This window comes from Psammomys obesus, unplaced genomic scaffold, assembly GCF_907164565.1.
Source record: "Psammomys obesus unplaced genomic scaffold, mPsaObe1.curated_primary_1811, whole genome shotgun sequence".
Taxonomy (NCBI): Eukaryota; Metazoa; Chordata; class Mammalia; order Rodentia; family Muridae; genus Psammomys; species Psammomys obesus.
This window is the reverse complement of record NW_026585895.1, coordinates 45,044,599-45,114,648: the sequence shown is the minus strand read 5'-3', so window position 1 is coordinate 45,114,648 and position 70,050 is coordinate 45,044,599. Positions and strand designations below refer to the sequence as shown.

The 70,050-nt window shown below is 49.5% G+C and overlaps 3 protein-coding genes across 4 annotated transcripts in view; 1 reads left to right on the top strand and 2 right to left on the bottom strand.

The window, feature by feature from the left end:
- Window positions 1–20,777: 20,777 nt before the first annotated feature.
- On the bottom strand, window positions 20,778–33,020 carry Ndufa8 (NADH:ubiquinone oxidoreductase subunit A8). Its single transcript, XM_055600605.1, has 4 exons — window positions 32,845–33,020; window positions 28,017–28,180; window positions 24,151–24,316; window positions 20,778–21,084 (listed from the first exon to the last, which is right to left on the bottom strand). Exons 1-4 carry the CDS (start codon window positions 32,995–32,997, stop codon window positions 20,947–20,949), a joined length of 621 nt encoding a protein of 206 aa, XP_055456580.1. The 5' UTR covers window positions 32,998–33,020; the 3' UTR covers window positions 20,778–20,946.
- Window positions 33,021–33,048: 28 nt separating this feature from the next.
- Window positions 33,049–55,792, top strand: Morn5 (MORN repeat containing 5). Its single transcript, XM_055600606.1, has 5 exons — window positions 33,049–33,233; window positions 35,969–36,116; window positions 37,989–38,100; window positions 38,856–38,987; window positions 55,603–55,792. Exons 1-5 carry the CDS (start codon window positions 33,187–33,189, stop codon window positions 55,674–55,676), a joined length of 513 nt encoding a protein of 170 aa, XP_055456581.1. The 5' UTR covers window positions 33,049–33,186; the 3' UTR covers window positions 55,677–55,792.
- A 2,224-nt stretch (window positions 55,793–58,016) lies between these two features.
- Window positions 58,017–70,050, bottom strand: part of Lhx6 (LIM homeobox 6) — a 22,916-nt gene continuing 10,882 nt past the window's right edge. The window contains exons 6-10 of one of the 2 annotated variants that reach the window (XM_055600925.1): window positions 67,641–67,741; window positions 67,330–67,425; window positions 66,990–67,164; window positions 63,671–63,774; window positions 60,045–60,139 (exon numbers count right to left, since the gene is read on the bottom strand). In XM_055600925.1, coding sequence (XP_055456900.1) covers window positions 60,119–60,139; window positions 63,671–63,774; window positions 66,990–67,164; window positions 67,330–67,425; window positions 67,641–67,741 — 497 coding nt within the window. In that variant the 3' untranslated portion in view covers window positions 60,045–60,118. Of the gene's footprint in view, window positions 60,140–63,670; window positions 63,775–66,989; window positions 67,165–67,329; window positions 67,426–67,640; window positions 67,742–70,050 lie in introns of both variants that reach the window. The other variant, XM_055600926.1, reaches the window with a different exon arrangement.

Here is a 70,050-nt window from a genome sequence, read left to right as displayed (position 1 = left end):
TTGCTGTGGGCCTGGGGAAGAACTGCAACGTCATGATGGAAGGGGATGGATGGAGAAGGTTGCTCAGTCCATGGCGGCAGTACGCCCCTCCCCGATGACCTGCTCTATTCAACCATGCCCTCCCTTACACTAGCCCACTTAGCTATAAAGCCACACTTACAGCAACTCATTGATACACTTAGCATTCTTGTGACCCAGTTGCCTCTCAGCAAAGCTGGGGGCCCAAGTCTTAAACCCAGAGGACAGGAGCTCTTCTGCTAAACGGGTCTTGCTAAGAGCAAGTTCTGTGCCTGAGGCGATGTCAACAAAGAATTGGAATGAGAGGAAAGGCTGTAGCCTCCAGGGACACTGAAATATCTGATCCCTTCTGAACTCTCTCTATGGGAGCCCTAGTTCTCTGATAGGGTACCAGCAGGCTCCTTTGTAGTTCTCGGAAGCCTGTTTGAACGCGGCAGAACTCCAGAAAAACCACCAGAGGGCAGTGCTGCCCCACTCACGACCCCTGGAAGGCCCGTCTTTGTGTCTCAATAGTGAGGTCTTTCGAGGAGAATCAGGTGCGTGCGTGCGTGTGTGTGTGTGTGTGTGTGTGTGTGTGTGTGTGTGTGTGTTACTTTGCATGTCTCCTGGCAGGTTGAGGTGTTTGTGGTGTTCGTTTTTGCTCACATCAATGCCTCTAAATCCCAGCACCAGGAAGGAGAACGCTGGTCACTTGGTGGACTTCTGGACAGGATGGCGGGATGGAGACGAGAGGCTGTACCACCATCATTTTCGAGTGTGTCCAGCTCTGGCCCGCAGGCTGCATGTAACCAAGAGAGCCACGAGTTCTGCTCAACACAAATTATAAACTTCTTTAAACCTTACGAAGGGATTTGGGGAGAGGGGAGGGGGTTGCTATGGGTTTTTTTTTTTTTTAATTATTATACTGTAACTCAGCTCTATGATTTTTGTGCATGAACAATGTTAGATGGTGATATCAAAAGAATGGACAGTTGGAGAGATGACAGCAGTTAAAAGCGCTTGTCGCTCTCTCAAAGGACCAAGGCTTAGGTTTCATTCGACACCAGGTGGCTCAAAGACTGCCCCTGACTCCAGTTCCACGGGACTGGGCGCCCTCTGGCCTCCTCGAGCAGCTGCACACGTGTGTTGAACTTAAACTCATAAAGGCACATGAAAACACACATCAACAACAACAACAACAACAAAAATACGACATTTTAAAGGGGCGGAGCCTGAGACGGTAGCTCACCTGGAATGGTATGAGCGACACAGGTGGCACCTAACTCTACCTCCAGCTCTCCATAGGAGGTTCTGAAGTTCAAGGTCAAAGACATCTACATAAGGAGCTTGAGCCAGCCTGGGCTCCAAAGGAAAAGCTGGACACATCTGATAATCTGATGGAGCCTTCCTGACTTCTTGTAGGCCTCAGGCCCCTGTCAATCAGAGCAATGGCCTTAGGAAGGACCAGTTGTTCTTGTCACGGCCTGGAGTCCAGGCTGAGCTGCTTGGTGGGACCCGTGCAGGCTGGGGGTTCAGGGCATTCTCTCCTAAATTCACCCCAGCACCCAACGGCACAGCTGATAGGTGAGCTTTGTGCCCACGTGGCAGAAGGTTCGCTGCTTTCCCCAGCCCTGAGCCCTATACCAGGACTCTTGGTGACTCAGCCAGCCCTGGGAGCCTCTCAGGTCAGACCTGGAGAGAGAACATGCACACCATGTTGGTAGCTGTGTCGGGACACGCTTGGAAACAGGGTTCTCCTGGGAGGGAGCTGTCTCCTGCCCGGAGGAAAAGAGGGGTGGCTTAGGTGTGCAGGGAAGGATGGGGTGACCACACCAGGCAGGCACCAGTCAGGGAGGGACCTCTGAAGTCTTGAGATGGGTCTCAGGGGGAGCGCGGTAAACAGCCGCCCCCCTTCCTACTGCTGCTCTCTCCTACGGCCCAGAAATCCAGGAGCCCAGGGAATTTCTGCAGCTGGAACAGGGAGGAGAGATGATTGACATTCCTTGGCGCCTTCCACATTCTATTTACTCATTCTTTTGGTGCTAGGGGCAGCCCCCAGGGTCTAGTGCCTGCTTGTGCCCTACCATTGGGCTACGTCCCCAGCCACAGTTCACGTTCTATACCCAGCATGGAGGCCGGGTGCTGGGAAGAGTCAGAAAGTGTGTGGTGCACGGAGAAAGCAAAGAGGAAAGGGAGAAGGAAAGGCACCAGGAGAGTTGGGGACAGGGGAAGGGCGGAGAGCAGGACGGGAGGTGTGTGTGGGGGGGTGCCCGGGGGGGGGGGGGGGGGGGGGGGGAGAACTTTCCTGGCCTCCCTCTCCGCGCCCTCTCGGGCAATCAGGCCGGCAGGAGGCAGGTGGTCCGGGCAGACAATGGCGCGGAGGAGTGCGGAACCTGGGACTAAATTTGGCTTTGCCTTTGCAGGGCTTGGGGCCGCCCGTTCATCTCCATGCAAAGGAGAGACGAAATGAATATGCAGCGCGGGCTGTAATTGGGCCGCCGCGGCCGCCGCCGCCGCCGCCGCACTATAATTTTCCAAACAGGATCTTGCAATCAGGGCCTTATTCATTAGCGCATAAACAATTTTGTTTCTCGCCACTCGAGCCTGTCAATCACGCCGAGAGGGAACATCTTGGCCGAAGGCGCGGGCCGTCGCGCGCGCTCCTACGCGCGCCCCCTCGAGCGCCGCCAAGTGGCTTTGTGCCTGGGAGCCCTTGGGTGCTGGGATGCAGGGGGAGGGGGGCTCGCTGCAGGGTCCCCCGACAGCACGCGTTTGGGAAACCCACAAGCACGCCTTTGAATCTGTCTCTGACCCCCAGCCTTGTCCTAGGGCTATCCCTCCTCTTCCTTCCAAGCCTCAGTTTACCCCTATTAGCCGGCTGGACTAGAGCAGCTTTGGGGAGGATAAAAATGGCTACAGCTTTTGTTGCTGATGCTCCGGGAGCTGGGGAATGCTGCAGTACCATCTCGTTCTTTTTTTATTAAAAAAGGTGTCAGGGACCTACCCCGCCCCCCAACCCCACTCAAGACAGCCTATTGAGCTACCTTGTGCCTCTGACAACCCAAGTTAATCTGGGAAAGCTGAGCTCAGTCCTGGACTCCCCACAAAGGGGCATACTTACATGAGGGGCGGAGAAGGGGGGAGAGGGCGTGCTTGTTCAGCCTGCCCTAGACCGCCTGTAATTCCACAAGTTGCTGCGTGACATCGGCAGGACCCTAGGTCGGTGGGTGGCTGTGAATGTGTGCACGTGGCTAAGTCTGTCCACATAAGCCCAGGAGCAGACATGCTTGTGGAAAGGCTGTGGTGGTGCTTCTAGCTGCCAAGTTGTGGCTGTGATAGGAACCCAGGCTTTGGGAGCACCAGGGAGAGGAGAGCCTTTGGGGTCCAGGAGGCCCAAGGGGCACCATTGTGTGGAGGCAGATTGTTTCTCTCAGGACAGGTGATGGCTCTGTGGTCCTTGCCTCCCTGTCTACCTTAGACCTCCCCAGTGCTGCGAGCTTGGTACCACCCCCCTGCCCCCCCCCCCCAGCTTCCTTGGAGAGCTCGATTTCCCAGCTTTTCACTTTTTCCCTCAGAGGGTGATCCAGCCCCCCACTGCTCCTGCTGTTGAGAGAGCCCCGGGTCTCTCCAGAACGCCAGGGCCAAATGTTCTGCTCAGCAGTTTTACGTGGATAACAGGTCAGAGCTGCAGGCCCATTGCCTGGTTGGAGACACGGAGACCTGGGGCAGGGCACCAGAAAGAGACTTAGCTGGAGGTCTCCTGCCAGTGAAGAGCGGGGACAGGGTTTGAAGTCACATATGTCCTTCTGTCTGTCCTCCAAGCAGGGGTTCAGGGCCTGACTCTCCCACACATATGCCACACACACGAAGGCACGCAAACACGCACGCTCAGAGCTACTCAATACCCAACAGCTGGGGCAGCCGGCTGTGGAGGTGCCCAGAACCTCATATTCTGCCTCCACCTCCTATTTCTTCTGCTTTGTCTCTGTCCCCACCCCCAACAGTCTCCACTTGAAGAGACAAAGAATTTGAGGATGTGCCGGCAGCCAAATGACAGGCCATCAGAGTCAGCCCAGACACTCTCTTCACAGTTCTAGCCCGGATGCCACTCCACCCCATGGTCACCAGGCCAGGCCAGGAAGGGAGGTGGCCCAGGGAAGGGGCTGCAGGGGGAGGCCCGGAGTCCGGAAGCCCAGAGGAGCAGTCTTCAACCTGTGAATCCGGCCGCGCCTGGCCCGCAGCCTCCCTGCCCCTGCCAGTGTCCCTGGGTGCACGATGCACGCTGACCCCAGCCCGAGACCTCTGGGACAGATTGTCACCCACACGTGCTGGGCAGAAGACAGAAGCAAAGGCTCTGGACAAGGAAGCCAAGGTTAAAAGCCACATGGCTACTTCCTGGCTGGAGTGTGTCCACAAGCCTCTCTGCTAGTGAAGAAAAGCTATTTTATTCACTTGGCACGATGAGATGAAGGAGAGCCTGAAGGAAGACACCCCTGAACCAGAAACCCCAGAGGAATGTCCCGTGTTCCTCTCATAATGAAGCCCCGCCGGGCCCCTGCCTACTAGAGGCAACCAGGTCAGGAGTCAGGGTCTTAGCGTAAAACTCATAGTTTGTACTTCTTAGAGAATGGCTTGGGCTGGAGAGATGGCTCAGAGGGTAAGAGCACTGGCTGCTCTTCCTAAGTAGTCCTGAGTTCAATTCCCAGCAACCACATGGTGGCTCACAACCATCTATAATGAGATCTGGCGCCCTCTTCTGTCCTGCAGGCACACATGCAGGCAGAATACTGTATAAATAATAAATATTTTTTTTAAAGAAAAGAAAATGGCTCTTTTCCAAAGCTCTGTGCCATCCTCATTCTTTCTGCTTTTGTGGCCATCTTGTGTCCCTTCGGGGAGGTAGGCTAGTTTGCCCATTTATCAAGGTGCAGTTTGAAGCCTAGAATGTCAAGTCATCTTTCCCAAGGTGACCTGTTAGGAAGAAAAGGAGTCAGGACTTGAACACACGGCTTCACACACAGAGCAGTGACCCCCTGGCCCTGCTTCCAGCGCTTTGCTGCCTCATTGGGGAATAAGCTTTCCTGCTAGAGACATCCTGACTGTTCCTAGTCCAGCCTCCAGGGCTGTGAGGTCACAAGGTGTGGAGACCTCGGGACTAGGCCTGTTCTGAGACATCCCTCTGTAGATCCCGCCAGGTCTCCGACCTTCTCCCAGTTGGAAGCTTTACTTACATCTTGGTTACTCATATAAGAGGCTGTGTGACATCCCCCCCCCCCAAAAAAAAATGTTACTTACCCTCTCTGGGCATCAGGAGGAGTTTAGCACTCTCACTGCTAAAGTGGTTCCTACTGGTAGATTCAGGGGATGAGGCAGTCGTAGTTTTCATTTCTTAGCCCACGAGTGACCCCACCAGGCTTCAGATGATGAGCTCAAGCCAGTGGCCACACAGGTGGCCCTGGTTAACCTAAATGAGTCACAGAACAAAACCAAAAGTCATGAACCTGGGACATGGATGGGAGGAAAGACAGGGTAGAGGTGCAGAGAGATGACAGAAGGGTGAGTAGAGGTGGGGAGTGTTAACCGGCATGCAATCGTGACTGTGTGAGAAACGGTCAAGAGCTAAATTAACAAGAACAATAATGGGGCAGAGAGCAACGGAGGATCTGATGGCACCCCCACATGGGCATGCATATCTGTGTACAAGACCACACACACACACACACACACACACACACACACACACACACACAAATTAACAGATCCTCTGTTCATAAATCCTGTTGGTAAAGAAAACCTATTTTAATTCACTTGGTATGGTAAGATGAAGGAGAACTTAAAGGAAGATACCCCTGAACCAGAGACCCCAGATGCGTGTTCCATGTATCTGGTGCACCTAGCACAGCGCCTCACACACAGCAAAGCTTCAGTAGAAATCTGTCACACAAGCAGATAGATGAGGACTGAACCAGAGAAAGCAACAGGGCAGGGGCTGAGGGGTTCACAGGCTCTGTGCCCTCCTCTCTACCTCCCTATCCCCAAGCAGGCTGGTACCCTGGCGCCCCTCAGCAGAGCCCACCCAGGCCTCATTGCTGGTGGGTGGGCTCCAGAGCCTAGCCTGTGCTAGCTGAGCCAGTGACACTGATCCCGTGGCTACCAACACCTGGCCTATGCAAAGTGAGAGGCGCCACATGCTCCTCGGCACACACACTGCTCTGTACTCCAAAGGAGGAAGGCGAAATAGCTCCCAGATCATTCCGTTGAGGAGATCGTGTGGGATGAAGTAAAATATGTTACCAACCTTGCATCATCTGACTCTTTATTCCTTTTACGTGTGTGTGTGTGTGTGTGTGTGTGTGTGTGTGTGTGTGTGTGTGTGGTTTGCTATTTACCTGAAAGACCAGGTTAAGGTCCCATCAATGAGCCACATCCCTAACCCTTCCTAGACTAAGGAAGCAGATGCACTGCTTGCCCTTGAGGCCTGAGCTGTATTTCTATTGGAAGATGCTAGGGACCCCTGCTGCAGAAGAGTCAGGGAAGCTCCCAGATGTTCATGGAAATCATCCTTTGTGCCGCCCCCCCCAATGCACTCAGGTCCAGGATGAATGACCCATGGTCTCTGCCTGCATCACCCTCTCCAGCCCTCCATCGTGCTGCCACATCTGACATCTCATCTGAGTGGGGCCAATACCACTAGCTCAGGAGTCCTTGGAGGCCTCCTCGGACACCCACGCATTCCCCTTCTGACTGAGGCCTCCACCTTAGTCCAGCCAATCATTTCCTGTGCACACTTCTCCGCGTCTTTTCTCTCTTCCCTCTAGTATTCACTACCCTCACCCAGGTATCATTCATTCACCCAGGAAAGACCTATTAGGGACTGATACCCACGTGTCTTCTTGGAGCTCAGCAAGTACCTCAGTAAAGAGGTCATCAACTCCTCTGCTCTTTGAACTCACACCCTAGGAGGGAAGATAGACAAGACACGAGCATCTGGAGCAACAGGTGACTTGTTTTAGAAGGGGCAACACTAAAGGAACGAGGCTGAAGCAGGCTGGAAGACCACCATTTACACTGTCCCCCTACCTTCACCTCTCCCCTTTGACCTATCCTTTGGGCAGCTGGAGGGACCTCACGTCTAGCCAGGCCACCTCCCTGATTCAACGCCCTCCCTCTAGGTTCAGGACCAAGTTCTTTATCAGGGGCGTGCAAAACTGGGCCTGTTCCCAGGTTCTGCCAACTTCCTCCCTCTTTTCAGCACGTCCCTGGCGTGCTCTCTAGTGCCCCCATACGTTTGCTTGTTCTCATCCTAAAGGGTTCTTGTGGGGTTCTGGAAGCTTTGCGCCCCTGACTCCTGTGTCTCGAAAAGTGCGCCCCAGCTGTATGCCTGCAGCCACTGTGGTTCACACACGCATGTGCCCACACATGTGTTCACACACGCATGGGAGCAGGCAAGCTACGTTTCCACCAATCTTTCCCTCTCACAGAGACCTAGCGGGGGCTCAGGGACTGCCCAGGTATGTCTGACTTCCCAGAGCCTCAGCTGGAACTGGCTCTGTGATTCAGGAAGTCACCATAGCAACCGTCAGGCCCTCGTGCCATCTCCAGCAATCAGCGCTGGGACCCGGACACCCGCTGGGCTTCCTGGAGATTCGTTCCCTACAGTGGGAAGCTGGGGGGTGGGGGTATGGGGAAGCCTCTCAGCCCTCCCCCTCCCTCCCTGCCTGCCCTTCCCCTCCTCTCTCCTTAAGGCAGGGTTGGGATACTCTGGAACTCCAGAGAGAACTGCTCTGGACTTCAAGCAGAGAGAGAAGTTCTGGTTCCCCATAAGTCACCCACAGCTTGTGAGGTCTTGAGGAGAGATGATCCTTTCCCCTCTCTGTGCCTCTGTTCTCTCACCCCTGTGACACTTCCTTTCTAGGTCTCTCACTGTAGAGTCTTGGCAACGACACTCCATGTATCACACGTTCAGTTAAGATTCTGCGGAATGGAAGGTGCAGGACAAACTCTTGCCTTCGTTGGGCTTCAAGGTTTTCCTGCCTTCTTCACCACAGGAGGATGGTTCAATATCAGTCTGGCAGAAGAATTTAGGGGTCTGAGAGGCAGAGGAAAAGGCCAATGCCCATGGACAGAGAGGCCCAGGAGGAACTGTATGTGTTACTAGCCAACAGGTAACCCTGCCTCCCTTTTATTTGATTTGGTTAAAACACACACACACACACACACACACAATGGAATGAGCTAACAGTGAGACAAAGCTGTATTATATAAATGCAGGTTTATTGGAGAAGCGCCGGAGGGGGACGGAGAATGAGAGCTGGGGAGAGGGTAGGAAGGTGGAGGGAGAAGAGAGAGAGCAGGAAGGGGGGAAAAGGGGGAAAGGGGGGAGGGTGAGAGGGAAAAGGGAACCAAAATGTCTGGATTATATAGTGAAGGGCCTCTGGGCGAAGGGAAGTTCTGCCCCAAGGTAGGGCAGGGCGTGCCAGCCTCGAACTGCAGCAGGTAGAGACCTAAGACTATTTCCTGGATCTCTAGTATCAGGTTAGACCCAGGGAGTGGACAGGGCCTCTCACGTCCCAGGACCTTCAGTGGGAAGACCCCCTCCCCCATGTCAGAACAGGACCTGCCCTGTCCAGGGGCAAGGCGTTACCTGCCATCGCTGGGCCTCGCTTACCTGGTGCTCTAGATCAGAGGAGCCTGGGTTGTGGGTCCTGTTCAGATCCAGCCAAGCTCTCAGTGACTGTAACGCTGGGCAATGGGGACCTGCCAGTGTGACAAGTGCCAGGCCCAGACCTCTGCAGCTCTGAGATGCGTCCTGCTTCCTACCTGTTCTGTAAACACCATTTATCTTCATTCTCCCCCAGACCCTTGGGTTTCTGAATCAGGACCCCACGGTGTCTGGTTCTCCACCTTTCCCCAGCTCTTGCTCGGGTGTGGAAAAAGAAGCTGTGTGCTGCTATGCTTCCTCTGCCCCATGACCTCGTTTAATCCCTATAGCCCTGCCAAGGTAGCTTTTACAGCCTACATTTCATGAGAAAGGAAAAGCTGAGAGGTAAAGTGATGTTTGTCAAGGTCACATAGCTAGTAAGAAACAGGGTCTGGATTTGAACCCAAGTCTCACTGACTCTAGAGCCCAGTAGAGAAACCATCCTTGATCTCTGCTTTGCTCTCAGTTGTGCCTCAGACCCTTTCTTTGGGGCTCAGACATTGCTTTTCTTTTTGGATTTCCTCAGAAAAGACGCTCACAGCGCAGAGCTAACAGGAGCCCTTCGAAGAGCCCAGAACAGCCCTCTTTCTGTGATGTGTCCTGCCACTACACAAATGGGGAACCAACCAGGCTTGGCATCTAGAATGAACGGTGCCAGGTCGTCCGGCCATGGGGCATGGGGGAAAGAAGGCTCTATTCGCAGAGAAGAACTCAGGATCTCACAGCACTCAGAGAAAAGGGAATCGATGGACCCTTGTGGATGCTTCTAGGGCAGGAAAGCCTGTTGGTCAAGGCTGTAAGAGTTTGGAACTGTCTGGCAGAGAGCAAGAGACCAGTGCAGACACAGGGTGGGGGCTGCGTGGCCTAGCCAAGTGGAGGGTCAAGCTGCCTTGGCCCAGCTCCCATCTCCAGCCCCAGGGCCAGCTTGTGAGGTGGAGCTGAAACATTCAGGCAGTTTCCTCTCCTTTGTTGGGAGTGATGTCGCCCATTTCCTGGATGTCCAAGAACCCCCGCTTCAAACAATAGTGCTGTCAGGAAGCCAGGAAGGGGCTGCTGCCCTGTGCTTGGTCCTGCCCCATCCCTCCCCACCTCCTGAGACCTGGCCAGGCCATCCTTTATGCTTATCTCTTAGAGTCTGATGTCCCTCTCTGCCACCAGCCAGGCTGCATTCCAGTGGATGGGCTGCCTTACTTCTCTGAGCCTCAGCTTCCCATCTGGAGATCAAGGGACACACCCTCACCTAGCAGAACTGGTGTGGCCTTCAGAGGACAGAAACAGGAAGAGCAAGAGCAGCTAACCCACTAGGCACAGGTAACAGATGTTCTGGAGGCTTGCCGTTTTTTTGTAGTCATTCAGACAATTCCAGTTAGCTCTCAATGATGGGAACTGTCAATTCACTTTTCAAGGCTACGGATTACCCACTGCGCCCATGTGATCACCTCTCTATGCCATATGTTCAGACTGAATCAGGCTTATAGCTTAAGCGGCAAACAAAACTGGCGCTTAGCTTTAGCTGTCAACTCACTACAACTCAGAATCTCCTGGGAAAACAGCCTCAAGGAGGATTGTCTGCACTAGGTTGGCCTGTGTGCCCACTGTGGGCAGAATCATCCCCTGAGCTGCGTGAGTGGAGAAACTGAGCTGAGTACTAGCATGCATGCATGCATTTCTCTCTGCTCTTGACCGTGTCAGGCCAGCTCCCGTCACTGTGCTGCCCAGGCTACGGTAGACTGTGATGTGGCAGTACAAGCTGAACTATATCCTTTCTCTCCTAAGTTTTATTTTTGCCGGGGGTGTTCCATGACAGCAACGGAAAGGAAAACAGGGCAGGTGGAGTACAGAGCAACAGTGATATGGCCCTCCTGAGCTTCAGTTTCTCTGCCTGTAAAATAAGGCCATAGCAATGACACCTATGAGAGGTGTCACCTCGGGACACAAAGGCACAACATGTGTAAGCCATGTGGCTCAGTGCCTGGCCGAAAGGTAGGCGCCTAGTGAATGTCAGCGATCGTGAGCATCACCGAAAAACTGTTGTTATTATTTCCACAGTGGCTCCACAGCCCCCCTCTCCAGTCTTTGTTCCCAGGGTTCCCCTGCCTCCGAGCCTTCCTTCTCTGTTGCCCATGCATCTCACGCACAAGTGTGTCCATGGTGAGGGAGACAGAACCTAGGTTCAATCCTAATTTCACTATGAATAGAGACCCTTTCCCATCTTTGGGGCTCAGATCCCCCATTGTAAAACAATGGGAATCTATTGGCCTTCTGGGTTCCCCAATGCTGCTGTTTCTAGAGCCGGTCCAGCCCTCCTGACACTGAACTTACCAGTGAGTTGGAGCCTACACACCCAGCATTAGGCAGCATCTGTGTCCCCAGTCCCATAACAGATTGGAATCCTCCCCCGAAAGAAGGGGGCTGCACAAGTGATTCAAGCTGCCTCCAGGCTGGGGAGCTGGGTGGGTGCTTTTGTCAAGAAACATGGCCTTTTCATTAATGCCATTGTCCGCCAATTAGCCCGGCACTGACTCACAGGGAGCACAGTGCTGGGGCGGGGGGCGCTGTTCGGGCGGCCTGTGGCTGCAGCATTGTGTTCTGTGAACCCCGGGTCCGGTCCCCTTGAGAGTCTGCACTCTGTTGCTCTTGTAGTTGGTTTCTTCACCCCGCTGTGGGGTGCACCTGTCACCTCCATTACACCGAATTTGTTACACATGTTCTTGGGACCAGGCGGTGTGCCACCAGCTCATTAGTGAGTTAGCATAACCACCCAGAGGGAAACCACCGTTGTCATCCTTGTTCTGCAGAGGAGGCAGCGAAACCGTCTCATTACTCACCAGAAGAACTGCCATTTGGACCATGTTTGCTAAAAAAGCTGAGTTGTGCGACCTTGGGTGAGTCACCCCTCTCTATTTGCCCCTGTCCGGCCCGGCCCTCCTCATTCCTCCTCCACCAACTCCCAACCCACAGCTCAGAGTGGAGCATGAAGTCAGAAATAAAATATACACAGCTCCTGACAGAAGAAACTCAAGCGAGGAAAGGGAGGCAAACAGTACAGGCAATGACCACATGATTAACGAAGACAAGTGCCAGAGACTGTCAATACAGAGTCTCTCCAGAGTTGTTCAATGCTCAGGCTTGCATTGAACAGAGCCACCGCAGGCCGGAGTGTGCTGTTCTGCTACTGGTGGGCCCTGAGTTGCTTCCCCTCTCTATTTTGTACAAACAATATTCCACCGAAACCCTTATGGCACACCTCCAAACACCATAATTAGCATTTCCGCAGTGTCACTTTACAGGTGTGGAATTAGACGCCTATTTTGTATTTTGATAGATTCGCCTTTTGGACACAATGCAGCAATATATCCATTTCTGACTGCCAGATCTCCCTCCATACGTGATATTATCAGTGTGGTGGTTTGAATAGGTATGGCTCCAAGGGAATCGTGTGTGTGAGTGCTTGTCCATAGGGGGTGGCATATTAGGAGGTATGGCCTTGTTGGAGTAGGTGTGGCCTTATTGGAGGAAGTGTGTCACTGTGTGGGCAGGCTCTAAGGTTGTGTATATGCCCAAGCTCTGCCCAGTGTGGTAGGCAGTCTCTCCTTTCTGCCAGCAGATCAAGATGTAGAGTTCTCGGCTCCCTTTCCAGCACCATGTTGATAGTGGACTAAACCTCTGATCTGTAAGCCAGCCCCAGTTAAATGTGTCCGTTATAAGAGTACCTTGGTCATGGTGTCTCTTCACAGTAAGAAAACCCAAACTAAGACAATCAGAATTTTTTTTTTCTTTTTCAAGGTTGCTGACAATCAGAGTTTTACAGTTTTGCTGAACAAGTAAAACAGCATCAGGCGGCTTTAAGAAGCATTGTTCTGATGGCTGTTAGATGTCTCACATGCTTGTTACACAGTCTGATCTGCAGGCTTCTCGCCTGTGGCCTTTGGGAATGTCTCCGTGTCATGTTTATCTCCTATATGCTCTCTCTCACACACTCTTGGTCCCACACCTGCCTTGCTGGCTCCTCGTGCCAGCAAGACCCACAGGTGGGATGAAGCTAACTCCCTCACTCCTGTAGGTTAGTCCTCCCAATCCACAGAGCGTCAGCCTTCAGGTTCACCCATGAAGAACCCAAGAGGCCAAAGGATCTCTCTGACTCAACTTCGAACAGTGAGAAGCAGTTCAAGCAAGGGATGATTTCCAAAGGGTTTCACGTTTGGCTTTTATTAAGGTCAAAAGCAGAGACTGGAGAGATGGCTCAGCAGTTAAGAGCGCTCGCTGCTCTTTCTCGGGAGCTTAGTTCAGTTCCCAGCTCCCACATTGTAGGTAGCTCACAAGCTAGAGGATTCAAAGGGATCTATCACCCTCTTCTGGCCTCCATGACTGCCCACATGCATTTGTATATACATTCGCACAAACACACACATAAATACAACTTTTTTAAAAAGTAAAGTCTTTATTTTAAAAATGCTTCCTAGTAATGCTCTAAACCTACCTAACTTCAAACAAAAACAAAGTCACATGAAATGGATATTGAAATCTCAGAAATCCTTCCACAGCTTGTCCTTTAAATGTCAGTGTGGGTGATCTGTTTAAACAAGGCCCAGGGCTGAGGAGACGGCCCAGAACAGCACAGTTCTGCAAGCTGGAGGACCCGAGTTTAATCCCCAGAAGCCATGTAAAAATGCTAGGCTTCGCAGAGTGCACTTATTTTGTATTTTGGGGGTTGTTTGTTTTAGTTTGGGGCTTTCGGTTTTGTGAGACGACATTTCTCTCAAGACAGCAGCTCTGGCTGTCTTGAAACTCACTCTGTAGAACAGGCTGGTCTTGAACTCACAGAGATCCACCTGTCTCTCCCTCTGGAGTGCTGGGATCAAAGGTGTGCTCCACCACGACAGGCATGGTAATGTGTGCTTGTAACCCCAGCACTGGCAAGCTAAGACAAGATGACCCATGAGTCTTGCTGGTTAGTCTGACTGTTGAGCTCCAGGCTAATGAGAGAGCTTGTCTCAAAGGAGGTGGGTCGTGTTCCTGAGATTGACACCCAAGGTTGTCTTCTGGCCTCCCTATTCCCACAGATGTGTGTGCGCCTGCATACACACACGTGTGTAAAAATAAACGATACCCAAATGTCTGAAGTTAGCGATGGAGTGGGCAAAATTCCCCTGCCTCAGCGTCCTCTTCGCCTCACTGCCTGTCATTCTGATAGGGTAGGTCAGCACTGAAGAATTTTCCTGAGAGTGCTCCTTGAGTTCACCCCTGGGACCCTCAGATCCTTGGAAGCCACCACAGTAACATAAGCTGAGTGTCCAACAGACGACCGGGTAAACACTGCCTTTAAATCAAGCTGTCATATCCTATAATGTCCCCATTCTGGATGGCAAGAGAAAGGAATGCTATTATCATTTTCTTTAAAACATCAGCTCTTCCACCGGAGCAACAGAATTGATTAAAATAAGGCTTCTAGAAAGGGCATGCCTGCTTCATTTGCATTCAACCCTCAAATTAAAGGAATACTGGCGTGCAATTATATTTCTTATTACCGTAGCCTACTTTGACCTTTTATGTAGCCTTCCTTTGGTTCACAGATGGCATTTCTCCTGAGACTGCCATGGGGATTTCTGGGCTTTGAGGAAAAAACAAAAATGGTAAATTCCCTCTTTTCTTCAGTGATGCCAATCATTAAGTTAGAATGCCTACATTTTTGAACAAAAAAAAAAAAAAAAAAGAGAAGAAGAAGAGGAAGAAGAAGAAAGTAGGAATGCCTGTCCCTCCCCGAGTACATTCTGTAGAATGGCGCGCGTTTTTTTGATGGTCCAGTCTCCCTTCTTGGAGGAAGTTTTGGTTGTAGAGCACGCATTTGACAGACACCTCTCAAATGCTGTCAGAGCCTGAAGGGGCAGATCAGTGGGAACCAAGGTGACTGTCTGGGTTCTGAGCAGGAGGGCAGCATGTGCAAGGTGCTCCTGAACCAAAGGGAAGTGGTGTTTCACAGAGCAGACTTGGCTTGAGCAGACTCTTGGAGGGATGGTCCCCCAAGAGGAGCTGGAGAGACATGTTGGGCAGAGGCTGCAGTGAGTGGGAAGGTGCAGATGGATGTCGGGGTAGGGCGGTGAGGGCTGAGGCTGAGGGTTTCTAAGTCTCACTCTGGGGACGCTAGGAGCCACATACTGCACCTGGACTTTGTCCAGCAGACTGTGGTCAGGAAATGTCTGTTGGAATAAAAAGCTCAAGCCAACAAGCTGATTGGACACTCACGTACCTGGGTTTCACACACCAAGCTGCAACACTTTGGTCAGAGTTGCTTTTTGTTTCTGCCTCAGGCCTGCGGTCCTACTGTCTCCCCAGACTGTGGGAGACAGCTCTTTCTCAAATGCCATCTCCCCGCACAACCTCTCCCCGCCATCAAGCTGCCCGCTTTATCCTTGCCTTGTCCCCATGGAGCTCCTTCCCAACAGTGATCATACCCTCAAACCATCTTGACTCTGTGTGCAGCTGCGTCTTAACTCTGTGTGAAGCTGTGTCTTGACTCTGTGTGTAATTGTGTATTGCCTCCAGCACAGAATCCCTATCTGGCTTGTCTGTTGCCTATGACCACACAGCAACCAACAGACTGTAAAACAGTGGTTTGGTGAAATAATTAATGTATCCCCAGAGTTCTGCTGCAACCCCACTGCCTTCCTCTCACTGAGCAGAGCACCTGTGAATATAAGTGAGCAAGCGTGGTATTTAATCACAGTATGAATGTCCAAGCCATACTCTAGACTGGGTAAAGCTGAGTCTCATGGGGTGGATAAAGATATCCAAATTTCAAAAAGGGGTGCTTTGTGGAAGGTAGAGACACAGCAAGGAGAACTTAGAGTGGAGTAAATGGGCAAAGGCGAGAGACAGACTATTATGGGGTGTGGGAAGCAGTCAGGAAGCCCTGAATGTTTTGGAACAGCATAGACTCATGTAGCATAGCGGAGGATGGAATGGGTGAGGGAAAGGTGCTTTTCATCCGCTGCCCAGGTTGGAAGCCTGATGATCCCAAAGGACAAGAGCATGGCCATTGGATCAGGCACCCAGCAGTGCTTCTACCACTTCGGATATGTGAAGCAAATTTCGTATCTGCAAATTTCATTTTTTTTTTTTTTTTGAGAAAGTATCATCTAGCCTAGCCTGGCCTTGGACTTGTTATGCATCTGAAAAATGGCCTATGATTCCTGTGTCCAACCCTAAGTTCTGGGATTACAGGTGTGTGGTGGTTTGAGTGAGAAATGTTCCCCACAGGCCCAGACATTTGACCCCCTGAGCCCTGACTAGTGGTGCTGTTTGGAGATGTTATGAGGAGGCACAGTCCTGCTGGAGGAGTGCATCACTGGGGGCAGGCTTTGAGAGTTTAAATCCTCATGCCACGTCCAGCTCACTCTCTGCTTCCTGCTTCTGGCTGAGGATGTGGTTTCTCAGCTCCCTGTTCCTGCCGCCTGCCATGCCTCTCCACCACAATGGGCTCTCCCCCCTCTGGAACTATAAGTCAAATAAAATCTTAATTCTACAAGCTTCCTTGGTATTCCTTGTATTTTATCACAAGAATGGAAAAGTAACTAATATAGAAGTTGGTATTGCAGAGTGGGCTGTTACTGAAGACCCTGACCATGTCTGTTGGAGGAATATGACAGACTTTGGAACTTTAGACTAGAAAAGTAATTGGAGACTGTAAGCAAACTTAACAGGTGGCCATGGTAGGGTCCTGGAAGACAGCAGGGCTGAGGACAAAGCAGACTACAGAGGCGTGGCTCAGGAGGTTTCAGAGGGAGGCAAGGACTTTAACAACACAAAAGCTGGGCTAGAGAACATTCCTCTGATAGTTCGGCAGAGAACGTGTCTTCTCCCTTGTCCTGAGAACTTGCCTGAGGCTGAATTGAAAAGCAACGGACTGACTTCTTTGGTGGAGAGAATCTCAACATTGTACAATATCAGATCTGTGGGATGGTTATTATTACTTCTTCCTCCTGCCACTACGCCTTGCCACCATGACGGACTCTTAACCCTTGAAACTGTAAGCCCAAATAAACTGCTCCTTCTGAGTTGGCTTGGCCGTTGTGTTTTATCACAGCAAACTAAAGTAACTAATACAAGGCATATGCCAGCTCACATAGCTTTTATTATTACCAAGAAAGAAGAAAAGACTTTTGGGACTTAAATTACAAATGCTTAAGATCCATAAGGACAGCACAAATCCAAACTGAGATTTTTCCATGTGGTAGAAGCAACTTTTGCCTTGGTTAGGTTTTTTTGTTTGTTTGTTTTGATGTTGTGCTTTGAAGCAAGATCTCACTCTGCAGCTCAGGTTGCCCTTGAACCTTGCACCTCATCCAGGAAGCAATTTAATATGAATGAGTTAAGCACATTTCTACATAGAAAGAATTTTAGTTTTGTGGGGTTTTTTTTTTGGGGGGGGGTGAGCTTTGGAAAGATAAATGTAGTGGTCAGTTAGTTATTTCTTACCTATCTGTCATGCAGTGGGCATCGGGACAGACATTTAGCCTTTGCAGTTTGGGGCCAGGGGAGGTAAGACATAGCTAGTGATGAGTGACACTGGTGACCCATGCCCAGAGGGTTAGAATGTGGCTTCCACTTGTCAACCCTGCAGGCTGCATTCTGTGTGTAATTCAGCAGATACTCATGGCCACAGCAGACAGTAGGTACCGTCTCTGTGCTCCTCACTCCTTATTTACAGGTGAAGAAACTAAGTCCAGTAATGCTGAAGTCTTGCATAGGGTCACACAGCTACTCGGAGGTACCGTCTGTATTCCAGCCCATACAAAAAAATTCCCCAGCTCTGCGCTCAGCTATCACGCTCTACAGTGTCACGGGAACAATGGGGCAGGATGTAGGAAGACAGTGCTTCCTGGGGAAGACAGGACTAGTGTCTGCCTTGAGAGATGGCTAGAGGTTCAAGAGGCAGAGAAGGAGGAAGGATGGTTTCCTGGAGAGATAGCAGCCATATAGACTTAAACATTGGAAATCATCTAGGCATTGGCAGGCCTGTGATCCCGGTTACTCAAGAAGCTGAGACAGGAAGGTCATCACCAAGTTCAAGGCAGGTTTGGGCTACAGTGAGTTCAATGCCAGCCTGAGCAAGTTAGTGGAGATCATGTCTCAAAGTAAAAGTAAAAATGGGAGTGGGAACTTGGTGGGAGGGATTAATTAGCATGCAGGAAGCCCTAGGTTTGACCCCCAGCACCAGGAAAATAAAAAGTGGAAAGCAATCTGGGATTGGCCTTTTCTAGAGTGCATGGTTCACTGTAAGATTAAGATAAACCTGGGGAAATGGGCTAGGCCAGAGCTAGATTATGGAGGGTAAGAATGCCAGCAGCTAGGTTCCTCCAGCAGGCATTGGGAAGCCAATGAAGATTTTGAACACAGCAAATTGGGAGATGGACTGGACCGTAGTCAGGAAATTGTTTCAATAATCCAGGCAGGAGAAATAGAGCAGCCCAGGGCGAGGACCGTGCGATAAAGGGGAAGCAGCCAACGTGAGATGCTACAGAAGAAACTCCACAGGGTTTGAGGTTGAACTGTGAGCACAAGGGGAATGAGCGGAAGGAGCCAAAGATGCATCACGTGTTGACACTGGGAGGATGGAGACAGTGTGGACTCAGATAGAGAAGACAGGAACGGGCTTGGCAGGGAAAGGGGGCAGATACATTTCCTTTGGGAACTCGAGGAATTAGTCTCACCACCCTTCAGCCAAGCCAGAGCTTGTTCACAGTCCTGCTCAAGGGCCTTCACACCAACTGCTTCCAGACTGTTCTGTGACCTTTTACCTACTCACACTGAGATATGCATTTGTTGTAAGAAAGTATTGTCTTTGACTACCTAGGTCCTTCTGTCCTACAAGTCTAGGATGCCGTGTGATCCCATCAAGAAGAGTACAGGAAAGCCAAAAGCGCTGGTTCCTTTGTTCAAGGAATTCAAAGCAAGATGGGGAGGGAGGGTGGAAGACGCAGCTGCTGTCCAACTTGGGTAAAAGTTAAAACATCCTAGAATTGAATTTGAAGACATTAACAGTTCTGGCTGCACCGCTCCGATTCTACAGAGGTGGGTTAGCATCTGGGGAGTGACTGGCCTGCCACAGAGCACCTGAAGCATGCTAGAGCAGTCAGATCCTTGCACCCCACAAACGGTTTAACCCTTCGTCACCCAATAAGGAGTCAGTGGTCTGCCTGAAAACTTGTTACTAATCTCAAGCCTCACTGCAGACCTACGGGACCAGAATTTTCCCTGAGGAGCACGCGCACTGACTCACATTAGGGGTACAGGCTTTGCTGTCAGCTGCAACTGGGTTCAAATCTCATCTTAGCTCACTGGCTTCCTCATACACAAAGATCAGCCCAGAGCCCTCCACCTTGGTTTCACACCAGGGAGCTTTCAAACCCACACACAGACCAATGAAATCATTCTGGGGGGTGGGATCCAGATGTCAGTATTTAGTGGTTTCTAGATGATTCAGTTGTGCAGCCGAGGCTATGAACCACTAATGGCTTTAATGGACGAGTAATGCCATCAGAATCAGAAAACCTGTACCCCGTATGTACTACTGCAGTGGAGCAGAGCCCTCTCCACCTCTTCCTAAGCGTTAGTTCTTTCATCTATGTGGTGGGCTAGTTGCCATTTTTTTTTTTTTAATCATGTGTATGCCACATATGTGTGAGTGCCCAGAATGCAGAGGTGTTGGGTCCCTGGGTGTTACAGATGGTGGTGAGGCACCTGAAATGGGTGCTGAAAACCACACTTGAGTCCCGTGGCAGAGCAATACATTCTCTCTAGGCAACAGGGTCCCTTATGAACAGCTCTGAACACAACAGAGTGAACAAAAGCCAAGGACCTGGCACAGGCAACACACTCAGTGACTGCTGTTATTCATGGATGACCCGACTTCCTCGAGAAGGGGGCTGAGGAAGGAAAATGTGGCAGGCAGTCTACCATATACATGGCAATCTGCGACCGTGCCCAATTTCAGGTGTTGTAGCCGACTTCCAATTATTTGGCCACCGAGATGTTAATAGATTTTGCCTCAGCTTTTTTAAAAACTCAAGAGCTCATTCAGCAGTTGGAAAGTCTGAGGCAGAGGTGCTGGTAAGGAACTTGTGTGGAACAAGTGCGATCTTCACTGCAAATGCCCCAGTGGTGGGGTGAGCCAACCGTCAGTGCTTTCCCTTGAATTGGCCCCACATCCTCTGCGAAGCAGCCCTGCTCCTCTGTCTTAATGTCTCGCTTTTCCCACTGAGAGTGGATGAACTGAACGAAGACACTTGTCCAGATCTTGTCTTTTCACAGCTCCTCAGAAAAGCCTAAAGTCCACCGGGCTCAGATGACTGAGAGTCTTATGTGGCAGTGACCCAGTCAGCTGTAAGGAAATGGCCATGTAAACGAAAGGGACCTGGATGGGGCTGAAGGGAATTGGGGGAACAGTGCTTTGAACCGAAGAGCTTTATAAACACCAGGGCCCTAACCTGCCCAGGAGGTAGATAAGCTGGGGCCCTTTAGTTTGTCCTCAAACTCAACCCCTCACAAGAGGTTAAGAAACACACCCAAGGTTGGAATTGACACTCAGACCTCCAACTTCCTGGCTTTGGAGCTTCGAGTTGAGCCTCCACCTCCCTTGTCTATCAGGAAAAACATCTGGGTTATGACACCCGGATGAGGGGCTACTGAGGGGAAACGGTGGAAGCTAGGCTCTTCAAGGAACGCGGAGCAACACTGCCTAAGACGGGCCGGCAGCCCCTCCCTCGCCTGAGTCACAGGCTCAAACCTTTCCTTACCCTGTCCTGGATGTTTCTCTGGAATGACTTTTAGGGAAATCTATCTGCTTGGAATGCTGGATGAGAAGAGAGATCTGAGGCTTCACTCTGTACACTCTGAGATATTGCTTCAGATAGAAAAGCCACCTTTGGTCATTTTTCCATGTGGGAATGTGGCTCTCCTGCCACACAGGCCAGTCCTCCTTAGGGCAAAGCAAGTAGGACAGTCAGGAGTGCATGAAAGAACAAGGGGAAGTCATCTTGAAAGGCTAAAAGGTTATGTAGAGCATAATAAAACACAACTGTTTCCTTTAAAAATTTTAATGGACAGGAAATGTATAGAATAACTGCCAAGTCACATAAATTAACTTTTTTGTTAACGTCTGTGATCCAGGAAAGAACACAAGAGCAGTGTTCTCATCGGCTGTCTGGCCGCATGACCGAGGTGAGCCAGTGTGGGCCGTGGACCCATCTTTACATGGTCCAGAAGAAAAAGCGGTTGCCATGCTTGGCAGGCTTCAGATCCTCCTCCGGCACAGGGTTGGGCTCCGGCCGTGGTCTTGAGTGATAAGGGTTCTCTGGTAAAGGACGATCTGTTTTCACTTTGGTGACCTGGGAAGGGTGGAGAAAGAAGTCAGGGTTTAAAGGGACTCTGCAGTAGCTGTGACTCTGAGTCCAGGGGGCGGAGTCCCCCTCTGCTACTGCTCCCTCACCTACACCTCAGCTTCAAGCCCCAGAAAGATGCCCTAGCCTCATTCAATCCTTGAAGACACTTCTGAAAAGACAGTGTTGGTCACTCTGTATGATAGGAGCTGAGGATACAGCAGGGAGAGGATACACACTGTCTCTGGGGTTCACTCGCTGGCTAGTGAGCAAGATCTCCATCATGCTGCCCTATGACAAAGGGGAAAGGTGGGCCCTGCACAAGTCACTCACACTGAAGGCTGGGGTCTGGACTATTTCTGCAGACAATCAGGAGTCAGCCAGGAAGATGAAGGGGGAAGAGAGTGCAAGAGACAGAGACAGAGAAGACAGAGGCAACATCTACGGAAGTCACTGGAGCAGCAGACTGGACACCTACATGCGCTCTGACGTTAGCGCTGATGCTGAGGTGCTGAGCGTGTTACCCTGCTCACTCGATTGCCAGCTCCCACCAGGTGACTGCTGAGGTCCCGAAGGCTACCTTGCTAGCTACAAAGCCAGCTCTGTCTGCTCTGTGCTTATAAACGCCCCGCCCCGCCCCGCTAGGGAACGGGGCTAGGAGATATGCGACCCAATGCTGTGCAGTGGTGCTTGACGGCAGCAGGTGCCACTGGTCCAGGGAAGCAGCCAATCATGACATGCAGGCTGGGGGGCTAGGCCTGGAGGCTGGGACAGAAGTCAGAGCGGAGCCAACAGGCCAAATGAGATGGTAGGTTCTGAGCTGCAGCTGAGAGGGCAATGGAAAGTGCCTACAACTAGCCTCCCCCACACACCATGGCCACCAAAATCTCAACTGCAAAGCCACCAATTAAAACTGGTTTTTAATTTTTGAATTTTGCTGTGGGTCTGAAGACCAGACTTGGGGCCTTGTGCATGCCTGGCAAATGTTGTACTACTTGGCAATAGCTAGCTCAGAAATGATCCTTTTGGAAGATAAGGAAGCAGGTCCTTACAAGTGGGCCACAGTCACTAAGCATTTTCTGCCTATGCTCTAATGGTATCAAGTCTACGCCGCCTACATGCATGAGAAGCCAGGTCCATCTGTTTCCGTGCCCCTTACTCTCCGGTGCACAGTCACTATAGGTACCCTTTGTGTGAGCACTACCTCCAGCTCATGGGGATGACTATGTTGGAGCTGGAACCCAAATGCAGGTCCCTGTGCCCTGTTCTAACTGTGTCACTCAGGGTTCCTGCTCTGTGACAGAGTAGTTCCAAATGCCTCACTCAAGAGATTTATGGAACCAATCTAGAAAACTGTCATTCTTTGTTTCTGAAAAATATTTCTTGAATACAGAGTAAGCAGGGAATCCCTTGAACGAACAACTGATCAAGGGAAGAACAAAGCAACTTGCTCTTCTGTATCATGCCACAATAGGAAAGGACAGGAACGCCTCAGTGCCGTTCCTAGAGGAAGGCCTAAGGCAGCCTACTTGATGAAATTGCATGTGGAAAATGAGCTTCCCAGGATAAACTAGGATGTGGCGATGAAGCCCCAACTTGCTTTCTCTATGCTCGGGCTGCTGAGTACAAGCAGGCGGTAGCTCTGCCTAGGGAAGGGCATTGGCCTGGGCTGGGTCCCAGCTTGCTTCAGAAGGAGGGCTGAGTGGGCCAGACGGAACCCAAAGAGAATGAAGCTGCAGTTTAGGCTTCTCTCGGCTGCTTATGACCTTTCTAGAAAGAGACTGAGCAACGGGTTGGAACACAACTATACATGTCAAGAAATAATGGTAACTTTGGGGGGGCGTGTTTAAAATATTAATATAAAGACTCAAGGATAAATATACACTGCCCTGATAGCCTGATTCAATCCTCACTGTGGTGAGGAAAAAGGAGAAAAAGTAGTTTTACTCGTTAAGTGTGTGAGTCCTATCACTTTCCAAATCTGAGTTGGCCACTATTTAAAATCTTTTTTTCAGTTTAGCAAAAGAATGTGTCTGAAGTAAAACTAAGTATGGCAGATAAAAAAAAAAAAAAAAAAAAAAAAAAAAAAGGCTAGTCTACCAGTCTATTTGTGACAACTATTCATGGATGCTGGGAGGGGAACTAAGATGAACAGCCAGCGTGCCTGGTGCTACGCAGGGTCTCCCACAGGCTCTCAGGCACATGGCTCTTCCAGGAAGGCAAGGATCCTGAGCCTCACTGGCAGACAGGGCCAGACAGGAAGTTAGAAAGTTTGTGATTCCACAGGAGGGTGTGGAAGCAAGATTCAGAACTAGTGTGTCCATCCACCTTGTCCTTCCCTCCAAGCCCTGCTCCCTGGCGCTAAGCAGTGGAGGAGCCGGCAGACCACTGTGGGCAAGGCTTCTTCAGCTGCATGCCAAGACAGAGGGAGGCCCTCAGCTCGGGAGTAGGTAAGAGTCCCTACAGTCTTTACAGTTTCAATGATGCATCTTTCTTTCCCACACAGATGACCCTACAGTGAAGACAGAGCTTTGGCCCTAAATTCTTCAATTTCACAGAACGAACTATCTTCAAAGGCCGAGGAGACCCACGCCCTTCCAGTTCTCAACAAGAACTCTCCAGGAAGGCAACAGCAGTGAGGCAGGGTGGGGCAGGCTTAGGGGGATCTACACAGTCACGAAGTGCACAGAGCACAGACACCAGCTCAGGCCTCCACTGATGCTTCAACCCACAGACAAGTCATCACCAAGATCACTAACACGGGATGAGGGGAGGACAGGCTTCTCACTACGGGCAGGGACTTTTAAATTCCTGGTGTTCCGAGAGTCTGACACAGCCTGACCCTACTGCCCAAGTGAACTCACCAGATGGCACCTAACACATACACAGCTTTGCTCCCTTAGCTACCTAAGCCAAAGCACATGAGCACATGTTAGAACACCCCAAGTCCTCCTTTATCTGCCTGGTAAATAGAGCGACTCATCCTCTCCATCCTCTTAGGGACCCTTTCGGACCACCTCCTGACTTTGTCCAACCTCCATCCCAGGCCAGAGCAAGGCCCAGCAGCAGCCATACCTTAGACAGCTCCCCGAGGTCAGGCCGCACCCAGCCCAGCTTGTCCAGCACACACTCGTCAAATTTTGCCTGCTGTTTGCGGCAGTGACGGAACAGCTGCATGTTGGAATAATCGAGGCAAGTCCAATACTCTGTGAAAGGCTCCGCACAGTGAAGTTTTACCTGCCTAGAAAGGAGAGCTAAAGGTTAGGGACAGTTCTTTGCAAAACAGAAATGGCCATAGGCACAGATGTCTACGCTGTGTGCCACCTTCAAGAAAAAAGGACAGCAAATGCTGAGGCTGTGGGAAGGAGCCTCTTTTGTGCTGGAATGCAACTGCTGTGAAAGTCAGTGTGGACAGTCCTCAAAAAGCCAGGCATAGTGTGGCACGCCTGTAATCCCAGCACTCAGGGAGGCAGAGGCAGGCAGACCGCTGTGAGTTCGACGCCAGCCTGTTCTACAAAGCAAGTCCAGGACAGCCAAGGCTACACAGAGACCCTGTCTCAAAAAACAAACAAACAAACAAACAAAACAAAACGTGACCCATCTATACCACTCCAAGCCTACACCCGAAGCCTTTCTATAGCATACAGAGAGCAGTTCATTTGTGTCAACTGCCGCTCCATTCACAAACCCTACACGTCCAGCAACAGAACTCTGGATAATGAAAATGTGCACATGCACACGACGGAATTTTTATGCAGCTTTATTTATTTATTTATTTGAGTCTGTGTAGTCCTGAAATTTGCTCTGTAGACTAGGCCGGCCTTGAATGTAGGCCTGAAACTTGCTCTGTAGACCAGGCTGGCCTTGAACTCAAGAGCTCCACCTGCCTCTACCTCCCTGAGTGCTGGGATTATAGGCGTGCACCACCATGCCCAGCTCGCTCAGCTTTTAAGAAATAAGAAATTTGCAGGAAAATAAAACTAAGAAGTATCTTATTAAGCAAGGCAGCACAGTCTCAGACAAGAATACTGGTCCTCTCTCATATCTCATGTGAATGCAGACTTTTAATACACGCATGTTTATATGGTGTCTCATTAACCATTAGGCTAGGTCATGATGCGTGCACAAAAATGAAGCACTGTGAGAGTGAATACAGACTAGGACAAGAGACCCACACAGTAGATCAAGAGGTGTTGGGGTGCAAAAGGTCACGCGTGACATGGCAGTGTAAAGGCTACTTGGGATGGGAACACGCAAGGGAGGCAGGATCATAAGGAAAGGTGGGAAGAAAAACAAAAACAAATTTTGTTTGAAAAATGTCACAATGAAACCTAATTTTTTATTTTTTTTAATTTAATTTTTTTTTTTAAGATTTATTTATTATGTATACAGAATTCTGTCTGCATGTACACCTGCAGGACAGAATAGGAAACCAGATCTCATTATAGATGGTTGTGAGCCACCATGTGGTTGCTGGGAATTGAACTCCGGACCTTTGGAAGAGTAGTCAGTGCTCTTAACCTCTGAGCCATCTCTCCAGCCCAAAACCTAACTTTCTATAAGCTTTGGAACTAAAGAAAAACAAAAACAAACCCAAAGTTAAGAACCAGTAAGTAAAAAGCTAAAGATAAAAAGATTTCTGAGGAACAAGCCTTTCTTTGCCCAGCAAAAATAACAGACTATGGCCTGAGACACTCAACAGAACTAACCTGAAGCCTACTCCCACTTTAATCTCAGTTCGGCAAACTCAGCAGAGAAGGAAGCAGTCAGAGCCTGGCTTGCTGACAGAGGCCAGAGGTGACAGGCCTTCTTAAGTAAACACATGAGCTAACTGGAAGTTGGTGCTGGGGCCCACACTCCAGAGCTCCGGCCTCACTCCCAAAGTGTGCTGGCCAGAACCAGAGTCCTCTCTGTGAAGAGGAACTGGGTGCTGCTGGAAGCAGGGCAGCAAATAATTCACTCTGGACTACCAAAAGCAGCTGGAGGAAGCTGAGGACACGGGCCGGTAGTTAAAGCACTTGCCACACAAGTAACAGGACTGGAAAGGGGATTCCAGAACCCATGCTAAGTGCCAAGTTATCCTGGCAGCCCACTATAATACCATCCTCTGAAAGAGGGGACAGGAGATCCCAAAGCAAGCTGGCCAGCGGAACTAGCCATGTTACTAAGCTCCATGTTTGAGTGAGAGATCCTGCCTCAATGAATAAAAATTCCTGATATCAACCTTAAGCTTCCATTTGAATGTGGGTACATGTGCACACACAGGCACACACATGTTCACACAGAAACAGACACACAAAGAAACCACATGGCTAAGGAGACTAGGTGTGGGGCACAGGACTGTAATCCCAGCATGCGGGAGGTGACACCGGAGGACCAGTTCAAGGATAGCCTTAGCTACAGAGTAAATTTGAGGCCAGCCTGGGTTACATGAGACCCCATTTCCCCCAGCCCTGAGAGAGGAAGGGTGGAGAGAAAAGGAGGTGGATGAAGCAACCCCTTCCTTTTTCATTCAGACCTGTTAGGAATTAAATAAATACAAATTCAAGGAAGAACAAAAAAGCACTTCTGTATGCCACTTGCTGCCCCAGCTGAGGCCCAAATGAACCCAGGACCTTGTGCTTGCTAGGCAAGTGCAAAATAGCAGTAAAAGCCATATTTAAGGCAGTGGAAAAAAACTCAGACTGCCTTTCTGCCAACAGACTAAAGACTGAAAGTGATTCTTATTCTAGAACCTGAGGACTGTCAACGCATGGCCCTCCTTTAGAATGTCTCAGGAAGACTTTCTGAGCCTAAGCACACAGTGAAAGTCTACTTTCCGTGCCTGGCCCCTGCCACGCAGCTTCTCTCCTAGGACTCACCAGTGTGAACCAACACCCTTGTGTAACCTGCACCCCCTTCTCCTCTACTGAGTCCTCCACAGTCTGTGGCAGAAGAGGCGTCACAGCCTAGTACTGCAGTGGGAGACTGTGATGCACAGCCCAGCACTGCAGTGGGAGATCATTTTTACCTCCTCAGACAAGTAAAGACTCAGTGGGCACAAGGCAGAGAGCTCTTAAAGTAGCTCTCAGCTGTTAGGCTACAGCAAAGGGAAAGACTATTTGAAAGCATGGTCAACAGAGAAATGCTGAGTCAAGAAGCTGTGCAAAGAAGAGGAAAAAGGAATCACATAGTTCTGCCGTCATTTAGACCCTTGAATCCAGCCCTGCCCACACTTCCACTATTTCTGGGCTACACAGCTAAGCAGCCAACTCTCCCAGAGTTGAGTTCTGTCCTTTTAATTATACTAAAAGTCTAGAAACACTTTTCTAAGGCTGAGAGAGGTGGTGTACACTGTAGGTTCAGCACTCAGGAGCTGAAGCAGGACTGCGTACTCCAGGCCTACACAGTGGGTGCTGGGCTGGCTGAAGCAAACCTTTTTTTTTTTTGAGACTCTAATGCAACTGGAACTGGCTTCAAATTCCCTGGGTAGCCATGGCTACCCTTGCTAATCCTCTTGCCTCCACCTCCTGAACACCAGGATTACAAGACCATGTCACCATGGACAACTAACATGGTCAGTGAATTACACACCTGGGCTTGTACTTAAGTATTGAGCACAGTGGCCTACCTGAAATATCAACCTAATCATAACAACTGCCCACTGTCTGTCAACAAGCATTGGGCTGAGATGTCTGTACACACCTTTTCAAAAGATCTACCGCAATACTGCAGAGGACAGACACTATTTCACAGCTGAAAAATGAGATTCACAGAGGTACAGAACTTGCCTTACAAAAACAAATCCAAGACAAAAACAAAAAAATTAATTTTGGTCCACCTGATTTCAAAACCCACACACTTGCAACTCCACTTAATTGGCCAGAACTCACTCCCTCATTTAAGCATATTTCAAAGTACCCTGACGTTTAACGCAGGCGCTGCCTTCAAGTGAGTCTTACCTGAAGAAGTTCAGTGCACACCCGTTGACCAGCTTGCCCTCCTTCAGGCAGCGCCTCGGGTCCTTCTCTTCCCAACGGCATAGCATGAACTCCTTATTGGCCTTATCACACTGAGCTCCATAGTGATGGGCGGCAGCTTTAAGCACGGCTGAGCTGACTTTCACCTGGGAAAACAACGCAGAGGGGAGTCACACACTAGTCTGGGTATGTCTGCCTCATCACCGAGCTGGCTGGAACAGAGGAACACACAAGAAGTACTACTGTTCTGGGTCGTGATTCCTTCCAGCTGAGTGCCTGGGCTATCCCAGCTCTCCCACGTGTCTTCGTAGGCTGACAGAACCATCCCATTTTCTCTTAGAGATGAAGGTGGCGACCCTACAGAATCTTGCTTGAAACAACCCTGTCGATGTTGCTACAGTTTCTCTCCAGGAATGAAGTGAATCATACATACAAGAACATCAGAAACTCCTAGAGGGCTGGGGAATCATAGAGTAAGCAAGGCGAGGGAATAGCAGGAGCTCATAGCCTGGCAAATTATTACTAAGAACGAAGTCCTGGAATCGGCCCATGTTGATGCTGAACTCCTGCACTGTGACCATGAGAGACTCCCTTGCTTGCCTTCTTTCTTGAGCATCCCAGTGCGGTGTAGGCAGCTCGAACACAAGGAACTGCTGAGTCGAGGGCCCAGCTCCCTGCTCTAGAGTCTCAGCCTATGCCAAAAACTACAATTTTCAATTACTGGAACCAGACAAAGCATTCTGGTATCTGGGAGAACTTACCTTTATTTTCACTTTTCATTTTGGGTCCTCTGTTTCTCTTCTAATTCTTCTGGTTCTACCTCAGCCTGCAAGTGAACACTGGTCACCAGCTGTGCCATGGGCAACTTCCTAAGCCTAAACTTTAAAGAGCAGGGTGGGGTACTGGCATCTGGGTGGGCCTGTCTGAGAGTCCTGTTCAGAGAGCGTCTTTCTGATCTAGCGTGCTTTGGCTTTATTGTTGCTGTTTGCCCCACCAAGGAATTTTCAGATTCCTGATCAACTGAGAAATGTGACAGAGGATATTAGCATGTTTCCTAAAACCCAGTCTGTCAGGCTACCGTATTTTACTACACTACTGAACTGGACTTTTAAAAACCTGAGGCTTTTAACATGAGAAAAGTCTATAGTCTTATCTTTACGCAGCTTATACATATAAATCACTAATAAGAAAAATGTTGGGGAAAGAAGCGAGAGACGCACCTATAGCCCACAGCAGCGGTTCTCCACCTTCCTAATGCCGCAGCCCTTTAATACAGTTTCTCCTCAGGCTGTGGTGACTCTTAGTGTCATCTCTGAGGGTCACCACCCACAGCCTCAGAACCACTGCCCTACCGGAAGGAGGCTAGAGCCAGGACTGCTCACCAACATTATACTACTGCAGCTATCAATCAAAGGTCAGCTTAAGAGAAAACTGCCATGGCAACTCTAACAAATTTATATCCCAAATCTGTAAATGTTTGTATTTTGGGACATATTTGCTTGTTTTATTACCTATAGCCAGTCGGAAAAATAACAGGTAGTCAACCTTTTTGGTTTTGTGTCTGGCTTTTGGAGACACTCTTGAAGTAGTCCAGGCTGGCTTTGAAATATGTAGGTCAATCCTCTCAATCTTCCTGCCTCAGCCTCCCTAGAGCTGGAATTACAAGCATGTGCTTCCAGTCTTGCTCAGTGGTTTAGAGCACAGTCTGCTCTTCCAGAGGACCTGGGTTCAATTCTCAGCACCCACATGGGAGATTGAAACCACCTGTAACTCTAGCTCCAGGGGATCTGATGCCCTCTTCTGGCTCTCATGGGAACCAGGTATAAGTGTGGGCACATACATCCACGCAGCCAAAAACATTCATACACATAAAATAAAGAAATAAAAAAAAAAAAAACTTTTATTAAAAAACTGAACACCATTTTACCTGCTGGCCAGATGTCTCAAAAACTATCTTTAAATGACTGATTTGGTTACTTAAATCCTTAAGACAGCAGCCCTCCAAAGCCTGCAGCATTAGTTGCTTTATTTCCCTACACAGGTGGCAGTCTTATCAAAATGAAGATCTATTCGTGCTGTCACAGGGAAACAGAGGTGAGACACATTCACTGAGCCAATTCCTAAACGGCAATAAACAGATGCACTTGCGATGACATGCCGGCCGGCCCCAGAACTGGAACCCAGATACTGAAGCCTCTCATCGGGCCTTTGGCACGGCACCATCACCAAGAGAGAAGAGAACTTGAGATGTAACTGTGTTCCCTCACCTGCTTCTTCATAACTGATCATATCCAGCAGTGCCCACTCAAATTCATACAGCATCCTTTGTCTCCAGAGTACAGAGTTTCAGCATCCTTCCTCATTGGCCCTCACACAGCCGCTCTGCACTGTCAGCTTCCAAAGACAGCAAGTATGCAGAGCTGAGCCAGACACAATCACAGCAAAGCCCCCAAATCTTCCATACTTGTCTTGCTTCTATAAGCCATGACCGCAGCCCTTCTTATAGTACTTAACTTATGGCAGGCCTGTTTTCTTATTTATGTAAAGTGGGGCATAATGTACTATTTCATAGGACCTTCTGAGGATCCAGTGAACTCAGATCTGTACAAAATGCTAACAATGTGCCTGACACATAAAATGAACATCAACACTGGCTGCTGCTTAACTTTTACTCTAGATTATCAACGCACCCGAGGAACTTTGAACCCAAAGCTTCTGGATGTTTTTCCGTAGGGATGTGACATGACTTCTCAGTCAACGAAGTCCAGAATGGATTTTTACCTGCTCCCCAAAGCTGCTGCTGCTCTTGGCCTCCCTGGGTTTGTCGTCATATTGCAAACCTGACCTAGATTCTTCAACCCTTGCACCTCCTCATTTCAGATGAGGTGCTGATTTTTTGACTCCATTAAGCACAGCTGTCAGTTACCAGGGCTATTATATCAGCCACTGGAGCTGGCCTTCCTGCATTTCTTGCTCTTCAATCTAGTCTCTATAAAGCTGCTAAAGTGACCTTCCTAAACAACAATTCTTATTTCACTCAGCTGTTACAATGAATCAGAAACTAGCTCCCAGAAGGGGTCATGCTTAGCAACACAGTGGAACCTCAGCTTCCTATTTGCTGTTCAAGGCTTTCTGAGTCCAAACTGTCTCCACAACCTTCTCAAACGGGCCTGTGCTGCTCTCTCAACGTAATTCACTGTCTCTGGAATCCACATTCAGGTCCCTGACTTCCCCTATGACCTTATCTTGTTCACTTTCTACCTTTACCTAATTTTTCTCTCCATCTCTACCCATAAAAATGACAACCTTCAAATGTCATGTACAGTAAGCCTAAAGTGTGCTTTCTCTATCCCTTTTATGTCCTCTTAGAGAACTGTATAGCCAAAGTCACTTCATCTTGCAAGCAAAATACCTGTCTACAAGTGCTAAAAGCTACTCAGAGTACCCACGCCAAAGGCCTAGAAGTCAGATCCAACATCAAATCACCAGTGCTCGCCAATCTTTCAGTCTTTAGTTATTTACATAATTATATGTATCAATTATATAAACTTTAATTATTTACATACTTACAGATATCAATTGTGCAAACTTTAAAGATAAATTTACTAGAAAACTCTTGTATGAAATGTCTGCTGAGCCAAATTTAAAACTCAACAAAATGTGTAAACTCATGTTTAACCAGTTTCATGGTGGGATAAGAATAAGAAGACTGGCTTATGGGAATATTCCTCTTGTCACCTCTTGGTAAATGTCACTTTCATATAAAGCCCATGAGCACAGCTAACAGTTTCTTCATCGGAGGTAAATGAAAATAGCTGCCATCCTCAGAGGTTTATAAGAGACTACATAAAGGAGTACATAAAGGGAAAACACTTAACACGGTGCCATCATATAACTTTTAGCCTCGCCAGTCTGTTTTTTGGGCCTGCCATGACAAGTCCTTCTGCCTTAACACATCCATCTTTTCCCACCATCTCACAGGATAAAGTCCAAACTTCTCTAGGTGCCCATCACTGCTAACATCAGCTGAATCAGCTAGCTCTCAGCTTCCTCAACACACATGGTCCTACGCCTCCTTCCTCACTCTACTGCACTTTGGCTCAGAGCTCTAACAGCCTGTGTTTCAGAACAGATGCAGGTTCCCGTTACAACTCTTCCACACACTGTCTATGTGACCTTGGGCAAATCACTTCTACCTATGGGGCCTACTTCTGGTCTACAAGGAAAGATCAGTTACATCCTACCTTACTGTGTGTTTCAAGTACTTAGCAGCCTGGCCTTTAGAAACGGCTTGATCGTGTTTGCAATAATTACAGTAACACTTCACCTTTACCTCACAGCATTGTGCTGTACAGCCTCTTTACCTATAAACTATGAAAGGAGAACAGTCTCTCATTTTCCATCGCATGTGTACATATCGAATATTCAAGTGTCTCTTTAAGAGGTAAAGGCTTTAAACGTGTCCAGTTACCAAAAACCCTGGCTCATGCCAGACTCATTGTCCAACAGGCACTGTATGCGGCCGCAGCTCCCAGGCCTGCTCCGCATTGAGATTTTGACAGGCTTCGTGGAAGGTGAGCGTCTGGGTTGGCATACTCGCCTCACGGGCAGGAAAAGCAAAGGGCTAGGTGATGCTAATAGAAAGTGCCACTCCGATTCACAGGAGGAGAGGCCGGTCGCGGTGGGCGGCACGGTGTCTGGAGCCACGGCGGGATGTGATCGCGCAGGTAAGCAGAGGCCAGGACCGAGCCTGGGCCCGCCTGGCAGCTGCAGCCCCGTGCCTCCCGCCTGCCCTCGGGGTGAGTCTCACCTCTTCCACTTTCAGCTCTTCCAGAGTGGGCAGCTCCACTATCCCCGGCATGACGGCGGCAGCCGCGACCCTGACCAGGTGCCCTCGGCCGCGTCGCCCGTCTCCTTCAATTCCCCTTTGGGTCTCCGAGAGCGCCCTGCACCATCTGCGCATGCGTCTCCGGAGACGCGCAAGCGCAACTGCTCTGCGGCCGATAGGAGAGCGTACGCCATTCCGGGAAGTCAAGCGAGGGCTCAAGGCGGGGCTTCATCTGGTCTCCGCCCTCTTTTTCTGGTTGTTATAGTGACGGGGAGGCCTGCCTCCCTGAAGTTGGTGTCTAAGTGCTAGAGCCTAGCTGCTGACATGCAGTACACCGGGAGCAAATTTATTGGGTCTTACGTAAACAGGAGGTAAGGTACCATTCGTCCGTGTGTCTGCTCTCTAGGGCTGGGGAGACGGCTGCCTTTGGCCTCTGCCAAGGACCTTGTGCCAAGCGCTTTCAAAAACTTATTCAACTAATGTCCTCAAGCACCCCTATCTAATAAGCAGCGTAGATGGAATTCATTCGTATGTGTGTGTGTGTGTGTGTGTGTGTGTGTGTGTGTGTGTGTGTGTGTGTGTGTGTATGCTTGTGCTTGTGTGTGCGCGTTCCCAGCATCCACATGGTGGCTCACGACCATCTGTAACCAAAGTTGCTCTTCTGGCCTCTGTGGGCATATACGTGGTGCACATACACACATGTAAGCAAACAAACACATTAAAAAACAGAAATAGTCGGGCACGGGGGCATATGCTTTTAATCCCTCCTCAGGAGAGAGAGGCAGGTGGATCTCTGTGAGTTCAAGGCCAGCCTGGTCTACAAAGCAAGTTCCAGGACAGCTAGAGCTCTTACACAGAGAAACCCTGTCTCAAAAACAAAACAAAAACCATGGCCGATTTGGGAGGGTCTGTATGCACGTGCTAGAGAAACTGCAAGGTGTTTTGAGTTTGGGAAAGAGGGGCAATGGTCTAGCCAAGCACAGGGACAGATTCCTAGAGGAAGTGGGAGTAATGTATATGGGATGCCGTCTCAAATCTTCAGTCAGTTTTGCAAGGTAGATGATATTATCTCAACTTCAGGGATAAAGGGGGAAAGGGAGCCCTTAAGACTCAAGACTCTTTTCTAATGCCTTAGGGAGTTTCAAAGATGATGTGTGTACCACTTTCAAGCAGTGAGACAGTTTGGGCTGTTCTTGCAAATGGGTTGAACTTAAGCAAAAATGGCGTGCTCACTGTTGTGAATACACAGCTAAGAAGTGGGGGGGGGGTCAAGAAGTTCTACTTTTTTCTGTGTCTAAACCACATTATTCCTTCCCACAAGGCCTTGCTACAGCCCAAGTTTTCTCAGGTGGAGGTGAAGGCTTGGGCATCATAGGCATAGAAATTGGAGAACCCACACATGTCCTTATGGTGGGTTGTGCTTCGTATATAGAATCAATCAATATTTAACATTTGGTTTACGTAGACTTCGCATGGCTGGTGGGAACATAAAATTGGACAAGTGCTTTGAAAAAGCTAGACAGTTTCTTAAAAAGTAAGACAGCCATTTTGGTCCTAGGTATTAGCCTGATAAATGAAAATACATTCCCATACAAAGGCATGCTTTTGAGTGCTCCTAGCAACTTTATATAACTGAAACTTTGCAATAGCTGAGAACTGGAATCAAACAAAACATCCACCATGTGAGTGTGGTCTGTCCATTCACTGGAATAGTACACAGAAGGTAAAATGTTGGTTCACATAACAGTGACATGAGTGGATCTGGTGGTGTTCTAGACAGGGTTTCTCTGTGTAGCCTTGGCTGTCCTGGTCTTACTTTGTAGACCAGGCTGGCCTCAAACTCACAGAGATCTGCCTGCCTCTGCCTCCCTGAGTGCTGGGATTACAGGTCTGTGCCATGGTCGTTGTGTCCCGACCCCCCCCACACACACACACAAGTGAATCTTAAAAGAATTATATTGAATGAAAGGAATCGGATGTCCCTGTCAAAAAAAGGAACATATATTATATGATACTCTTTAATATAAAATTATGGAAAATGTAAATGTAAATTCATGGTGACAGAAAAACTGATGAGTATTTGCTTAGGGATGAAGAATGGGAGGGACAAACAAGAAAGATTAAAGAAAGAATATGTAGAAACTGGCCTTGGTGGATATTTTAATTATATTGAATGTGATGATGGTTTTCAGAATATGTGTCAAAACTCACACATTTTACACTTTAAGTATGTGCATAGTTTTGTGTGTCAATTATGCTTCATAAAGCTGCTTTAACAAAACATTAAAATTTGTGATTTACTTGTACCATATCTAAGTATAAAAATGAAAAACCTAATATGGTAGCGTATGCTTATAAATTCAGCATTTGAGAGGCTGAGGCAGGAGGATTGCCATGGGCTCAAGGCCAGTCTGAGCTACATGAGTTCCAGGTCAGCACAGGCTAGAGTGAGTGAGTTCCTGTCTCAAAAATACATACATACGTACATATAGACTATAATGTAGGCATCTCTGACCTCATGATCATGGTTTCTGTTGGAAACACTGAATAGTTAGGCTCTAGATAAGTCTGCTCCAGCAACAAGGAATGAAGGAAGACCGTCGCACTTTATAGCGCCCATTGTGCACCATCTCCTCCTCATGGTGATTCCCGTTTGACAAGTGAGAAAAGGAAGGCAAGGTGCAGAGTGGTTTATGTAGGTTGCCCAAACTAACATACGGCAGAACGAGGATTTTAAAAAGCGAGACTACTGTGTCTTAATGGGCACAGCTAGGCTGCTCATAACAGACTTGGGAGACACCAAATCAGCTCCCTGGGCTGCTGGTCTCTTCACAGGGTCTAATTGTAGCTTTGATGCAGCCTAGCCTTCTCTGAGCCTACGGAGAAGATATTTCAGTTAACAGCATAAAATCCAGGACAGGCTTCAGGGAGGAGAGGATGGCAGACCAAAAGTTGCTCTGTCTTTGAGGTTTTGATGAAAACAAAGCACCACAAAAGCTCTGACAGAATATTGAGGGATGATGACGATGAGGATGTAGAGAACCAACGTCTTCTCTCTGTTCCCTGGCTGCCATGAAGAGCTCAGTGGCTTCTCGTGTCCTTACAGGATGGAGGGCCAGGCAGAATACATCCTCCCTACTGATACAAAATATGTCGGGGAGATGAAGGACGGCATGTTCCACGGAGAAGGAACCCTGTTCTTCCCCAGTGGGAGCCAATTCGATGCTACCTGGGAGAAAGGACTGGTGGTGAAGGTGACCAGCTAAGCCTTGGGGGATGTCCCAGGCAGGAAGAGCCCTCACTGCCTGCTTTAGCACCTTATCCTCTTGCCTGTTGCTTACCTCTTTCCATTCACTCTTTCCCCTACTTTTCATTCTCCCAGGACTCTAGGATCTCCTCCATCCTGCCATTCCATTTCCTGCCTGATCTTTGACCAATGAGTCTACACCTCTAAAACGCATGTCCCTCATTCTTAAACTAGGGACAATCATCTTGGCTACCTAGTGCTGCCATGGTGGGTTACCCTCCAAGTTAGCATCTTAAGTCAGCCTCCACTTACCACCTTGTGGTTCTGGGAACTGGAAAGACTTCCAGGGCAGACTCTAGGGGAGAATCTGTGTCCTCACACTTTTTTTTTTTTTTTTCAGTGTCTAGAAGCTGTCTGCATGTCTTGGCTCCATGACCAGGAATCACTCTACACTCTGCTTACAGCCCAAGTTGTCTCTTCTCCCCTGCTCCTGTCGTTCCATCCCCTCACCTGTCTGCCTCTGTCTTGTAAGAAACCTCACATTGGGTGACTCCAGAAAAGTAAAAGTACGCAGGGTAACACATTCTCAGGTTCCTGCAGATGTGGTCAGCTTTTGAGCCATTTTCTAGCACACAGTAGGTACTCAATAAGTATCAGCATTTACTCTCTGCTCTGAAGGTTTTGATCTTGGGGTTTATGGGCCATGAGTAGAACTTGGGGTCAGTGGAACCTTCTGACTTACACACACACACACACACACACACACACACACACACACAGCCTCTGTGGATATGAAACTGTGGCTTTTCTATGAAAAAATGATCTGTGCTCTCACAAGCTTCCTTGAGAGAGTGCTGGGCCTGACTCATGACCTAAAAAAAGGTTAATGCTTTTTCTTTTATAGCTTGGGGGAATCTAAGCCTCAGGAAAGGGATGTGACTTGCTCAAGGTCACACAGTGAACAAATAGTACTGTGGGAGTTTCCACCCGTGTTTCCTGATGCCTCGGCTGGTGCATTTCTTACATCCTGAGGCTCCCTTTAGCACTGAAGCAACAAGAAGAGAATGCACATGTCTGAACAACAGGCTGTGGCTCCCGGCTCTGACCTCTCTAGCTATTATAATAATAAGAGAAAAATAACGGCATGTGTAAGTGTTTCTTCTGTGCTCAGAGAAGGGAACCGACAGATACTTAAGAAGAGATTATGAGACTTTGGCTAATGGAAGCTGGACCACAGTTGATCCTCTGCAAGCTAGAGCCCAGAGGAAACCAACATTGTAGTTCTGGTCCAAACTGAAAGGCTGGGGACCTGGAGATGTAGTGGGATGAGTCTCAGGCAGAGGCCAGGTGTGCCGATGCCCAAGCCCAGAAGGAAATGGGTATCCCAGCATGCCTAAGGGCACAGTGGTCCTTCCTCTGCCCCGTTTTCTGATCAGATCTTTAACAGATCAGATAGTGCCCATCTGCATGATGGTGGGAATGATCTCTGTACTAGATCCATTGACTCAAATGCTAATCTCTTTGGGAAACACAGATACAAACACAGACACACACAGACACAGAGCTAAGCTTGGCATGTACTTATCTCACCAAAATCCCAGCCATTCCTTTTAGAGGGATACTGTCATCATCCTAATTCTGTCCATGAAGGAACCTGAGAGCAGAGAGAGTAGGTCACCTGCCCAGCCCACCCCAAAGTCACCATGCTTTCTGTGTCAAGCACGCTGTCTCTCTGCCTCCACTAATCCTCACAACCAAGGCCACTGTGACAGTTGTCACTTCTTTCTTGTGGCAGCAAGGATCCAGCTGTTCCCCTGCTAACACCCAAAAGGGCTTTGGCTTTGGCTTCCTCTGGTGCCCTGTGCTTCTCTTCTCCCAGGGCAAGTATACGTTCCAGGACGGACTGCAGTACGAGGACAAACACTGGCATTACTGTGACAGCTATGACCGGAGGTTCTATACCGAGATCTGCTTTGGCCTGAAGCCCTCAGGTAGCACACATAGACAGAGTGGGGGTCTAGGGGTGCTAGAGATGAGTGCCCAGTCCCCACTGATCTTCTCAAGGGGTGATGGGTGCAGCAGACCCAAGAGAGCTACGAAAGCCAGTCCTCACACCTCATCCCCACTAGGGCTGGCCAGGGGAATGAGACCAAGAGACTCTACCTCTCTGTACCTCAGATTTCTCCTTCTAAATCAGGGCAGAAGTATTTTCTTCCTTACTAGTCCAGCAGCCATAAGAGAGTGTGCATCTAGAACAGTGTTTTACATGCATGATGGATGCATGGCAAATGACAGCTGCCATGCTAAAACTGTAAGCCTTAGAGCGAGAGAGAGTGGGAAATCGGGGACAGAGACTGGAGGAAATTGTGCTCTGTGGGCTGGGTGCCAGCTGAGGCTCCCTCTAGTCCCTATTAATTGTTCAGGGTGCCCCGTCTAGTCACCCTCTTTTTGGATCTACTCTCCCTCAGGCTTTCCCAGACCTCAGAACTTTGTCATGGTGGTCCCAAGAAATGGATGAGGGTGAGGTCAGAGGAGGCAGGGGTCCAGCTCCCAAGGCCCTGCCCACAGCCCCTGTTCTGAAAGCTCCCTGGAACTCCTTCCTGCTGACTTTGCTCTTGACCCTGCAAAAGGAACATTTGGTCCCACAGTGGTACCAGCCACATAAGCATCAGCCAGGAGTGAGATTTGAACACGAGGCTTGCAAGTGGCCTTGCTGATACACTAATTGTCCTTGTGCCTCCTCAAGGTATCGTTCAGCTCACCAACATGGACCCACCCAGAACTATCCCTCTAGGCTGCTATGACTGTGGAGATGGCTTCTATAATCCCACCACCAGAATCATCAAGGACTACTGGGGCCACTTTCTGAGAAACGCCGGTAGGTGCATGCTGACACTGAACACTTTTTCTCTTCACCCGCAGGAATGGCTGCACATGTGTATGCACACGCGTGTGCCTCCATTAAGAAAGAGGCAAATGTGGGTTATTTGGATGTCTTCTTGAACTCATGGCTGGCAAGACTGTTTCCTGCCACAGTGGGAGAGCAAGGACGTTCATAGCTCCACTGTGATAGCGCTTAAGTGTGCTGCTGAGAGATTAAAGCACATCCTTTTGTATGCATGCCTTCATCTAGCATTAGTGGACCCCTAGTGTGTTCTAGACACCATGCTTGGTGCTGGATACAGCAGAAAGAAGCTAGACCCCGGCCCCTCCCCACTGGAGCTGATGCTCTGACAGGCAGCAGAGAGGACTTCGAATAGTTAATTACATGGAGAACAGGCTATCAAAGAAAGGTAGCGCCCTGGAAGTACAGGGTGGGGGCACCGTGAAGGGTGGTTTAGGGTCCCTAGTCCTGAGCCAAGGTAGCAGAGGTTTTGAGAAGGACATGGCATCTCGGCTGGTACCTAGGAATTGACCTCGGACATGGGGAAGAAGCTTATCAGACAGAGGGAAAGCATAGAGCTGGCCAGAGAAGAGTGGTTCGTGTAGTCCAGGAAGGCTGGCTGCTCTCAGCTAGCTGGCAGACACAAGATTCCATTTTGGTGAGGGAGTCCAAGGCTGATGGGACTTCACAGTGACCCAACTGTGGCACCTGCATTACTGTTTTACTGTGAGAAATAACTTTTCTTTTGAGACAAAGTCTTGCTATGTTGCTCAGGCTAGCTCTGAACTCCTGGGCTCACGCAAACCTCCTGTTTCAGCCTTCTGAGTAGTTAGCATTACTGACATGTAAGCCTGTCCTAGGCTTTTAGTGATGATTTAAATCTACCCTTGTATTCATTTAAATGGTTTTGAAAACCTCTAGTACCTGGGCTCTCTTGAGTTTGGCTTTTCACCTGTGCCGGTTAATTTTAAATATCAACTTGACACAATTCAGAATCACCTACGGAGAGAGTATCAGTGTGGAGGTGTCTAGATCAGGTTGTCCTGGGGGCATGTCAGCAGGGCGTTGTCTTGAATGCCTTGGTTGAGAGAAGAAGACCTTTCTACTGTGGCTAGCACCACTTTCTGGGCAGGATTGTGTAAGAGTGCGGAGAGAGCCGGGCACTTCAGGGCTCACCTTTCACTGATTCTTCTCCGTTCTGGACTTGCTGTAATGCGACTAGGTCTCCCAAGCTCCTCCAACCTTGGCTTCCCCTGGACTGTATGCCAGAACTGTGCCCAGATAATTTCTCTCTCCCTTAAGCTGCTTTTGTCATTTTGTCACAGCGACAGGAAAGGTTTAGGCCCTTGGGCACATCAGGAGTGTTTCTCCTCATGACTGCACACATAACACAAGCCTGTGTGCATGTGTGTACTTTGCACATACAATGTTGAGTATTTTCCATCCTGCTTAGAGTTCCAGGCTGGCTGGTATGCACTAAGCTGATTCCAAGGACTTTTGGAGGCAGCCTTTCCTGGCTTACCTACCTCCTGCCCGCCTGCCTCCCTCTCTTCTGCGGCCTCCTAAGCTTCTCAAGCACTTAGCCTGTGACAGTGGGATCTCATGAGGTCAAGGTCTGTGTGACTGTGCCTAATTTGTCACTGTCCCTAGCATCTCACAGGTCCCATGAAAACTGATCAAGTCGTTGTAGAAGAAAAAGCAGGTAGGCAGAACACTTCCTCACAGGTCTCCCACTCCCCCACTTAAAGTCAGAGCTCCCTGTACATAACTCACAGACAGCTTGCTATTTTGGATAAAAGCAATCTGTTATATTTCTGTGTAGTGCCAAGGTTTCAGACCATCTAACCTGCCATCACAGCTCTTAATGCAGGGACTCTGCAGAGTTTGGGTTTGGTTGTCCAGTGCTCTTACTGGCTTGAGCTACTAGGTGAAGCACACGGTCCCTGCTGTAACCCCAGTGGCACCAGTCACTCTGTCTGCCTAAAAGCCTCTTCTCACATGCCCTGAGCCTCATGGAAACCTCCCGTGTATGTTGGCGGCTGGAATAGCGATGTCCTGAGTTTAGAACATCAGGTCTCAGAGTGGTGGGTGGCAACAGTGGAATTGTTCCATTTCCCCCCCATCAGTGATCTTTCTATTCTTCCCCGGAACTTTAGGTTTTAAGGCAGTAAGCTGTAAATAATGCCACTAGACCCGGTTAGTGAATACCCCTCTAAAAAGTACAGCAAATACAACAAAACAGGTTGTCTAGGACCTTTTGTCCAATGGAAGGCACCAGGCCTGGGAGAGGTGGAGTAATGATTAAAAACTCATGGCTCAAAACCCCTGTCAGTGGCAGGCCTCTTGTCTGAGATCCCCCACAGATAAGCTGTGTGATCACGGAAAGCTCACTTTTCCTCTAAGAGTCTCAGTTTCTTCATCTATAAAATGGGTATGGTAATAGCACCTCTCTGAGTAGCTGTGGGGAAAAGGGAGGGTATGTGTATGCCTACACAGCCCAGCACCTGGCTCAGCCAGGTGTTCTGTGAGCGGTGGCTTGAGGCTGCGGTTCTTATGATGATTGCTGACTCAGGCTGTGGGGAGGAGGAGTGAGTTGGGCCCTGGGGCTTATTATGTTTTCTCTGGGTGCTGAGGAGCAAAGAAGTCTCTCGGGAGGCGTGTGTGCTTGGCTATGGTAATCTTGCTGCCTCCTCTGGGGTGCTGCTCAGGAAACAAAATGCTGCGGCAAGGTTAGGGGTCCACAGATCTCCTTCCTTACAGCACCGGGGCTCTGGGCTCACCTTTCACCGTCCTGTGAGTTGCACACTGTGTTCACGTCCACCCATCAGCCATCTGTCAGTGAGCTTCCGAAGACAGCACTTCCTTCTTTCCTCTACCTGCCACCGGCCTCCTCAGTGCTTAGGAAAGAGCCAAAGGCCAACATGTCTGCTGATAATCCTGAAGAATGGCTTCCCCTGCACATTCTCCGCTCAGGATAACGAGGCTGGGAAAGGGGTGCTCTCTGGGGAGGAGCCTGGCCAGGCTCTGTGCGTAAGACCTTCCCCTCGAATCTACTCTAGGTAGATAACTTGCACAACCTAAATTTTGCAATGTGACACCTGGCATCTGACCGGCTACTTCCTTACGGTGGACTGGGAACATGTCTCAGTGGTTAAGATAATTTGCTGTTGCTCCTGCAGAGGATCTGTGTCCAATTCCCAGCCCCACATGGTGGCTCTGAGCCCTTTCTATAACTCCAGTTCCAGGGAATCCGTCACCCTCTTCTGGCTTGTGTGAGCACCAGGCACATACATGGAGCACAGACATGTAAAAAAATTTTTTTAAGTCTTTAAAAACAGAAGTTGCTTCTGGTTGGTCACACAGCTGTTGACAACGTTAGGTCCAAACCCAAAGCCTATTTGCCATGGCTCAGATGTGGGCACCATCCCTCACAGGCAAGAGGGGTTGTGCCCCAGGTGGTGCCATCAGGAGGTGGAACCCCAGGGGATGTCCTTTGGTCACTGGGAGCATGCCCTTTAAAGGGCCTGAGAGACCTCAGTTCCAATTTCTCTGCTTGGCTTTCTGGCTTGCAATTTCACAGTCCGCCCTTCACCCTCCACTGATATGTGACCCTCAACAGAGGCCCAAAGCAACCAGGCTGCTAGTCTTGGACTGGAACCTTTTACAACATGAGCTAAACAGATTTTCTTTCTTTACAAGTTAATTGCCTCAGTTACTTTGTTATAGTCACAGGACGCTGCTTTAATTACTCTATTCTTTTCTTCTTGCCAGTTTGTGCACGAATTCATTTTGTGCTCATCAATCTCCTCTTTAGACAGAGACATACTTGATTCATAATCGTTTCTCTACCAAACACAGTCAGTGGCATCCACCTGGAGCTCAGTGAGGTTCCTGAATGGATGAAAAAGCCCACTCTAGAGTCTTAAGACAAAACCACCACAGCCTCTCAAAATCAAACAGAACCTTATTTTGAAAAGAGGTCCTTTATATGCTGTGATCCAATATGGGAGCATTTGAAGATATTCAGGGTAATTACCTTTAATAGGGTGAAAAATCGACAGATTAACTAACGCTGCCTCCCCCCAACACACACATTGCCTTCACCCTTCTCAGGAAGGATAAACCAAAGCCATGTTAGCATTTTGTTCATGTATCTCTTTCATGTAGCTGTTGCTTGCCTCCACAGCACTCGTAGGAATAACTTGTGAGAGAACTGTGCCCCTAATCTTTACTCCCTCCCCCCAATTAATGATACCCCATGTGAGTGTCTCCAATGAAAGGCGCATTATTAATATTCAAGGAAAAAACCCCTTGTAACCATTTTAACAGATACAGCTAACAATGAACTAAATTTGCTTTGTGTGAGATAGAGAGTGAGCATCCCAAATTAGTTTATGTAAAAGCTGAAATCCTCCACTGAAAGGTCTCAGTACCATCCTCAAAGAATATCCCGATCATCAGCAGTGCCGTCAAGATTCCCGCCAACATTATCCCCTTTGTTGTCTGAAATGTAGAATCAAGCACATCTGGCAAATGTCCTGGAGCTCACAAATCTCTCAAACAGCGTCTAATTCCCAATGGTGAAAGAGAGAACGCCACTGCCTAATCGCACTACTCTTCAAAATAGCACCGACTTTCCTTCAATCAGAAACAATGGCTTTGCTTTCTTAAAAATATCACACACCAGTGATCATTTGCAGAGAGGCCCATTTTCACTCTTGAACCTGTGGGTCCCAGACAGAATTCAAAATTAAGACCATGACCCTCATTTGAACGTACGCTTGGTTCGGTGGGCAGTGGGAAGAAGGGTTGTGACCTGGCTTGTGCGGTCTGGAGCCTTTGTGAGGAAGATGAGGTGGAAGATGGTGATGAGAGCTATCTGCCTCCTTGTAGGAGGGGAGTCCTCCCCTCAGCTGTATTTGACAAACTGAGACTCAGTGAGGCTAAGGAATTTCCCCCCAGGAAGTTCAGCCTAGATGGGAGTCACATGGCTTCATCTGCCTTCTCTTTCCACTCTGCCAGGCCTGCTCACAGGGGCCCAGGAAAGTTGCCCCAGCCACCTTTAGAATAGGCCCACTGCAGAGTGTATACCTGAAAATGGAAGGCCGCTTTAGTCTTCTGAAGTTTAAACAGTTGAAATCTGTAAGCATACTCAATGCCCAACAGAAGTGGACCAAGGGGCATGCAGGATGTTCTCATGATGGTTTTACTGAGTGCCCTGCTGTGTCTCAGACCCAGGCCTCCACCTCAGGGCACCAGCAGCCTTGATAAGTAGCTCTGTGGCTCTCCCTGACATTCCCACTTTGCAGATGGTGAAATTCCTGGTTTGAGATCAGCAGAGCTGGGATTAAGACCCATGTCTAGCTGGCTCCAAAACTAAGTAGCAATGCCATTTGGGCTGGCTCTGAGAGAGGAGGTGGGATTTGCTAGTGAGAGGACCAAGGACCTTCCCAGGGCCAGAGACAAAACTACAGATGCCTGCTTCTGCTTAGACAGGCACCCTGCTTACATTATGCTCAAAATCCGGCTCAGAAAGCGAGTCCTCCAGTGCTCAGGAAAGTCACAACCCCTCTAATCTTGAAGGATCTGCTTCCCCCAAGAGGGCCCATGCATGCCTGACCCTCCCACCAGCAACCATGGTCCAGCCAGGGCTAGAACCCTTATTTCCCACTGCCAGTCGCAGCTCCTGCCCCAAACCCATGCTACCTCTCCATGGAGCCTCCCTGGGGTTTTCTGTAAGATGGCCAGTGAGGCTCCCACAAAGCCCCTCCCACCGCTAGCTCTCTAGCAAGACAAAAGGCAATTTACCCAAATGTTATAATCACCTGGAGGCTGGCACACGGAGCCATCCCTGCTTTGTCTGTGGTATTGTCAGCAGCACTATAATGAGGGCTTTGTGGAGGGATAATATCACACTTGTAACTGCCAGATAAAATGCCCCCACAGATCACACATGCCTCCCAGCAGATGTGGGTATCTGCCTCAGCAGAAGGCATAGGAAGGGACATGAGGGACACTGAAACCTGCACTGTACCAGCGACTTGCCACATCCCCAGCCTTTGAGGAAATGCTATTTCCCCTACTTGACAGATGGGGAAACTGAGGTTCAAGGAGTGTAGTATTTGCTAATGATTGCCTCCATTCAAGGGAAGAACCAGTATTTGAATCCAGGTCTCTCCAATAATACAGGTAAAGCTATGAATCCTCTCCCCAGATAGGTACTGCTGAACCCACCAAGAGAAATTGGCTGAAAAGGGTAAGATTGGCCATCTGGAAGACACCCATGGGCCCCTGTCAAGGTCCATGCTTGGTAATGACAGCCTTCCCTGTTGCTGTCCCTTCCTGACTTGCAGAATTGCCCACTGTCACCTCAACATTCCAGAGGTCTTGGAAATCCCCCTTCCAGCTTCAGGGCCCATGGATTCTGGTAACAATGCCTCCCTGTCCCCATGGCAGCCTCCTGGAGGCATCCAGAGGCCACAGCTTCCCCTTCCGCAGCTGGCCAGCATGGTTTTCTTTGTCTCCTTTAATAGAAGTAGATGCAAGGCCATAGCCCATGGGCAGAAGCTTCACCTCTCTTCCTCAGTTCTGCTCTGGAAGTCAGGTTATTTGGCTGAAGCCCATACCCACCTCAGGCCCAAGAGAGGCAGGCTAATGACCCAGGCTTGAGGGGCGGCTGGGCCCACAGTCAGCTCATGGAGCTGCCTCTTACAAGCTGGGCAACTTTGAGCAAGTAACTTACCTGCCCTAAATTCAGACTCCTTATGTGAAAATTGGAAATAGTAAAGGGCCTGTCTTGTAGAATTGTAGTGAGCATGAAACTGACACAGGCAGTCTAGTGGGAGCAGTGTGGGGCTCTGGCCATGGCACAGTGCATGCCAGTGAGCTCCACAATGTTATTTTGTACCAGGGATAAAAGGTGGAAAGCAGGTGCGTCCTTCACATGGCACACCCAGAGAGCCAGTATCCTTCCGCAGGCTGTTCTCTGGCCTCTACCCACCTGCTCTTGATGTTCCTTTCAAAACTGAACCAGTGGCCAGCAGCTTCCAGATCTCTCCTTAGCATTTGGTTTGGGAGCCTGGGCCCCTCATCCTCATTCTTATCTACCTAGAGCCTCTGAGCCCCTGGTGCCTCAGACTCAGGCCTTCACTGAGCCCCTGTGTACATGAGGGCTTCATAGGACACAGAGCTCTCCCTAGCACACCAAGTCAGTGCAGGGTGGAGTAGAACACTGATGACACAGCAGGCACAGGAAGCCTGGGGCCTTCGGGGGAGCCCAAGTGCTCAAATAAACCACGAATGACATGTAGAAAGCAGTCCAACATACTTCCGGCTGGCCTGGGAGGTCCATGCTCACATTTAACTTCAAATATTAAGTATGAGATTCTTTTTTCCAAGACCAGGAGTGCCCTCATTTCTCTGGGCCCCAGAGCTGGGATTGTAGTGTACAGGATATAGGACTGTGCCCCATGTGGTTGAGACTGATGGGCCAGAAGATGAGGTGCTAAGGTTGACCTTAAAGAGCAAGAGATGAGGTTTGTTAAACAGAAGGGAAGGAACAGTCAGGTGAGAGCACAGAATAGCAGGTCCCTCTGATGTAGGTAGCACTATGACCTGTTTGTGTGTTGGAGGAGTCCAAGGGGGCTTCCCACAGCAGTGACATCCAGAAGGGCTTTGACTGGTGTGTCCAAGTGGATCTGAGCTGTGCATTCAAGTAGGGGACAAAGTGAGAGAGTGAATGCTGGCTGGTTAGGGGGGTTGGCTTCAATCTTCCACCCTAGACAGTGAACTGTCAGGACAGGAGCTGCAGAAGGGCTTCTCGGGCATGAGGCACAGCCACGGGCTGCAGCTACCGAGACTGGGGTAGATCTGTGCCTGCACCACTGTGAAGTTGGGGAGAGGCTTTGGCCCGCTGAGGCTTGCTCTCCTCCCCTGTCATCCAGATATGGCAGTAAAACCAGTGCCGGAGAGTACTTCCCATCCCTCTTGGTTGTCCCCATTACCCCAGCCTAACCCAGCCTCTGGTATCTGCCAAGTGTACACTGTCTTCCACAATCCACAGACAGCCAGAGGTCAGGAGCAAAAGGACCAGAGACTCTAAAACCAGGCAGACAAGAGTAACCTCGGCTTTGGCACTCAAGCTTTCCGAATTGTGTCATTACTACGGCAAACATGCTGAACGTGGTTAACAAACACAAATCCAGTTGTCAGTCCTCAAACAGTAAGATCAAACATTAAGGGTCGGAAGCAGGAAGAATAGTAATGGGCACCCAACAATGCCGGTGTTCTGCACCCCTCCATTTAGTATGCACTTGCTCTGGAGTGGAAGGGAGACCAGCCAGCAGCCTCCACTCCTAAATGCCTCCCGTCCACAGTGGGCACAGAGGATGGTTCTAGATTAGCATCACCCATAAGCACAAGTCACATGTGTATTGCCACATCAGCCATCAGGTTCCAGCAATGTCAAGCTCTGGCTGTGTGGCACTCAGTGAGGTGTTTCTAGGGCCTAGGGCCTTCCTAAAGGACTTCCAGGGTTCACTTTGCCTCTCTCACTTTTCCCCTTACCCAGCAACTAGAGCACCCACAACTCCCTCCCGAGACCACACCAGCCATATGTTCAGAAGCACTCATGAGGTCCACGGAGGTAGGGCAGGCAGCATGCCTGCTGGGCCCTGCACCTGACCCCAGAAGCACTTCCTAAAATTCTTAACTCAGCCTTCCTCAGTGATAGCTCCCAGTACACCCCAAACCTTGAAGCCACCATCCTCACCATTTCAATATATTGAAACAATGTACAAGGTCAGTTTGCCCAAACTTACTTGGGCCATTATTTGACTGCAATTCCATTACACTAGCTATGATTTCTTGGGAGGGGTGTATGTAGCAAAGAATTCTGGCAAAATGAAGACACAGAGCCTGCAAATGGATTTCAAGCATAATAAAATTGTTTTAATTTCTAGAATTAATAACTAATCAAGTTTGAATGCATTAATTATATTTATTTATTTCAGTCTTACCATTTCCTTTTTTATTTCCATCTGAATGGGCCTTGGCAAGCTTTCAGGTGCTGGGTTCTGCAGCTCTGGTTCTCAGGGAGTGGCGTGGCTCCTCCTCATCCATTCCCAAGAGGGTACTCCACTCCAGGGAGAGCCAAGAGCAGCCAAGGGCCCTTCACCTGCCTGCAGCCTGCTCTGCCTGGGCAGTGACTTCTCAGTCAATATTGACAGAGCTGAGGTCTTTGCCTCAGGCCACCACAGCCACAAAAGTTCAAAGCCTCCTTTCTGTTGGGAGTAGTGCCAGGAATGCCAGGGCACGGTGGCACTGGTCCATCCCCACTGTCTCATACATTTGTACTGAAGGTGGGGCAGAGCTATGGGTGGATAACTGCCGTGGGCTGAAGGTCTGATTTGAGGTGTGTCTCCATCCCAGCCTGGACCCCAGGGCTGAGGGGCAGTGTCCCATAGTAGAAGTCCCCTCTCCCTGGCCTGGCCCTGGGCTGCTGCCAGCCTGATCTTTAGGATGACAAGGTTGTCAACCTCCCCAGGTTGGCCTCCCTCTTCCTTGTGTTGTGATCACCCACAGCTAGACTTCAGATCCACAACCACTGCCACACTCAGCCAGCCTCACACTGTGTCACACAAACACCAGAGTGTGATGCATTAGAGTGGGTACACTGCGCCCTCAAACATAACCACTGGCACACTCACAGGCACACAGCTGTTTGTTGAGAACAACTGGGTAGAAATAGGCATCTGTAGCCATATGCTGGCTAGCAGCTTTCCTGAGCCCTCCCCTTCAGCCCCAACACAAAAGCATTACACCTCATAAGCTTTCCTTATGCTGAGAGGTGTCAGTCCCATCTCTCTCATAGAGGGAGGATGAATACACACACACACGCACACACAGGCACATGCACAAGCACACACCAAGGAAAGGCCCCTTAGGCTCTGGGCTGTGCTGGGCTAGGGAGCCTCTTCCCCTCCCTGCTTTGTTCATTCTGGGTCTCCTCCCTTTCCCAGTCCACACCCCTCCCCTCACACTAGTGGGATCTGCATAGGAGTGGTGACCACAGGGTTGCCTAGCCCAAAGGAGTGCCAAGAGACCAGCTGTGGGTGCCCAGTGACTCCAACTTACCTGTTTGCCCACCGTGGCTCACCTGCCCCAGCCTGTCCTAGCTTTGAACAGAACCCACGAGCTGAGCTGTACCTCTTGCTCCTCACAGTGCCCATCCTATGTAAGGACCTCCTCCTTGGGGTTTTCCCCACCCCATATCTGGCAGGGATCCAGAAGTCCCAAGGGTACACTGTTGAGTCCCGTAAGGAACACTCTCTTGCAATCATCCAGTTTGGGAATTAAGGGCCCATCAGAATGATAGTTCTAGGCTTCACGTCCTCAGTACTCGTGAAATACCCTTCTTGCTGGCCAGGCCTCCCCCTGCCTTCTATAGGAGGTCTGGTTCAGCCCTCCCTACAGATGGAGAAGGGCTGGTCACCCAGCACATGGGTGCTTCCTCATCTGACCCAGGTCTGGCTGGCTCCAGAAGTCCCACCTTGTAAGGACAACTAACTTCTGGCTTCTCTCTGGGTCTTTGGCATTTCCTGTGCACCAAGAGTTGTTCTAAGCATGTTTCAGAAGTGACTTCATGGCAAAGCTTCCTGGGACATCTGCAGATGGGGGAAAAGGCTCAGGGAGGTGGCAATCTCTTGCCCAAAGTAGTGGCACAGGGCCCCAAAGCCATATCACGTGTACGCTTGGGTACATTTTCTTTGTGTTGCACATATAGAGACCAGAGATCAGTTTCAGTTATTCTCCTCTATTGCTCTTAACCTCAGTATTTTTGAGAAAGGGTCTCCCAGTGAACCTGGAGCTGGCCAGCAAGCTAGTTTCATCTAAACTGCACAGCCAGCAGGGCTTGGGGTTCCACCTGTCTACCCTATCTGCAGTGCCGTGGCTGGTTCTTACATGGATGCTAAGTGTCTGACACAAGTTTTCCTACATATGCAGCAAGCACTTTACCCACTGAGCCATCGCTCCAGCCCTCAAGAGTCACACTCTTAGCCAGTGTGAAGCCATACTGCTTCCCTTCCTGGGCAGCTATTGTTTCCTTGCAGCTGTCCTGAGACTTCAATACCTCTTCTTCCTTCAGTGTCATACTGACCTGCAGACTAAACTACTGTCACCTTCTGTGACCTGGGCACAGCCTGTCAGGCCTGGCCCAGATCTGGCCTATGGAGGATGGCCCTTCCCTATCTTTGCTAGGACAAAAGTCATAGGCCAGCCAGGCTTGGAGCTTCCTGCAAGAGGCCAGGTGGTGAGGTGCCCAACCTATGGCCCCAGGACACAGAAGCAGCAGCAGCTGGCAGTCTTAGACCTGTACTTGGCATGCCTCCCTACCCTCTGAGGAGCTCCATTTGCCCAAGGAGGGGGAGAATATTCTCTTTTGATGTCAATCCCACAGAGTGACTCTATTACTTTTATGTCCCCAAGTTTACATCTCTTTATTCATTAGTTCACCATATAGTCATTAAGTACTTTAAATGTGCCGGACCTGTGGTAGGCCCTGATGACACGGCTGTTCCAATCTGTTTGAAGCAACTCTGACCTTGGCTTCCTCATCAGGGAAGGCTGTCATCCAGACAGGCCTGGGAGGCAGGAGGGCCCAGCCTACACAGACCGTGAGGCCCTTTGTCTCTGGACAAGTAAATCCACTGGCCCTTTCCCAGCCCCACAGCCTTTACCACTATAGGAACTTAGACTTTTTCTGAAAGAAATCTCAGAGCATCACACTTATATAACAGCCTTTGTATTAAAAGGAATAATTAAATGCTACTGTTTAAAGTACACCACAGTTTGGAATTATCCCACTTAGGCCTTTCTGAATTCTTTTTTTCTGCTGAGACAGAACTTGAATTCCCCTTGTGCCTATCAGATAAGAACTCTACCACTCAGCTACACCCTGGTCTGTTTTTTTAGAAGGTCTGTGTAGCCCAGGCTAGCCAAGAATGTCCTCATTCTCTGGCTTCAGACTCCTGGGGCAAATCAGAATGAAAAGGGTTTATTCAGATCCAGCTGGCAAACTACTTCCTGGCTATGTATGCTGGGTGCAGGGGTTTCTCAATGAGTACTAAACCAGTGCTTCCCAATATTTTCAGTGCTGTGGCCCTTTAATACATTTCCTCATGTTGTGGTGAGTCCAACCATAAAATTATTTTTATTGCTACTTCATAACTGTAATTTTGTTAGTTGTGAATCATAATGTCAATATCTGATATGTAGGATGTCTGATACACGACCCCCAAAGGGGTTGATACCCACAGCTTGAGAACCACTGCTTTAATGGAAAAGGAAGGCATTATCTAAGGAAGCATTAAAGAAATGTATTATGAGGGCTCATGGGAGACAAAAGCAGTGAATACTTTCACTTGGTAACTGGCTGTGTGAAGGGCTTTGGTTTCCCTTGGAGAGCATGATGTCCGGTCTGTAAGGAGCACATTTGCATGCATTTCAAAAAAAATGATTTGTTTATTTTAGAGCAGCAGTCACAAAATCAGTGTGAGAATCCGGCAGTGTTTCTCAGGATGCCCAGGCCCACTTCCTCTTATTCACAGCCACTCCTATGAGGTACACTGCGAACTAGTGCACTTGTGTTGGTATTAATGTTGGTGCGAACTAATTAACCAAAGCCCATCATGTATTCAAATCCCCTTTCTTTCCCCAATTTCACTTTCTGTTCCAGGATCCCTTCCAGGACATCACATGACACGTAGTTGTGTCTTCTTAAGTGTGACAGTTGCTCTGGTGTTTCTTTTTTTATGTAGTGTGTTTTGTTTGTTTTGAGACGGGATCTCACCGTGAGCCCAGGGCTAGACTCCATCCCACAGAGACTCCCTGACTTGTGCTGCCTAAGTGTTGGCCGTGAAGACACGTGCCACCAAGCCCGGAAAGGATTTCTGCTGTGTTGGTTTCGGTTTCGGTTTCAGTGCTCCCACCGCTAGGCTACCCGTCAGGTGCACCTTCCCTCTTTGGAAGGACGGTTTTAAGGAGCTGGTCAGCTGTTTTGTAGTATGCACCTTGATTCAGAAGGCTTAGACGTTTCTTTTTCGATAAGCTGGCATTGTAGGCTTGGGGACGGAGACCTTCAAGGGGAAAGGCTATTTTCACGCACACACAGCAGGGGACAAGCTCCCTGGAGTTTACTCTGTCCGGAGCCTCAACCACCTGGCTGAGGCCCAGTTTCTCTGCGGCAGTTATTCTTTTGTTTGTGGTTTCATCTCCCTTCCTTTAGGAGGCAGTCGCTCTGCACAGGTGCAGGACATCTATTCAGAATTTTATGCATTTTTGCCTTTTTTTTTTTTTTTTTACTCTTTAGAAGTATAAAAACTTCAGTATTTTTAGGAACGTAGAAATCTTGTATTTCAATGAGCAAAACACATAAAAATCACCAAGACACTGTAGGCAGGACAAAAAACCAACGATTTTTTTAAAATTCTTATGTGTGATGGATAGATATAAAGAAAACAAGATTTGGGGAACACCAAGAACAGGAAGGAAAACCTCTTTATCACACTGCTAAGTTGCCACAACTCACTTTATCACCTTGAATTTTTCTTCAAGCCACGATTTTACTTAGAGCATCCTATCTATAAAAATCCACAGATGACTATTGTTGGGGGAAGGGCTGTTTTGTTGTTTTTTGCATCATCTCATTTATTCTGGCTTACTATCTCATCAAAAGCATTTCCTCTGTGTTGCCATACAGACTTCACAACTATCATTTTTGCTGGCTGCTAAATATCCCCTCCCCATGGCTTACAGTAAGAGCCCACTGCCCTCCTCCCCAAACCAGTAGGTTACTGGCATGTACAGTATTTAGAAATTATTTGTTGAATGAATGAATAGACAACAAAGTAACCATTCTGTGGTTTAGAAATGGACATCATTTTCTGTTCTCTTGATTCTAAACAGCATGGAGATGACTAGCTAGTGTCCCAAGAGTGGCATGACCAGGCCAACAAGAACCTAGAACTTAGGACAATGCTAAATGCATGGACACAGAAGTCCTCCCTTCCACCCTCCCACTTCCCTCTGCACCACCACCACCCACAACTCTGCCAAGACTGATCATTTACAATTGATTAAAGAGTTTGTGGGGGTGTTTCCCCCACCACCACCTTTTTTTTTTTTTTTTTTTTTTTTTTTTTGCTTTCCTCTCCTCCTCGCCTCCTGCCAAAAAAGGAGGAAAATTACCCGAGAAGGTGAAGATGTTCTCAGACAATCATATTAACATATTCCAACAATCGCAATTTGCAAAATAGTAATCACTACTCTCCGGCTCCAGGAGGCATTAATCAAAGCTACAGGTTTAATTCCATTTTAAATATTGATGAAATGTGCTCCGGCAGCCTCACCCTGGCGTGGTAGGGCCAGAGGAGCCTAGGAGGCGCCGAGGAGGTGGAGGGAGGCTGGAAGAGCAGCTGCCCGAGGGAAGGCATCTGTGATTCAAATTGGTGGCTGTACAGCCAGGTAGAGAGTGAACGGGGTGGTAAAGAGGGCTGTTAAGTCCATTGCTGTCAATTTGTAACGATCAGGGAGGGGCCCAAGCACTGGTTCAGCACAATACACCCAGTTTGCCTGGTTTCAGGGGTTACCGCTGAAGAGGCTGCAGCTGCACTGATTCCAATAGCCTGGAGACTTCAGAACTGTAATTACCAACCAGGCTGCTCACACTGTGGCGAAAGTGGGCTCCACCAGCAGTTAACTCCTTGTGTGCTGACACAGCAGCGTAGCACCCCACCACACACCCTTGGGTTTCCAGCCTCAGCTTAGACACTCAGGCAGCCTGCTAGGGGAAACTGAGGCCCACTGGCTGCTTGGGTAAGTCTCCCACGGCCAGAGCTCACTCAGCAGCAAGCTTTTTTTCTTGAATCATATGCAAAGAAATAAAGGGGATAGATAGGGACTTGCTGTTCCGGGGGCACCCTGGCTTTGCATCATCCAGTTTGCCCTGGGGTGAGAAGTTACGCTGCAGTTCCTGATGACCTTGCTGAGATCCCACGGACCAGAGACCTCGTAGACCTGTGACAAGTTCTGTGAAATAGTTACAGAGACTCAGTGAGACGCAGGGCTTGTGTGGGACATTCAACTATCCATAAACCTCTTCCCAATGCGGGTCTGGTGTTTTTCATAAAAAGGTGCCCCTAGGCAGGGTCCCTGTGCAGAGGCTGGGAGAGGCTTTTTACTAGCCTTCTGCTTTACTTTAGTGAGTCCCTTTGGTCCCTAGTTTATAGCATTTGTCACCTGAAGAGAATGGGGAGTCCCTTTCTCCAACTGAAGCAGTGGGTTAAAGAGAGGTAAGAAGTATACAGCTCCGTTTCTGTGGCCCAGAGGAGGCCAGCCAGAGGACATGGATGGCACAAAAGGACAGGAGGACAAGGGAGGGCAGGCAGGGAGGGTGGGAGCATGGGTGAGTGAAATCTGTGCTGCCCCCATGGCACTAACTCTCAGAACAAAGCTCAGGCAAGTTCTCCCATGCATTCACAAAGACAGGAGCCCCAGAACTCCATCCCAGCACTGCGCCTGGTGTCCCCGGTTTGGGGAAGCTGGAAGCTTCTAGGACAGAGTCAGTTATGAGTGCTACCAGCTATGGAAGATGAGGCAGCATTGGTAACAAGCAAAGAACTGGAAAAGTGAACCCTACTTTTGGGAGCAAAAGAAGTCCCACACAATGCAGCTCACAGCACAATGCCATTTTGTAAATTAAAAACAGATTTGCACACAAAATAAAAGGGCATATTTTATAGAGCTGCATACATTTTTAGGGGTGCATGCCCTGCTGTTAGAGTGGGTCCCAGTTGTGGTGGGTGGGGAGGGGTTGGATGTGTGTCTAGAGGAGAAAGAGGGAGGAAAGGAAATTTTTACAAAATTCCACAGAGGGTTCCATACAGAGAGGTGAAGATGAACCCCTATGAACTGAAAACTGGGGCTCACTCAACTGTAGGGCTTGGAAAAGCAGCAGCCATGGAATCATATCTTCCCAGGCTCTCCCATATGCTAACTCAGAGGCGGGGCACAAATGGTCAGACCCCTAGTGAGCCTCTGTTGATCTGCATGGAGGTGGGAAGGACTCCCTTGTGTGGAGGCAGGATGATTGAGAGGAATGCATTCAGGCCTCTGAGAACATGACACCAGGGGTCTCCCTCTGCATCCCCCACTGTGTACCTGAGGCTGTGTCTCCTAGTACTTTTGCCAAGCTCTGGCCCAGTGCATTGGAGCTGCTGCTTGTATGGTATGCGTGTCAGCAGGTGAATGCCTGAGCATAAGACTGTCACTCTGCCTGTCAGGATCAAACCAAGATGGCCAAATGCTCTCAGACTGTCTTCATCAGTGACACCCTCAAACCATGAACTCAGTGGCTAGTTTTCCCATGCCTTCGCACTTTGCTGAGAGATGCTATAATGGTTCAAGGTCTGCTCCAGCCATTCTGGCCCCACCACCTGGGCTAGCAGTCTGTGCTGGAAGGCACTGAGGGCCTCAAGATCCCACTTGGGGGACTCCCAGGGCCTGGAGCATCCTAGTGAATACGAGAAGTAACTGGCTTCTCTCCCTACAGATGATGATGAGCATGAGTGGATCATCAGGACCTGCCGTAAGAGGTTGATGAATAAACCTGAACAGAAGGCCTAGCTGGGTGCACCTCAGCCTCAGTAGCTCAGGGATTGCCCTCTGCCCACAGCTGGCCTGGGAAAATGGCTGTAGGTCTAGTTTCAACTTAGGTCTCACAATAAAGGTTTTCTGCACCAAATGGCCCCAAAGGGTAAGTGCTTTAGACGAATTTCTTAGAAAATGCCCCAATTTCACCTGCTTCGGTGCCACCTTGGTAGTCCTGGGTCTAAGCCCAGACTTGCCAGTTAGAATATCTGAAAATGGGGCGTGGCAATGCACTCTTATGCATGGGAAAGCTCAAGAACCCTTATCTATGGCATGTATTTCTAACAGAATCAGCAACTAAGGAGGTAAGAGCCCCCTCCTGCAGACAGGGCTCAGGAAGTGTGAATTGTGGGGTGACTCACTAGGTCTCAGCACCTCCACACTGGCACCTTCTCCCAGTACCACCTTTCCCTCTGGGCACTGAATCTGCAAAGTACTTTGGTGTCTACATGGGCTTCAAATCTCAGCCCTCTCATGGCCACCCATCATGCAATTTTGGGCAAGTCACTTCGCTAAGCCTCAGCGTCCACATCTATAAAGCCCTAACAAGGATGCTTAAAACAACAGAGCATCATAGTGAGTGGGATAGTTCAAGAAACTGACACCTGGCGGGTGATCAACGTTGACCCTAAAGATCAGTTTGTGCCACTGTAATCCTAGCACTTGGAAGAGTAAGGCAGAAGGGCCACAAGCTCAAGAGCCAGTCAAGGTTACATAATAAGGCCCAATGACAGAAACAAGTCTGTGTGCTGTGCCTATAATCACCCTAGAGATCACATTCTTTGGCTAAATTCAGAAGGAGAACCCCAGCGCTGCTCCTGCGCTCCAAGCATCCTGTATCTTTGCATGACTGCTTGTCCACAGAGGCCTTTAGATCCCAGGTTATAACTGCTGTTCTCTCAGAGCTACCCTGTGGAGACAGCAGAGGGGTCAGGCTAGGGAGCGATCTGCTGAGATCTACAGGAGAAAAACTTCAAAGTAGAAATTCAGGAATCAAGGAGAACCATCAGCCAAGGGGGATTTAGGTCCCCTTAGCTAGATGCTCCATGGAGTAGAGCTGGGGAAGTTGTCTCTCCCTTCTACAGCTTTAGTTACCCCTAGAAAACTAATGAGATGGAGCTGAACCAGTGGCTCTCAAACTGGGTTTTCAAAACAGAAGGTACATTCAGCAAAGAAACACCCTTACATGCTCATGTACATATGCAATAAGTGAATGTTCTCTATCATATACAAACAGAACTTAAAATCTAGAAGAGAGGGAGAGGCAGAGACAAAGGCAGGGGTGGAGGATTAAAAGAAAACAATAAAGGAGCTGGGGAGATGGCCCAGTTGATAAACTGCTTGCCACACAAGCGTGAGGATCTTAGCCTTGATCCCTAGCACCCAGGTAAGAAGTCAAGCACAACAGTATGTACCTGTCATTCCAGTGCAGGAGAGAGAGAGACGGGAGGTTTCCTGGGGCTTGCTGGCTAGATGCTCTAGCCAAATTGGTCAGATCCACATTCAGCGGGAGATCCTGTCTCAAAAAACAAGGTGGAGAGCTACTGAAAAAAATAAGGGATATACCCAGGGCATCTGTGAGACACACACACACACACACACACACACACACACACACACACACACACATATAGGCCCCGTGAGCTTTCCTGCAATGCTTACAAGCAACATGCTCAGGACTGCGGGAGGTAGGGACATCTCCCCAACCCACAGGCAGCTCTACTCTCCATACCTAGGGCTTGACCTTGAAGAGAAGGTTTTACAGAGGAACTAATCAGAGAACCACCAGACCTTTGTCCAGCATGTGTTTGCCTTGATACCTGTCAAAGCCACCATGAGAGTTAGTCTTGTGCTAAAGCTGGAGCCATCATATTAGATTCTGCCCCATCAGGTCCCTGAGTGCCTTCTTCCCCATCCTCCCCCAACACCCTCCCCTTTCATACCTATTCTTTGTATCTTAATGGATTGGATTCAGCTCAAGTGCCACCCCTCAGTCCCCCAACATGTTAGAGGAACATTTGTTGACAGCACTGGCCAGATAGAGCTTCTCTGATGAAGGGCAACATAGGACCACAGCAGAGATTTGGTATTCAGAAAGCAGAACAGAGGGCAGTACCCGGCCTTGACTTCCCACAAAGTGGTCAGTACTTTTAGGACAACACAGTATTAGAGCAGAAACCCATCCCTGTGCCTTACCATAGTCCACTGTACCAGTTTCTTTGGGGATTGTACCATCTAGCAGCTCACACCTAAGCCAGGGACCTAAGCCCTTAACAGAAGAGCAACAGAGAATGGAGTCCTGTCATATCGTAGGTTTAAGCGCCAGCACTTCTACTCGCATTAACTTTATTTATTACACAAATAAGACATTTACAAAGCACAACATGAAAGGTATGTAACAAAACAGACATTGGTTTTACAAAAAAAAAAAAAAGTGCTTACAATTTTTTCCATTTGTGTGTTTCCCCCCTTTGTGTATGTGTGCGTGTGTGTGCGTGTGTATTTAAATAAATAGCCTCTATGGCCTGTATATTCCCAGGCTGTTCTGAACAGGGTAGTGGAGACATTTGAACTGCAACATGCTACTGCCACGTTATCCACGCAAGAAATAGACTCTGGGGGAAAGCTCAAGGCAGAGTGGGTACCGAGTGACCCGGGCTCAGCTGGCCATGTCCCACACGGTTGCGATTGGGATTTTGATCATTAGGAGCAAAAATCAAAGGAAAGATCTGGGTTCCCCAACACCAGGGATCAGGCCAGGTTCCTCCTGCTTGAGTCAGTGCCTGGCTCAGTGTACTGGAGTTCTGAACTCAACCACACTCACAGTATTCTGGGTGGTGCTTTCTCTTTGTCCTCAGTCAGTTGGCAATTTTTGGAAGGAAAAGATGCAAGTTTCCTTCAGGGGCTTCCTCCATGCCTAACTCTCCTTCAGGTCTCACAGCAAAATGGCACAGTGGTTCTCAAATAAGTGCCAACTTCAAGCATGCGAATTCTAAAACCTTGTCCAGACTCCGTGAGAGAGAGCACTGTGATTGATTAGCTATGTCTGCCATGAGTGAAGCAGGGAGCAACTCCATACATACTATGAACTTGCCTTCCCTGTCCTGAAGTCTTCTCAAAGTGAGCAGAAGGACTTTGGCTAAAACATGCTGCTAGGCAGCGTCTAGTAAAAAGAGCATCAGGCCACAGAGTGGCTCTAGAATTACAGGATAAGCTTGGGACAAATGGGCATCCCCTGAAAACATAAATGGTGTGTGGGGGGCACTGTGTAACCTGAAAGCTGTATTTGGAGTTGGCCTCTGCTCTCAGGAGTGGGTGGAGCTGGCTCTGTGGAGAGTTGGTGGGGAAACTGCAGAGGTGCCAGCTGGAATCCTGGGCACCTCTCTTCCCTCGGGGATGAATCAGAACTGCTCTTCTGGCTGCCATTTCACTGGGCTTTGGTCCTTGATCCTCATGAGTGCTCCCACCCCACCCCCAGAGAAGACTGGCTCAGGCCCTTCTCTCAGGACTGAAAAGTGGCCAACAAGGGTCTCAAATGCTAGCCCACCCAAACATTCAGCGGTGTCATCATGCAGATCAGGATGCCATCCTTGCCATGACTCCTGCTGGGTAATTAGGTGGGGGAAGCCCCCCTCCAAGTTTCCTCTTTTCTCTCCATGAGACGGTCAGCACCTCTCCAAGTCCAGCATACCCAGTCCCTCTCCTCCAAGCCAATGGGGAGTCTTTGGCACCCGTCCCTGCCTGTCTGTCTGCCTCTTCATCTGGGCAGCCCTCCATCTCTGCCCTGTTGGGCCTCTCAGGGTTGGTCAGTGTCTCTTCTTTTTCTGAGTTAACTTGACATAACCAGACAGATGGAAATGATAAAATTAGAACACAGCTTTTCTTTGGGGACATCCCACAAACACTGTAGAGTTTTTCCAGACAAAAGCAACAGAGTATATAATGTTGGGGGTTGTTGGCTATTCAGAATTCAGAGACGGTTCCAAGGACGTTGTAAATAAAGGCCAATATGGGGGAGAAGAAAACCTGTGAAGTAGGAGGCTGTTTGGTAACCCGCGATCAAGTTGGCCATTGCTGCTGTGATCAGCTGACGTTAAGGGTGACTCCGTCTGATGAGAAAAGACAGGCTGCTTGTTTTCATGCTGATGCCACATTTCAGGGAGCCTGAGAGCCTCTGAGCTCCCCAAGCGTCCCCGTCCCCGGAGAGGGACTGTGCTGCTCCTGGTGGGTTCTGGTTCATCAGCAGGAGAGGGAAAGACTGGGCCTGGCTCAAGGGGGCCACTGGCAGAGGGCAGGATGGCAGCGGGTGAGGGTGTATGCAAAGGCGGTGGGTCCCCGGCCACAGGTGGGTGCTGGATCTCAGCGGCTGAGGGGCAGCTGTGCGGTGCCCATGGACAGATGTGCAAGTGCCGGCAGCGTTAGTACTGAAAAAGGATGACCTGCAAGAGAAGAGCAAAGGAGGTGGCTAAGTGGGGCCTTCCCCTGTCGGCAGCCCTGGGGGATCCTGAGGCCTGGAGAGCCACGGTGGGCTCAGAGCTTAGATCTGGGCTTAAATCCCAGCTCCCGGTTTACTTGCTGTGAAACCTTGGGCAGCTCACGTCCCTTCTCCCCCGCTTTCCTCATGTGTAAATAGCGATGGCAAAGTCTCTCAGAACAAGAGCAGCAGCAGAGACCCACCATGTGCTTCACTCTGGACCCCATGGACATTTATGGTGCTTTCACTACAGCACGTTGCAGCTGATCTGTTTGATTATTTGCCATTTTATTAATCTCTGACTGTGCCCTGTTACGAACTGCACTTTATCATAGGTATATATGCGCAGGGTTCAATACGCGTCACAGCTTCAGGCATCCATATCCCCCGTGTACAGAGGACCACTGAAAAGATATTAGTAAGCAGCAGCTACTGAGCACCTTCTGCGCACTAGGCACACGTGCTTGGCTCTTCACGTTCTTGCTTCCCATTGCTACAGCATCGGAGGTGGGCATAAGCGATTATAGCCCCTTTTTAGCAGAGGTAGAAACTGAAGTTGCAAGAAGCTAACTGTCCTTCAAGGTCTTAGGGGGAGGAGGTGGCGGTTCTGGGACTCTGGGTCATCTGACTCCGAACTGCATACTACATTCTACTGTGCAGTCTTCCCTTCAGGTCTGAAGGGCACCTGGCCTTGAACTCTTATTGAAAAATGACTCTTGATCAGACTCTTCTCCTCCAAAGGCTGCATTTGATCCACGTGATTGAGGCCAGCTTTGTCCTGGCTTCTAAGACCTGTTTCAGTGCTAAAGCTGTGGCATCAGGGTATATGACCAGGAAGAAATGTAGTTCTGGAAACTTAACAGGTCTGTGGGGACCAAATGATGTTGTCATGGCGACAGGAAGCTCCACCCTGTCCCAGAGATCAGGGCTAGCCAGGCTAGCACTAGTCCACATGCGTGGACCAGCACCAAGGGGATTCCGGGTCTCCTCACAGGTTTCCCAGAAGGACTTGGGAGAAAACGAATACCTTCTTCTGCTGTCTGTCCTTCCCTACGGTTGTGACCCAGCAGACCTCACTTACATTCAGATGCAAGCAAGTGTGGCTGGCAGAGGTGCTTAGGAGCTGGCAAGCATGCTTAGCAGCAGAGGGTAGTAGAACATGAGGGAAGGACACAAACTGTACCACAGAGCTCCTGGCTATAAAGCTGGAGACACCGACCAACAAGAGAGATTCTGGCTCAACAGACAAACCTATAAGCCAAGAGCCCAGAGCCAAAGCTGCCATCACCCGGCCTGGCTCAGCTTTCAGGCTGAACCAGACACAACCACAGCTCAGTTCAGCATCTGAGAAACAAAGGCTCTCCTCTGAGCCTAACCGCGTGCACTTCCAAGGCTCCCCAGACTCAAACCCTTCACTCCACAGACCAGGCCTCCTGTGACATGGCCTCTTCCAGTTCCCCCTACCTCCCTGGGTCTCAGTCACACTGGACATGAGGGGTCCTTCCAGCTCTGCCTCCTCTATGCCTTTGCACCTGGTTCTTTTGACATGGATGTTCTTCTCTTCCCTGCCTCTCCCCTTGAGCTTGTCACTCCCTCTTCTGAATCCTCTGGGCCCAAGGTTGTTCCTCCTCCTATGTGCTCCATCATCCTGTAGCGTAACTTCCCAAACCTGGTCCAAACCACACAGCTCTTGAAGGCAGAGACCAGTGTTGGGTCTGAAAGGACAAAGTTCTCCAGCCCCAAGTCAGCGATGCTAAGATCCAGGTTAGCTCTGCCATATTCCCTGTGACCCTGGATGAGCTATTGCTTGCTTTGAGTTTCTACGGACTTGAAATGGAGGACATTATAAGCCCTATTCACAGGGAAGCCAAGAAACATGGGGTCAGAGAGAGTTCTGTATAAACTGTAGAATGCCACACAAAAACAGCAACGACTAAACCGTGCAGACTTCATATTCCAATACATCACTCTCCCAGGACAAATAGTTCCACCTCTGAATTTATTTCTCTGTCTTTCTGATGAAAAAGTCATGTCAGCCTGGCAAGGTGGTGCACGCCTGTATCCCAGCACTCTGGGAGGAAGAGGCAGGCAGATCACTGTGAGTTCGAGGCTTGCCTGGTCTACAAAGCAAGTCCTTGACAGCCAATGCTATACAGAGAAACCCTGTCTCAAAAACAAACAAACAAACAAACAAACAAACAAACAAATGGTCATGTCCAAACCAAAGGTGGCTGGCAGGTGTGTGTGTGTCAACCAGTGTGTATAGAATGCCAGCCTCAAACTGAGAAGGAGCTCAGCAGCCGCCACGCCAGCTCTCACTGTGGATGGGCAGCTCAGAGTGTGTCTTCCTGGAGTTGGCTCACCAGACTCTCGTGGAATATTACCATACTGTCCCACTAGGTTACCTGGACCTCCATCCTCCAGGCTTGCCTCACCCTCATGGTGCCCACTAGTGAGCCCTGCACACAGCAGAAAGCAGCAGCAGAAGACCTGCCCTGAGGGAGTGCTCTCTTCCCAGGGCAGCCCATCAAAATGACAAGAGCCGGGGTCACTCACACTGGCCTCTGTTGCTCCTCTTTTTCCTTGTCTTGGAGATCTACCCCTTCCCAGGCTGCCTCTGGATTCTGCTGGAATGGAGGGCTGCTGAGAGCCATGCACCCCAGAGCTTCCTGCTCCCCGTGTGATCACCCTATACTCAGTTTCACTGAGGACCATCACCATGTCCCTGCTTCCTGAGAAAGTCCAAATCCCCCTCATGAGCATCCTTAGGGCTTTGTTTCTTATCCCTTCTCCCTTGCCCAGGATCTGTGCCTGAATTACTATGTGGCACAGTAATTCTTTCCACATCTGGAACAAAGAGCTGTTTGGGAGTAACGGCTCTGAGGACTAACTATGCGGTGTGTCAGAATGGAAGTGATGAGTTCCCACCCACTCCTGCTTACACCTAAAGCAGTCTCAGCTACTTTCAACTATCATGTGGACAAGATTAAACAAAGCCACCAGACCGGGCGACATCTATGCACCCTTCAGGATATTCAGTATTATGCCTGGAGCAAGCAGAGATTCATGACCACAGAGAAGGCCCTGCCAGCTGACCCTGGGTCACAGGTGATCTGCTCTTCCTGGGTCCTACCAGCCCCAGATGGTTAGTTACTGCCAATAGTTACAGACAGAAATGAATAAATGAAGAAAGGGACATAAAACAGGATGTAGAATAGTGTGGGATGGAAACCCTCCCTCTCCTCAAAGCCTGAGTCAATAAGAAAGCCTCACTGCCAAGAGGTAGGGAGGACTGGGCTATAAAAAGGACTGCAGAGAAGTCAGGCACATGAAACACACAGGTAGCTGCTCTGATGACTGCCTTGGGGACACACTGGAGGCCTGAGTGATCGGCCACAGCATGGCACGGTACCCACTCAGTGACAGGGAATGCTACCAAATACCCATTCCCAGCAGGAAGGCTCTGACCCACCAGACACAGCCAGGCTCCATTTACCTTCTCACCCCGGTTGGAGAGCGGCCCATCCATATCGGCTTTGAGGTGGACAGGGGGTGCGGTGTAAGGCAGTCGGCAGTGCACCTGCCCGCACTGTACCTGACCTGTGGACGAGAGGATGCCTTGGAGCCCATTGCCCAGGCTCCACACAGGATCCCCACCTGCTGTGTGCTCCTCAAGCTGAAGCCTGCTCACTGACCCAGAGTGCTAGCTCTGGGTGGCTCTGGGGAAGGTCTCAACTGAGCTGGCTGCAATGCTGTACATGTGGCCCAGCTCACTGAGAAGAGCCCCTCCTGCACACAAGGATGTACCCACCTATGCGGATCCTCATCCACACACTGCATCACCCTGCTTATGAGTACAGCCCAACAAACAGCCCCTCTTCTCCTTCTGCACTTCATTTTTTTTTCTTGATTAGCCCTAATCACCTGACTTACAGATAATTTCACTGTTTATTTAATAGTGTCTCTTCATCAATTAGAATGCAGGTTCTATGACAGCACTTTTTTTTTTCTCCAAATCTTTCTCATTTCCTATTACTTAGGATGAGGTATGGAATATATAAGGCACATTTAAATTTTCTTTTATGAACATGGGTACACCGCTTACATGGCTTGTGCCCATGGAGAGCAGAAGAGGACACTGGATCCCCTGGAACTGGAGTTACAGATAGTTCTGAGCTGCCGTGTGGGTTTTGAGAATTGAACCTTATTCTCTTAAAGAACAGCATCTCTCTTAACTCTCCAACTCCCCTCCAGTAAGGTACGCTTTAAATTTTTGTTGAATGAACTTCTGTACCTATTCCAACATCTAAATCAGGAAAGTTGGATGGTGGTAGTGCGTGCCTTTATTCACAGCACTCCAGAGGCAGAGGCAGATGGATCTCTGAGTTCGTTCGAGGCCAGCCTGGTCTACAGAGTGAGTTCTAGGACAGTCAAGGCTACACAGAACTTGTCTTGAAAAATCAAAACTGAAAACAAACAGAAACAAAGAACCCCATTGAGGACAGTTCATCACTGTTCCATCTCTTTACCACTATAGCAAAGCTTTCGTTTGTCTGTCTCTTATCTAGATCCTGTCCTACTTGCTCACAGATAGAGCCTAGACAGACACTTGGAAGTGACAAGTAAGTTGGGATAAGTCGATGTGCCTTTCTGAGACACTATTCTCTCTTCTGCAGGGTAAGACAATCGTATTTAATTGAGGATTCTTAACTCCCTGGGTGTTCACAAAATCTCTGAACAGCTTCAAATTACTCAAATAACTGCACATCTTCTAGAGTCTGGTTCCAAAGTTTTTTATTATTATTTTAAATCAGATTCTAAGCACTGAATATAGTTGACTGCAAAGTAGAAGGGAATTTCCCCCACCCCCTGGGGTCTGCTTCTAAACCCTCTACTCAGTTTACATCTTTACAGTTTATAGTTTTCAGAAAACCCAAGACTCCATGCCTTAAGTTAACTGTAAAACAAGCTGCTGGGTTGTCTTTTTAGGCACGCAAGAGGTATGCTCTGATTCCGGGGAAAGAAGAAAGGAAAACACAGCTCCTGCTCTAGAAGCAAAAGACCCAGGCTTGATCAACAGAATATATGAACAGAGTCCTTATTTCAGTCCCAATAAGAGTCACCTAGAGCCATTAGCAACTCCATACCAAGTATTAGCTGGCTGCCAAGACCCCTGGTAACCAGAGTCCCCAGTCTTTGGCACCTTCAGTCAGTATTTAATAGGTTCTATTCAGGCGGAACATTAAGTCATTGTTTAGAAACAACAGGGAGAAAGTGTCCCTCCTGATGAGCAGAAGGTTCAGAAATGGAAGTGCAAAGAGAGACCGTTCCAGCTGGCAGCCTGGTGCAGCTGACAGGCCTCCACTCCTTGCTCTGCCAACCAAATCCGCAGCTAATGCTAAATGGGACCTTTAAGTCAGTTATCTCGGTCATGCTCACAGGACTGCTTTGAGGTGGCTATTCTCATTGTCCTTGTTTTTACAGATAAAGAAACTGGATGGTGGTCTAGTAAGCTAAGAAATTTGCCCAATGTCACCATGCTAGGAAGTGGCAAGGGTTGGGACTTGATCCCTGCCAGTTACACCACAGCCCACATTCAATCATTACAGTCCCTGGACCCTTTGGTTTCCTGGTCTGTGTGATGGTAGAGATTCAGGTGGCATCACCTCTGGCACAAGGCAGGTGCTCCATAAGCAACAGTTGTTTGAAAGAGAGTATGAGTGTGTATGCTCCCCACCCCCACTTTTTGGTCATACTCAGCTTTGAGGAAACGCCCAAAGAGAAAGAGACTCTGAAATAATCACCTGCTCAGGAGCGGATTCACTGACTTCTCATACCTCAGAAATCCAGGCCATGCCTTCACTCGTCCAGGTTCCAGCTTCAAGATCATTCCCCAGGACCCATCCACCCTTCTAGTGCTTACTGTTCCTATTGGGGCCATAGCTCAGTGGCATGCTGAGCTACCATGCTGTGAGCTACCATGCCCACTTGCTACCATGCCCACATGGACTCCGGGAAGGAGGGAGGGAGCCTGACAGACGGAAACAGAGAAATTTGTCTCTCCATTGGAATGTGATGAGTCCCAGGAGCGGTGCAGTTCTGACCTAGCTCTTGACTCTTGTATCTCGGTGCTAAGGACACAGGAGGCACTCAGCGACGCTCACAGTACTGCTTTGAGGTGGATGCCCTTCTCAATCAATTCTCAACATCCTCTGAGAGGCATTATCACGAGTCTAGTTCACAGATGAGGAAAACGGAAGGGTTCAAGGAGATTCTGTGACTGTCCAAAGGCATCACAGCGCTAGGTGGTCACGCCACTCTGGCCTCTGTTCCCCAAATGCACCCATGCCAGAGTGCCATACGAGCCGGGGCTTGCCCACTTTCAGGTCTCCCGGTCTATGTGGTCTATGTGCGTGCCTCAGCAAATCTTCCCCGTCCTTCGGAGCTCAGCTTTCTCAGAAGCAGTGCTCCTCCCGCTCCGGACACTCCCACCGAGTATCCTTCCTATAGGCAATGAAAACCTTACATACACCAGAGCCTTTTGTCCTAGGCTATCTTGCCCTTCAGAATGCAAGCCTCTTGGTCCCTACCCTCATTTCACGCACATAGATACTAGCTGCTTGAAGTTTTACTATTTGTTCTGTCTACCAAGGCCCCGACTCTCTGGGGAAGGGAGGGAAAATGACCCCCCCTCACAGCTTCATCCATCATGCTCCCAGAGGTACCCCCAATCCCGCAACGCCTTGAAGCCCTCGAGCACTTCTCAGTGTCCCCTTCCCAGCAGGCCTGGCGGCCCCAGAATCAGCATCACTTACTCTCGATGTAGCCGTGCAGGGTGACCATGCGCGCCCGCTCTGGGCTGCTGAAGGGAGAGTAGTGGATGTCGTCGGACAGGGCGGAGGGAAGGCGGGACGGGGGCGCCCCTGAGGGCGGCACCGGGTGCTGCGGTGTATGCTTTTTATGACGCGCTCGGCAGTTTTGAAACCACACCTGGAACGACAGCCTCCGCAATCTCAGTAATCAAGGAAACCTCAGGCCACGCCGGAGAGGGGAGGCCCCAAGCACCCGCGACCCTCCGCGCCGCAACGAGCTCCAGCGCTCGCCCGGACTCGAAGGCCCGCCCCGGACTCGAAGGCCGAGACCCCGGAGCCCCACCTGAATGACCCTGCGGCTGAGGCCCGTCATGTCCGCCAGCTTCTGCAGTGTCTGAGCGTCGGGGTTGTTGTCCTGCGCGAACTGCGCCTGCATAACCTGCGGGGCGCACAGGGGCCCTGAGACCTCCGCCCAATCAGAGGCTCGGGGCCCAATCAGAAGCTCGCCCCAGGCAGCTTCAGCCCGGGTGCGGCCTCCCGCCGGTCCTAGCACGAGGGGGTGGAGCCAAAACTCCCGCGCAGCCACGCCCACCTAGAGGCCCCGCCCACAGCCTGGGTGCTGTCTGGGAGGTGGGCGGGGTGTGGGTGGGGTACCTGCAACTGCTCAGCGGTGAAGGACGTCCGTGCGCGCTTGGCCGGCTTGGGCTGACTGTCCTGTTCTGAGGGCACCGCCCCCTCCAACGTGAGACCGTTCCCTGGGGGGCGACAGAAGCGGCTGACCACGCGTCCCCATCTCTTCTAGTGGCAGCCTGGAAAGGACGGGGTGGGGGGGAGCTTGTCCCTGGAAGGGTCAGGAGCGAGGTGGCTGGGAGCGGGGATCCCAGGGCCCTAGTCCCAGAGCCCAGAGCTTCCTCTGGATACTGTCACCCACTTTATAAGAGAGGACCCTAAGGCTCGGAGAGAAGAAAGCTCCTGACTGGGAACCCCAAATCCTCTGTCTCCAAATCTGGAACCCGGCTGACCCTAACATCAGTCCTAGCTAAACTGTGGGGAAACCGAGGTGGAGATTTAAAAAAACTAAAACTAAAAATAAGAAAAGCCCGGGTGGCAGAAGCGATAGCCCCAATTTCACAGAAAGAAGCGGAAGAGGAAAGGTGGGAAGGCTGAGTTCCTCAAGCAGTGACTGTGGTGACTTTTTACTTTCAGTATTTCAGAACTTTCTTAAAATATATATATATATTCTTTTAGGTTTTGGTTTTCTCGAGGCAGGGTTTCTCTGTGTAGCCCTGGCTGTCCTGGAACTTGCTCTGTAGACCAGGCTGGCTTTGAACTCAGAGATTCATCTACCTCTGCCTCCTGAGTGCTGGGACTAAAGGCAAGACTCACGCCTGGCAACTTTTGAAGTATTTAAAACAATTACATTTTACCTTCTCCAAAGCATAATTTATTAACTGGGATATAAAGGTGTCATCTTTCTGTTTTGTAGTACTTTGGCAACTATGATTGTAAACTAGCAAATATATTTCTGTTTTAGCACTTTGTTTTTCTGAATACAAAAATATTATACTGTTCTTATAAAAAAAGTCCAAAACCCTGTCAAGAGCAAAAAAGAAGGAAAGTCACCAATCACTCCACCACTCAGGGGTAACCACTGCTCAGTTTGTTGTGATGTCTTAATCAGGAGGAAAAACTATGCTGAAGGAAAAACTACATGCACAGAGGGAAAACTGGAAATGTAAACAGGGAGATAATGGCATTTGTAATGACCTCAAAAAAATTTTAACCACCTCTCTTCATTTCTCTATAATGAATGTGTGTTGCTTTTGTTTAAAAGAAAAGCTAATAGCTAATGCTGGTGGTCAGTGACCTGAAGCCCCAAGTGTTTAAGTTCCCCACATAGGATGGTCTTGGCAAAACCATGGCTGAGGGGTGGCCCTGGGTGGTCCAGGAGTGAAAGGAGCCTGTGGTTTTCTGATTAACGCAGAGGAAGCTCTAACTCCTGAGTTTCCATCCCAGCTCCACTGTCAACTTGCCAAGCACTACATGCAACTTCTCTGTGCCCCAAGGTCAGTTGCTCCCCACTTATCTACTGAGCCTAGCAGGAGAAAGTGATGACCTTGGTGAGGCCATGGCTGACTAGCCTTCCCACTAATGCTAGAAGCTGGGGTAGGGTGGTCCATGCCCCCCCCGACCAGAGGAGCTGTGCGAGATTACTATTCCAAGAAAAGCAGTCAGGCTGAGAGTTAGTGTGCCTAGTTTTTTAGATGGATAAAATGAAATTCAGAGGCAGTCCCATCCCAGGAGCCTCCTGGCTGTGGAAGGGGGTTCTGGAGCATGGGGATGAGGTGATACAGCGTGGTATGGTGGATGGATTATGGATTATGACTTTGGTGAAGCCATAGCCGGTAACGCTCTTCTGATCCCTGACTAGCCTTCCCACTAATGCCTAGAAACTGACCTAAGATGGAATTCTTTTTTCTCTTTGGGCCTCTTCCTGTCCTACCTCTGTGCAAGATATCTAGATGTTGGATTAGAATGTTCCTTGTATCTCCTCTGGGCTCTGACCTGATTTTCCCAAGACATGTACCCCAGGGTCACTGGTGCAGTATTATGGTAGAAACTGAGCTTCACCCCCGCCCCCATCCCCCAGCAAACCTACCAGATGTAATGTTTGGCAAGGTGCATACCACAGATAAGCTCTGCCTCATCTGTTAGCATTGTATGGTGGAGCTCCAAGACTGGGGGACTGGTCCCTTTTAAACTTTTCTATTCAGAACTTCTGATCCAGAATGACCCACCCTTGGCTTAACGTGGCCCAGAAGGAAGTGGGAAGAATGCGAGATACGTTGTATCTCTGGGACTGTGCAGGCAGCTGGCCAGTGGGGCGGGGTGGGATGGTGGTTACCCCGCAGGCCAATGATGGAGTTGGCTGCCTCAAGGACCGTGAGAATCTCTCAGGGGTAGGCAGTGACTCGGTGGCCCGCACACAGGATGGAGCCACAGCGCATGCCCCATGCTCCAGGAGCACCCCTCCCCCCTGCCTTCAGGTGGTCCAGCCGGAACA

What these genes read in the sequence shown, in the direction of transcription:
- Ndufa8 (XM_055600605.1), bottom strand. Translation starts at nt 32,997, where the DNA reads ATGCGCAGATGGTGCAGGGCGCTCTCGGAGACCCAAAGGGGAATTGAA. An exon ending in AAGAGCTGAAAGTGGAAGAG is followed by an intron (nt 28,181 to 32,844) that starts GTGAGACTCACC and finishes TTGTTTTCCCAG; the next exon opens with GTGAAAGTCAGCTCAGCCGT. An exon ending in ACCTCGGGGAGCTGTCTAAG is followed by an intron (nt 21,085 to 24,150) that starts GTATGGCTGCTG and finishes CACCCTTCCCAG; the next exon opens with GTCACCAAAGTGAAAACAGA.
- Morn5 (XM_055600606.1), top strand. Translation starts at nt 33,187, where the DNA reads ATGCAGTACACCGGGAGCAAATTTATTGGGTCTTACGTAAACAGGAG. An exon ending in CTTTGGCCTGAAGCCCTCAG is followed by an intron (nt 38,101 to 38,855) that starts GTAGCACACATA and finishes TGCCTCCTCAAG; the next exon opens with GTATCGTTCAGCTCACCAAC. An exon ending in CCACTTTCTGAGAAACGCCG is followed by an intron (nt 38,988 to 55,602) that starts GTAGGTGCATGC and finishes CTCTCCCTACAG; the next exon opens with ATGATGATGAGCATGAGTGG.